This window comes from Dermacentor variabilis, chromosome 9 (assembly GCF_050947875.1).
Source record: "Dermacentor variabilis isolate Ectoservices chromosome 9, ASM5094787v1, whole genome shotgun sequence".
Taxonomy (NCBI): domain Eukaryota; kingdom Metazoa; phylum Arthropoda; class Arachnida; order Ixodida; family Ixodidae; genus Dermacentor; species Dermacentor variabilis.
Genome location: NC_134576.1, coordinates 32,307,694 through 32,379,782, shown reverse-complemented (window position 1 = coordinate 32,379,782; position 72,089 = coordinate 32,307,694). Strand labels below are relative to the sequence as shown.

Below are 72,089 nucleotides of genomic sequence, written 5' to 3'. Positions count from 1 at the left end.
GCCAGTTTGTTCTTTTTGCACAAGCTCACTTGTGTTCTGTCACATATCACAACACTTTTGGGGTGAATGCAAAAATGCATAGTCTAGAGAAAATAGCTTCATATGAAGTTGTAATATTATAAAAGCATATGCAAATTAGACCTGGTGTTCTATACAGCATCTGTGAGCACAAATGGGCTTGGTGAAGTTGGTACTTCAGTCTGTGTTCTTCCTCTTATGTGTTTGTTTAAATGTGGCTAAAGTTGCTTGCTTATTCTTTAGATAGTGAAGTGTAAAATAAACCCTAGTCATGTTTGTAGTCATGTTGTTTGTGTCTTGTCCTTGTTCCTTTGTGGATGGATGCATTAGCGTTGTTATAATTTTCAAATCAAGTATGCACAAACTAGCCCAGAAAGTAGCTTTAATGAAATCACGTTGGTAGTGTCTAACTTATGGCATTCACAAACTCAGCCGGACATGTTAGAGCTACAGTTAGTATCCACAGTCTTGAAAGTGCTTTGTTTTGCTTTTGTAAATAAACTTTATTACGAGAGTAGGAAGATACCTATGAAGAAAGGAGTCAGACAAGTAGACACAATCTCTGCAGTGCTATTCACTGCATGCTTGGAAGAAGTATTCAAGCTATTAAACTGGGAAGGTTTAGGAGTAAGGATCGACGGCGAACACCTCAGCAACATTCGGTTTGCCGATGACATTGTTCTATTCAGGAACACTGCGGACGAGTTACAACAAATGATTGAGGACATTAACAGGGAGAGTGTAAGAGTGGGGCTGAAGATTAATATGCAGAAGACAAAGATAATGATAAATAACCGGGCAAAGGAACAAGAGTTCAAGATCGCTAGTCAGCCTCTAGAGTCTGTGAAGGTGTACGTCTACCCAGGTCAACTAATCACAGGAAAACCTGACCATGAGAAGGAAATTCACAGAAGAATAAAAATGGGCTGGATCGCATACGGCAGACATTGCGAGCTCCTGACTGGGAGCTTACCATTATCATTGAAAAGGAAAGTATACAATCAGTGCATGTTATGGGTGCTGACATATGGCGCTGAGACTTGGAGACTGACAAAGAAGCTTGAGAACAAGTTAAGGGCCGTGCAAAGAGGGATGGAACGAAGAATGCTAAGTATAACTTTAATAGACAGAAAGAGAGCAGTTTGGACAAGAGAGCAAATGGGTATAGATGATATTCTAATAAACATTAAGAGAAAAAAATGGCGCTGGGCAGGTCACGTAATGCGCAGATTAGATAACCGTTGGACCATTAGGGTGACAGAATGGGTACCAAGAGAAGGGAAGTGCAGTAGAGGATGGCAGAAGACTAGGTGGTGCGCCAAAATTAGGAAATCTGCGGGTGCTAGTTGGAATCGGTTGGCGCAGGACAGGGGTAATTAGAGATTGCAGGGAGAGGCTTTCGTCCTGCAGTGGACATAAATATGATGATGATGATGATGACAGTAATACTGTTTTGGATATGCATTAAATGTTGCACATCCGTCTCGCAAAATTTGGAAATGTAATTTTGTATTAAAAGAACTGGAGCACACCTGCTACAAAGATGGACTGATACTTTTCTCATGCAACTTCCCCAATGTAGTTTCACAGGCTAAGTAACGCTGCTGTGCTTTGAAAACGTGTGCTTTAATTTATGTTGAAACTTGTTTAGGATAATATATCTGCATACAAGCTGTAAAAAGTTTTGATAATTGCACAGTTTACACACTTCATTTTTATTTGATACTCCAATATCGCAACTGTGTTTGTTAATTTGTTCACGTGGCAGGCAACGCATTCAGGGTTGTATATTCAGTTCATTTTAAAAACGTCTCTTCAGGCGTGTGGGCACCGGCATGTGTGCTATTTCTAACATGCTTTATCAGTGCCTCAATCAGATTTCTGTATGTCGTATGATGATCTCTATCTGGGTTTAAAAGACTGATACGTACATCATGCTATTTGGTCTTGTAGGCAGCACAGTGAGATCTATCTGCTGCCTGCCAGTCTGGTAAGGAGTTCTATGGGTCAGGTGGGAATATATATCACTCTTAGAAGGACCCGTACAACCTATACATATTCCTAAGAGACTATAGAAATTTCTATCAGTTTTTTTTGCTAGGGTACTGATGTTAGGTTTTTAACTAGTGATGGCACTCCGGAGAGACATTAGTGGAGACATTGCCCCACTGGGCACGTGCAGCAGCTAAGTCCAGTGGGGGGGGGGGGGGGGGGTGATTTCTATCAGTTTTTTTTGCTAGGGTACTGATGTTAGGTTTTTAACTAGTGATGGCACTCCGGAGAGACATTAGTGGAGACATTGCCCCACTGGGCACGTGCAGCAGCTAAGTCCAGTGGGGGGGGGGGGGGGGTGATATGGACTGGGCGCCGGCTTGCGAGAGCAAGGATGACGTGGCATTGCGGCGGTGCCCTCTCCCCTCATGCAACACCTGGCGCGCTAGAGCGACGGCAGATGTACCCTTTCACCCGCTCTGCTCCGTAGAGGCACGCTTGCAATGTGGTCACAACCAATGGGATTTGAGGTTCCATTTCGCTGCGACGACAGGCGCTGCCTTTTTTACTCAGTGGGCCATTTGTTTAGTCTGTTTGAACAGAAACGGAGCTGCCAGAGTTTGGTTGTTTCACGACAAAACACACAGTCATCAACAGAAAGTTTAGTTTTCTACGTTAAGTTCAGTGCGAGATCTAAAATGAGAAAAATCAAGGGCCTAAACACTCAGCATTGTGGCATGCCAGAAGTGACAAAAGACAGATTTGTGAATTGGAGTTGTTAACATACAAATTGTGTTTAGTCATGAAGAAAGCATTCAGTGAATTTTAGTAATTGCATGTGGATCAATATTAAGTTAGCTTATTCAGGAGAAGGAGGCAGTGGCACAAAGTAGCAGAATTTAAAACGCTAATTAAAAGCATCCATTCAATGCAAGAACTAAGTTCAATGGAGGAGATCAAGTTAGTGAACATGACAATATAGTTGTGTTTTTCATGAGAGACAAGGTCTTATGGAAACCATGTTGACATTTGTTGCAGAAGTTTTGTGACACAATTTAGGATTATTATGGAGATTGAAATAAATGATGTTACAGGGAGGCTTGGCAATTGAGGCCAGCAATTGTTCCGCCCAAGTGTCTCTCATGATATTACTGCGGTAGATCACCACGTATGTCGTCTATCGCTGTCCTTGTCCTTTGCGCTGTACGTTATTTTTGATGACCACATGCATTCTGTTCTAGAAGCTGAAAAGGTAATGCTAATCTGTGTAATGCATCTGTCGAATGCCGACAACAGTATGACGCTGATGCGGTGACAACGATGGCATGATCGATGATGGGATGACAATTCTAGAGTCATCACGATTGAGGCATAACGACTTTGGGATGATGAGTGCATGCATGGCAATGACTGCGTATTTACTGCACAGCGTGGAGGCGGCAGCATCTGACGGCGTGATATTACAACTAATTTGAAATGACAATGCAATGATGACTGTGAATGTGAATGACTGTGACTGTGAATGGTGAACAATGATGCGTCCACTTGGCAACTAAGGAAAACATATGAGGACAGCTAAGCATGTCTTATCTGAGTGGTGATTGCGAAAGCATTAATGCCCCATTGAACGCCGCTGAGCAGTCCTTCGAGTTTTACGCTGCAAGTGTTGCACCCTACAGCTACATTGGGCCCGAGCTAGCAAGCAGCAGCAGCCTGCGGTGCCAACACCGCATGCCACCGACGTGCTGCATGACCAGAGACCAGGAAACAGCAGTGGCCAACAAGGCCGGCAGGCACACGCTGCAGTTAAGCCCAGTGGAGGGGGGAGATACGGACCGGGCGGCGGCTTGCGAGAGCAAGGATGACGTGGCGTCGCGGCGACGCCCTCTCCCCTCACGCAACACCTGGTGCACTATAGCGACAGCAGGTGTACCCTTTCACCCGCTCTGTTTCGTCGAGGTGCGCTCGTGACGTGGTCGCAGCCAATGGGATTTGAGGTGCTGTTTCGCTGAGACGACAGACGCCGGCTTTTTTGCTCAATGGGCCATTTGACGCTTTCGCATAAATAATCGCTACAGAATAATGACTACGTGGTTATGTTGAGCTCGCGTTCACGCTTCGTCTACACGGACCACCCTACCTGTGTACTTTTGGTACTGGGGCCAATTCTGTACCATGCAATACACTCAGCCATGGAGCACCCGCAGCGATCACGCGATAGGCAAAAAACGCTGTGCTTTAAACATGCACCTATAGAGTGCCCCAATATTGCAACCAGCCGATCCGTGCATAGTGAAGCGTCCGCATGGCCGCGTTTGCCATGTGGCCGTGCTATGCGAGTGTGTGGCTGATATATCAATTGAGTAATCGAAAGACTGGTTCCGAATGCATTTACTAACCAATTTGAGTCCGCGGCACTTTTATGTGCTGCTTTGAATAACTGCGTGTGGTACTGCGGTTCCCGCCGTTGCCCAATGCATGTGGCACGTACTTTAGCAGCAACGCTCGGCGTGTTTCGACTAAAGCAATTTCATTTCAATTCTGCTCGGCTGTAGCTGCTTATATAGTTATACAGTACTTTGGTTATAAAGTACAGTAAGTCTAGTTAATAAATTTTATTGGGATGTGAGGTTTTATTTTGTTAAATCGAGAACTTCATCAAATTGAAACCACTTGATTAGATCACGCAACATGCCATAAAATTGATGCAAGAACCAAAAATGTCGTTTTTGCCTACATTCACACTTATTGTAGCAGTTGAGCATGTAATCTGCCTTAACAGAAGAAACGATTAAACATTCTTAAAAGCTATATGTCAGTGATACTAAAATCACTAGAACTCAATTAGACCTACTATACCCACATTTTTTTAAATTATGGCAAATCAGGCAAGATATTAGTTGGTTCTAGGTTTTCAGTGCTCATGAATGTGACAGTGAAAGTATTGAATGTCATGTAGTGTAATGCAACGAAAACAAGGACACAAGAAAAAGCAAAACACAGACATAATTAGGCGCTTGTGTCTGTGTTTCATTTCTTCTTGTGTTCTTGTTTTTTGCTGCGCTACACTACATGCTGTTCCATGATGATCAACGAACAAGCCCACATTGCCGCCCCCCGTGTAGAGAACAGGAAATTTCGTTATACACTTAAACTTTGATATAACAAAGTAGGTAAAATCGGCAATTCGCTTCGTTATATAAAAATTTCCTTGTATTGAAATTCGATCTGTTATACAAATGAGTACAGTCGCCGATCGATTTTTGTTGCACGGAAAGGGGCCATGCAATTTTCCGAATTATTGGGCAATAAAAAGAAAGCAAGTTTGAATGAGAAAACATTTTATTTTGACGAATATAGGAGTCAGCGATGAATGATACGGTTTCATGCCACGTTGATATCTTCACATCAGCGGTACGTACGAATTAAGTGACGCCATATGCTTTCGCGCGCACTCCGCCCCCAAAGCGTCGCCCGGTCGCACTGCGACGACGCTATCATGAAAAGCGCCAGCAGCTGGGAGCGAATGCTTCGTCTGCTTCTCGTTCCAACGGGTCATCAAAACACGAAATTGCGCAACCTTCAATACTAAACGTGCTGGAAAACAGCTTACATGATGCCACGCCGTCTTGGCATGCCCGCTCTTTCCACATGCAGCAGATTACCTCTAGAGCAGGGTGCGCGGCTGCATATGCGTTCAGCCGCGCTTACAGCCACGCGCAGTCATGGCCGAGAGGCGCGCCAACTTACCCCCTTCCCCCACTCCGCCCCCGCGCGCGCGCTTGATCGCGTTACCGCGAGCTCGTTTTCCTTCCCCACTTTGCCATTGCTCGCGTGGGAAGGCCGCACTTACGAAGCCATCATCTTTCTTGTCTCACCCTCGCACTCTTTCACTCGCACCTAAAACACAAGTGCGTGGGGCGCGATAGGATCTGATCGCACTTAGACTTAATTTATACGGAACATGATGCGGCTCCAAGCTGTTGTTCTTGTCGCGCTGCACGCAGTTTGAGAGGTGCGTTTGCAAGCAGCCGCTTGTAATTCAATCATTTGACTATCGGCGTCAGCAGACGTTACCATTGATTGTCTTGGCACTCCTCTGCGGCAGAAGCGAAATTTCGTTATACTGAAATTGCACACAAACACACTTCTTTATATTGAGGCTCTAAATGCATGGTGTTCTATGGAGAAGAGGTTATGGAAAGTTAAATACTTCGTTATATCGAGAATTTCGTTATACTGAGGCTTAACTGTATAGAGATTTGAATTTATATACCTTGTTGTTCAGCTCCTTGGGTCATGGTTTCTATGACTATGACTCATATAACTCTGTATCTGTTGCGTAGAAAATCTCTCTCGCCCCGTTTCCCTACCGTTCTCCTTTTGGAGGAGGCCCCCTCTTGATGCTATCCTCTTTCCACTCTTGGCCCACATCATTTCATAATCGAGGCATGTAAGGCCACAATTCCTTATGCGATGCAGCTCTGACATCATGTGTACCATACAGAATTGTACATGAGCCTGAGCCCATGCATAACTATTCTTCTGATCAAATGTTAATTTTTAGACTGACGTCCTTTCCTCTTGCATGACAGTTATCTCTGCTGTATTGTTGCTGCTCTCTCATGTATGTATACCAATCAATTATCTTAGTCAATTACTTCTTGAACATTGAGTCCAATCTTTGCCAACTTAAGTGTGTGTTGAATGTTAATTTTTTAAGACCTGTCTTCACAGTCTGTCTCCACCTCATCCATTTTAGCATCCTCAATTCAGTCACTTCTCCATCCTGACTGCTAGGTGACTTTATTAAAATTGTTTAGGTTCCATACAGTATTGCTGGTCATGTATTGTCTTATAAGTTTATTAGACAGTGAAAATCTTCAACTTGACTGGAACTTGTGTAACATAAATATCATAATGCATCTTTTCAGTTTTTCCAAACTATGTCAATTCTGCTGATTCTGTGGGCTGTCCAAATTTTCCATGTTGGTGTTTTCAGTTATCATTGAACCAAGGTATCCGTCTTCTTTATGGTTTACCCTCAAGGCTTCCCTTTCATCTACTCTGAGAAATTGGCATGCGGCTACCAGATGTGGGGAGCTTGCCTCACAACACATGCACATGCTCAGCTACTTTTTCCAACCTTTGTGCTAGATGTCAATCAGCATGAGCGAAGCAGCGAGAATGGGGAATTATGAAATTAAGGCAGAGGCTCGAGCATTAAGGGAAGTCACACTTATGAGGTGAGTACATGTGAAGAAAAGTATTCAGAAATGTTGGGAATTTGCAGTTTCCTGTTTATTGGTCTATTAAACTCTCCCTAGCTATTTAAGTTATTTCATCATGTGTTGCAATTTTTAGTTGCAATATGTTCTTCTTAAGTGCTGCCACACTTACTACTAGAAGTTTGAGAACTTATATTTCTTATTCACTTGGTTCATTCATACCTACAAGCAGCAGTCTTTTCACTTTACATCAGCTATTGAATGTAATGCCCAAATATGTTCTCAGTCTACTTCAGTGGGAGTCACTAACACAGTGAATGATCATGAAGCATGTGTGTTCTTAGAAAGTGCCTTCATGTGATGCAGCTGTAAGTTAAGGTAGGGGATGCTTTGGAAAGCATGTTATGTGGCTTACATGAGAATTATTTTATGCCAGAAAGCACACAAATATTTGTGTTTAATTCTGGTGTTCTTCTTCCTTAATTACTTTCTTGATTCAGCGCATATATATGAAGCAAGAGATCTTGGCTTGTTCTTTCTTTACATTAGCAAATTACATTAATCATATAATAGCACACTTTACATAATTGAGCACATTAAAAGTCACTTGGCGAGCAAAACATGTACTTGTCTTTTTGAATATCCCAGCTTAATGTTTTAGTGTGTGCAGTTTGGACGTGATTCTTGAGAAGCACTACATCTGCTTCAAGTATATGAGGTATAATTGCTTTTGCTTAAAAATAATCCTAATCTTCCTTGATAGCTGTCCTTTTTTTACTAGACAATATAAACATGGTGCTTAATTCCAAGATAAATATGCCTGCTGTAACTGTATGCATCAGTGTTTGACTATTCGTTACCTACTATTCCTATTAGAAAAATGTATTTGCTAACCTCCAATTATTTGCATTGAAGTAGTGAAGAGTTTGACGGCAGCCTGTCTGGTTTGGTCAAAAGAGGCACGGTAAGTAGTTTAAAATTAGATGCTAACCATAAAAATGAAAAATAAGAACTGGTTCAACTGGAGCTTTGTTCACAATCTTTGCGAACAAGGCTTTCAAGTGGGAGCCGAAGCATCTATCTTGTATGCCCGATCTTCATTTGCTTATTATTATTATTATTTGAATTCATCTAGCCCTAAAGAGGTGGCAATTTATTTCGAATACTACTCTTTGCATTTTGTTTCCATTGCTGAGTTTTTTTAAAAGTAACTTCATGCCCCACAGAAGTACAACTCAAACATTTTCATTCTTTCAAGGACGTCACAACTAGTGGAAGGTATTCTGCACTAACATAATTATTTTGAGATTTCCAGTAAATACGTAGTACTCATAAAAAGTATCTAAATAATTTTGGCCTAAGCGGTTATACATTAACCATGTAGGCTTCATCAACTTCTGACATCACTTGGTCTTGGCAAACTTGTGAGCTGACAAGTTTGAGCCTGCAGTCACTTCCCTCCATATTTGTTTCGATGAAGGCTTGCCCTTTGGTGCTACTCTGGATCCACCCCCGTTTCCTGTGATTACCACTAGGGGCTTCAAGGCCCACACCCTCAGGAAGACTTTTCATGCACAAACCTGGTTCTTTCACACTTTTACTAAGACAGACATTGAAAGCAAGGATGGCATAGCAGGCATGTTGGTTACAGAAGTACTTTATTAAATAGCTTTGTAAGTATTCATCTTGTGGACATTTCCTTATCCTCTTCTTCTGAATTAGCTGGGGGAGCATGTCTCCTTCTCATGCATACCCCAGCCCAGCCAATCAGAACTTCAGCAGCGGATGAAATGGATATTTCCACTAGGTGGACACAGAATACATCCCCTGTGCTCTGTCCTATCTTATCTGTCCTATCTCCATGTATCTTACTCAGTAAACTACTGGTTCAGCATGTTGGTCACCTTAATCAATCTTCCAATAGCTCAGCACTTAAAAGGTATACAATACAAATAAGGCACTGTAAACCCAAGCAGTTAGGCTGGCGATTGCTGCTGTTATGCACCATACAGGCTGAAGCAATGGCTTCACCGTAGCTTTTTAAGTTAACTTTACTGAACTTTGAATTTAGAGAAGGCAGAATATAAAAACAGACTAGCATCTTTCTTATGTGCTTCACGCCTCTGCTTTTTTGTGTTACTAAAATAAGTATGTTGAACCTAAATGAAGTAAAAGGAAAAGAATATTGTCACACTAATTTCATTTCACTGTCTTTTGAAAGTTATAGCAAGATTTTTTAATTGCATTACGAGTTGTTACTTGTTTCAATCTTAATGTTCATTTCTCATACTCCAATTGGACTACAACTGTTCCCTCATCCACAGCTATCAAGGCCTTATGGCAACTTTGGAAGCTCTCTGAACTGAGTAAATGCTATGCATTGCATTATTTATTAATACATTTTCATGGCTGCCTTTAACCTCTATAGTTCCTTATTAAAGCCAGCATCTCTCTTGTGACCACATTTAAAGAGCTTGTGGTAATGTATGCCTAACAAGAAAGATGGGCACTTTGTAATGCTAGTATGCTCTAAGTAAATTGTTTTATGCAAGAATTGTTGACATAATTGTCTGACAAATACTGCATCATGTTTGCTATTTTGCTTTCTGTTTCAATTTCACTGCATCTATACATTTTACCAGTGCATGAGTAGGGTTCAAGGCTGTTCTCTAAAATGCTCATGAGCACTTATCATGATCAGTTCCCCATATAAGTGGTTTTGCTGATGAGAATACAGGAATACAAGCAAAATTGACATGGAACCAACATATATATAACGTCTGCATGACTGCCTATCAAAAGTTATATTTTCTGAGAAAATAAACTGGAACATGCATCGCGTAATGTAAAACTTATTGCATGCACCGCCTTCATTAAGATGATACTAGAATATTCAGCCGTTGTTTGGAGTCCCCATCAAGTGACGCTCAAGAGGAAGTTAGAAAGGATACAGAGTCTGGCGGCACGTTTTATTTGTTCGAAATACCAAAGGAAGGAATCGGTCACGCTTATGTTACAGCGCTGCAACTTCTATCTTCTTGAGTTACGTAGGAAAAAATATAGGCTGAAGGTGCTTTATCAAATAATGCAGGATCAACTTTAGATTGATAAGCTCAAATATCTACATGCTCCAGGCAAAACATACCCGCAAACTAACCACGACTACGTCATAAAGCCGGACTGTACCAACAGTGATACATATTGATACTCATTTTTCCTGGATGCGATAGAAATGTGGAACCAATTGCCAAACGCTATTGTTAGCCTAAAAGATGTCACCGACGTTGAAGATGCTGCTGAAACATATTTATGGGAGTTTTCGAATTAGTTTTGAAGTGCCAAGTGATATGTGCGACTTGATATTCATTGTATGTATTTTGACAAATGTCAGAAGTGTGCTGAACAGCATTCAAGTGAACATCTTATTCAGTGTGAATTGACAAGTGTTAAGCAACTTTACGTACATTGACATTGTCCATATTTGATTTATGTAATTGTATTGTCCTCTCTGTTATTACCCTCTATGAGGGTTGACAGTATTAATAAATAAATAAATAGACAACGAGGAATGTGGGTAAGAACACTTTATTTTCAGCACACATGTTTTTTTAATGAACGGCTGTTATACTGCTAAAATATGCACATTTAATAAAAGTACACTGCTCTGCTTCATCACTCCATGCTAAGTGCAAGTATCCTGTACCAGGAAGTCAAACCAAGACGTGGGATGTTCAGTCTGTGAAAATAAAAACGAGTTTGAAACATTAACGTGCAAAAACTAAAGCACACTCAAGAAAATAAACACAGCACAGGAACATATCCAATGAATCAGAATTACCTTTGAGAGCAAACATATAGTTTCTATGCCACAGTGAAAAAACCTTATTCCTCCGGCTTTTTTTGTGCGTGAGAAAATATGAAAGTGCATGCGTTCTCCCCATATTGTGTATCTGTCATCTTTTCACACACAAAAAAGATGTTGTCTCAATGTGCCCAACTGTCTTTGCATATCCATTTCTCTGCTCTCATACCATGATACCTACAGTTAAAGGCTGTAGCAATGCTTAGCTTGAATGAACCAACACAAGCTACATGCACTGTGCTGTTGAACATGGCATTGTAAGTTAAGATTCATGCACAGCACATTCATGTGCTATAAACATTTGATTGTTATTGTAGGCGAGATAAATAAAAAGAAGGTATGTAAATAAGAATGTTCCCTAATAAGCTGTGCAGAAGTGCTCTCCCGTTTGGACAGACGCCGAGCACAGCTGCAGTGAACAAGAAGCCAACTTATACAGCATTTAAAATCTAGGTTCTAAATGTGCTGCAGATTTTTCTGAATTCATGGTCGAAAATCTAGGTGTTAAAGGTGACAAACATTTAAACAGGTCTCTATTTGGACTGGTAATGCTATGTGTCACCTAGTTTGATAAAATATGCCATATCACTGGTCTCCCAAGCTAAGGCTGCTGTCCAGTTGAAAGTGCAAATTACTCAATTATGTCTAGGGCACGTTTGAGCAAAAGGCAGCCAAGATTACTGTGCCATTGAGGTCTATTTCCTGAAATCTGATTTCTTCTCAGAAAGCTACCTCTCTAAAAAAAAAAACCTTCCCAACAACATAAACCTTTCTTGAGAAAAGCCATCACACTGGTCCTTGAACAGTAATTACACAGTGGCTCCTTGTGATGTAATGTTATGTACGTCAGCACCTTACAAAGTACAGGAAAATTTAATAATGGCAGCGTGACAGGTATACAAAAAAGTAAAGGGATAAAACATAACACAGGCTGCCATCAGTGTTCATATCTCTACTTTAATGTGGATGTTTTTAGCAGTGAACACATGTTCTCATTAAACTGAGTCATAATATTACAAAAGCGAAGGGCAAGGGTCTTTACATTCTAAACTGACAAATGTGCTTTATTACGATCCACCGCAATACAGGAGGTGTTTTGCAGTGAACGGTCACGTAAGGTTTTGGCTAACTACGGCGGGCGTGTCCTGCAGCGAGGCCTCTTGTGTATTGCGGTAAAGCGTATTATTGTGACAAGAGCTAACCTGGCATGTATGGCTTTAGCCAACTAAAGTTCTCAAGACATCATGCATCCTGCTGCGAAAATCTGCTTTGTTGAGAGTAGAACATTAGGTTCGTCGCTGACAGAAACCATACATTCGAGATTCACGTAAATCTTTCCCAATATCGGCATGCTTCACTGCAACACACAAAGATGTTGCGGTGATAACGGTGGTCGAACAGGCTGGTGCAAATGTTTCGACAGGGGAGCGTGCCTTCATCAGGGCAACTGCTTTCCTTGGCAGTTTTCATATACGTGAGCCCCCCCCCCCCCCCTCCACTTCCAACAGGGGAGATTTAGCTGGACCTTTGCCAAGAAACGTACCGACAAGCGTTTGGTAGTGGCTGGTAGAGATGCAGGAGTCTAAAAAGCGTTGCGAAATTCGGTTCCGTAAGGTTAGCTTCACCGCAATACAAATATGTTAAGCAGTTAGACATACATGTTTTGCGGTGAATCATAGCAAGGGTACCTGGCCTTTGATGCAAAGCAGCTTCCCAAGAGGAACGCTAATCCAGTGGCTAGTTATGCAGTTCCCCGCATGCGAGTGAGTTCCCTGCGTTCGGCGGTTTCCCAGTTTAATAAAAGATTTTTAACATTTAATAAAAGTACACTGCTCTGCTTCATCACTCCATGCTAAGTGCAAGTATCCTGTACCAGGAAGTCAAACCAAGACGTGGGATGTTCAGTCTGTGAAAATAAAAACGAGTTTGAAACATTAACGTGCAAGAACTAAAGCACACTCAAGAAAATAAACACAGCACAGGTACATATCCAATGAATCAGAATTACCTTTGAGAGCAAACATATAGTTTCTATGCCACAGTGAAAAAACCTTATTCCTCCGGCTTTTTTTGTGCGTGAGAAAATATGAAAGTGCATGCGTTCTCCCCATATTGTGTATCTGTCATCTTTTCACACACAAAAAAGATGTTGTCTCAATGTGCCCAACTGTCTTTGCATATCCATTTCTCTGCTCTCATACCATGATACCTACAGTTAAAGGCTGTAGCAATGCTTAGCTTGAATGAACCAACACAAGCTACATGCACTGTGCTGTTGAACATGGCATTGTAAGTTAAGATTCATGCACAGCACATTCATGTGCTATAAACATTTGATTGTTATTGTAGGCGAGATAAATAAAAAGAAGGTATGTAAATAAGAATGTTCCCTAATAAGCTGTGCAGAAGTGCTCTCCCGTTTGGACAGACGCCGAGCACAGCTGCAGTGAACAAGAAGCCAACTTATACAGAATTTAAAATCTAGGTTCTAAATGTGCTGCAGATTTTTCTGAATTCATGGTCAAAAATCTAGGTGTTAAAGGTGACAAACATTTAAACAGGTCTCTATTTGGACTGGTAATGCTATGTGTCACCTAGTTTGATAAAATATGCCATATCACTGGTCTCCCAAGCTAAGGCTGCTGTCCAGTTGAAAGTGCAAATTACTCAATTATGTCTAGGGCACGTTTGAGCAAAAGGCAGCCAAGATTACTGTGCCATTGAGGTCTATTTCCTGAAATCTGATTTCTTCTCAGAAAGCTACCTCTCTAAAAAAAAAAAACCTTCCCAACAACATAAACCTTTCTTGAGAAAAGCCATCACACTGGTCCTTGAACAGTAATTACACAGTGGCTCCTTGTGATGTAATGTTATGTACGTCAGCACCTTACAAAGTACAGGAAAATTTAATAATGGCAGCGTGACAGGTATACAAAAAAGTAAAGGGATAAAACATAACACAGGCTGCCATCAGTGTTCATATCTCTACTTTAATGTGGATGTTTTTAGCAGTGAATACATGTTCTCATTAAACTGAGTCATAATATTACAAAAGCGAAGGGCAAGGGTCTTTACATTCTAAACTGACAAATGTGCTTTATTACGATCCACCGCAATACAGGAGGTGTTTTGCAGTGAACGGTCACGTAAGGTTTTGGCTAACTACGGCGGGCGTGTCCTGCAGCGAGGCCTCTTGTGTATTGCGGTAAAGCGTATTATTGTGACAAGAGCTAACCTGGCATGTATGGCTTTAGCCAACAAAAGTTCTCAAGACATCATGCATCCTGCTGCGAAAATCTGCTTTGTTGAGAGTAGAACATTAGGTTTGTCGCTGACAGAAACCATACATTCGAGATTCACGTAAATCTTTCCCAATATCGGCATGCTTCACCGCAACACACAAAGATGTTGCGGTGATAACGGTGGTCGAACAGGCTGGTGCAAATGTTTCGACAGGGGAGCGTGCCTTCATCAGGGCAACTGCTTTCCTTGGCAGTTTTCATATACGTGAGCCCCCCCCCCCCTCCACTTCCAACAGGGGAGATTTAGCTGGACCTTTGCCAAGAAACGTACCGACAAGCGTTTGGTAGTGGCTGGTAGAGATGCAGGAGTCTAAAAAGCGTTGCGAAATTCGGTTCCGTAAGGTTAGCTTCACCGCAATACAAATATGTTAAGCAGTTAGACATACATGTTTTGCGGTGAATCATAGCAAGGGTACCTGGCCTTTGATGCAAAGCAGCTTCCCAAGAGGAACGCTAATCCAGTGGCTAGTTATGCAGTTCCCCGCATGCGAGTGAGTTCCCTGCGTTCGGCGGTTTCCCAGTGACATACAAAATGACATTGATTGACTGTGTTGTAAAAGGGCGACGGCACTATATGCTGATGCAAAAGCGTCGTTTCGCTTGCGAAAACTGCGCTCGGCTAAAGAGAACACCTTGACTCGCATATGACCAAAGCAGTTGAACAGGAAACTACGAAATTACGTAGCTATTATGGAAGAAATCAACAGTTAAGAAAAAAATGAGCGTGTAAACATTAACTGGCTTACGAGGTCGACAAACCAATGGTTCAAAGCATCACAGCCACGTCCGAAATAGCGCTGAAGGCCGGCCAGTACACTTAGGCGCCTCGGCGCGCGTAATGTAATAGGAGACGGCAGGTCCACAAGTACATTATTAAGGAACACATATGTCGGTAAAAGCGGTCACTCTTCAGTTCTGACATGCTACACCGCGTAACACTAGTATACTGCGGCGAAGCTGACTTCAGGACGCCGATTTCTTCAACTCATCTAGCGAGGCAGGTCCGTTTATCACGCTTGGCAACGTTTGACATTTTCTGCATTAATTTCGTTTGTTCTTTTTAATTTTATTATCACAGTGACCCTGTATCACGCAGTAGCAGAGCTAGTGCCGCGTCTTAGCTGCGTTAGGAAAGGTAAGCGTGTATGCAGCAGGCACGGCGGCATTGGCTCTTGTTTGGAAACTTCAAGAGACGCTCTTCCGCGGAGCGATGCCATTTGTATTATTAAAAGAATGCAGGTGATCATTAAATGAGCCGCAGCAAAGCTGTAAAAAAGCAGTAATAATAACGCTGTTCTAAGATCCTCTCGCTCGAGCGAGATGGTCTTAGAAAAAAAGCGCGAGGTAACGCGATCTGACGGAACAGCTCGTCATGCCAGTGTTTTCTTACGTCCTCGTTCTTACGCGCACCCTCCCCTGAATCAGACTACTGAATGGTTCTGTGCACGCACTGACGATCCTGACGGAGGCAATACCACTCACATGAGTAGTTCCATATAACATGCCACGGCCCATTCCACATGCCGGCTGCAATTTGACGCGGCCATGAGGCAAAATATGCGCACAAGGTACCTAATGGTAACGCATCAAACAGCTCACAGCCCCAATCCTTTATTACACGCATATACCGTGGAAAGATGAATTACTCACGCTCTAAGTGGGCACGGAATACGAACCGCTTCGCAGCGCAGCCGGCTCCGTAAGACAGACGCCATGGAAATGAGCGGATGTGACATCATGGGTTATAGCGGACGTGACGTCATGGGTGAACGTAGACATTTCGGGCACCTTTCGTCTGCTGTGCCCCGGGCACAGCAGACACGGCCTTCAAATTATCAAGGGATTTTAGGCCAAATCTCGCGGGCGAAAGAGAAGAAAGCGAGAAGGCAGCGCGGGAGCGAGGGGGTTGGGAGGGGGCGACCTGTGCTCCGCCAGCAACTGCGTACTTGGCGTGGTCGCGCGCGCCGTATCTCGAAAGCGATCTGCAGACGGCTCATATATGCCTTCGTGCGTGCTGTGTTCTCGCCGCTGTTTGCGTTGAAGGGATAGACAGCATGGAGGTCACTTCGCTCGATGCTGCTGCCGCGCTTGCTCGCGCCAGTGTTTTGACGACACCAATGTCCGCGGTCATCGAGTTACTCATTACCCATGTAGGGGCTTTGTAAGGTATTTTACAAATTAAAAAAAAAATGATGTGTTCATGTTTACCTGTGCGCGCCGACACCATACTTGCTAATTCAGTTAGTAAGCGAATGTTTCAAAGTTTATACGACCAATAAAATCCTTACTTCGCATATGGCTGTCGACTAAAGGGAGCGAGGTGTATGCTCGCACGCGACTCTCTCACTTTTACATTTTCCATGGTCGTGCTGTCGCTACAGGTGGACGAAAGTACGGTTAATGCATGCACCGAATCTTGCACTCTAGAGCTCTTTCAACTTGAACAGAGGTCGGCCCTGCGATGATAGCCGAATGCCAGCGGGTTTTTCGCAACCGGTCCTTCCTTCGCTTCATTTCCGCTTTCGTTGGCGCTAGCATCAAGGGTGGAATTATTGTCCTTTGAAGCTGCTTGATTCTGAGTTAGCCAACTGTACCTTCAAGGTGTTCTGGCTTTCTGAGAACGATGCCAATCTGAAGCCACCATATATCCCGGCATTCTATGTATGCAAGAGCGCCGCAGCGCCAGTTTTCTCTTTAAGTAATATTGTGAGAAACTCTATGCTTCGCAGAAGGCAATGTGTAAAGAAAAAAATATTCTGGTTCTCTGAAAAAAACGTATCCTTTAAAGATTGATTCTGTAGTTTCATTGGGAACATTTTGGTGCCGATTAACGAAAGCTTTAATTACGTTGTCCAAAAGAAAAAAGAAAAACACCAACAACGAAGGGTTCGTACCGAATATTCTACTCCCTATTCAAGGAGAAAATGCAAACGTTATTCGTACGCACACACTGAGAAAAAAGTGGAATCTCCTCAGCTGCAATTCCTTCCAGCTAGCAACTGTTGAATTCGGCACATGCTTCAAGATCTTCAGGTGGCTTTTGAAAGTTCACTTCCGCATTGTGGTGATGTCGGTCGCCTTCTAGCATGATGGTTAGAGTGTCCGACTTCAGCTAAAGCTACTTGTCATGTTAAAGCGAAAGGGCTGGAACTTCTTGCCAGGCATTTCTAGAGCCTAGCGCTAGAAAATGGACCCATGGTGGCTGCAGCGTGAGCCAACTATCAAAATAACAAAATGGTGGCACGGTCTGGTCAGTTGATCTGGCTTTGTCTTGGACAACGCTTTTAGATTAGTAATCTAAACACGTTGGTCTTGGAGGAGGAGCCGAAATTACTTCTTTATATCCATTATTGCCAGGGCGAGCTCCACCACTGGAAAAGCTGGCGCCACCGTCGGCGTGACGTGGCATGAGGGATCACGTGGACACAGCGGCCGCGTCGGCTGCTGCTTAAACGCCGAAGCGAGCTGAAAACGAAAGTTTGAAGTCCCACCTGCGCCGCGGTTCTGATTAAATGGTGAGGCTTTACCACCTTGGGTGTCTGCTTGACAACATCTGAAAGTACTATAATAGGTAGTGGCTACCTTTGGAGGCGTGCAGCATGGTAGGCTACTGTTCATGCAGTGCCGCAGCGCCGGACATACGCAATGGAGCCCGGTGTCAGCCTTATTCACACGTAGCCGCAGGGCAAGGAGCTGCGTGAAGCTTGGCTGGCGAAACTTAGAATCGGCAGACAGCCATCGGCTACAACTTGGGTATGCAGCAAGCACAGACGCGAGGAAGATTTCTGCTACGGCGCCGGGACTGCGCGACGTTCGGTGAGTAGCAGAAAGCGCGCACTGAGACGCTCGCCCGCGCCCGCTACCCGGCTAATGTCATGACGCTTTATTAGGTCTATGAACTTGTTGATACTAGACTCTGGTGAGTTCGCTGGAATGGAAAGGGAGCGGTATAAAGAAGCGCATTAAAAAAAGGCATGGCATATGGTAATGTTTGTGTTATGAATTAATGCCCTGGATTACGAAAAAAAAACAGAGGGAAATCGCACGCTGAGAAGACCGATAAAGATACAGTGCGATGCAACTTGAGAAATAATATTGAAATGTCAAAGAATTTAGAAGACAAAAAAGATTGAGTCGTCGCGACGGCTACATTACAGTCGCCGGAAGCGTCGAAGTCTCTATAACGAAATTATTTTTGAACAGTTCTGATAGCGTCCAGACAACAATGGTTGCTAGTGTGCTGTCAAATGCTCATATGCTGCGGCCTAAAGCTCACGGCACGGTGCGAAAACGCGCTTACAGCGAAAGCAAAAGATTGTGCGCGGACATGCATGCAGACGCGCAGTCGGTCGCTGCGAACCCGTGCGATCGCTGCATTGAGGCATCAGTCTGTTATGCCCCGTTTGATTATACAAACAGCCCGCTATAAGGACATATTTCACATAGTTTGCTCTCAGCGTTTGCCTACCTTTCACGCAAGAAGCCGGTTCGAGAGACTCCATCGCGGCGATCGCACGCAGTGGCGTTCACTTTACGTATTCGGTAAACAGAGAGTCTGTAAACGATTCTGTGCATTCAGTTTGCCAAAGATTATTTCGACAGTCAAAAACTTCCTTCGTTTTGAGAGTACTTACAGAAATGTCCAGGTGGGTGGCCACGTGGTGTTTTTATTGAGCGCCGTAAGCGAAACCTATGAGCAGCGCGCCGCGTGATCTTCATACTACGCAAGGGAGGCGCTTCCGACAGATGGCGACTCCGTAACTCCTCGTCCCCAGTATGCCCAACGAGGTGCACAATTCTAAACATAGAAATAAGAATAAGGCTTTGCGGCCTGCCGAAGCGCAACACGGTCACGCATGTGATGAAATTTGAATAATACTCCAAAAGAATCCTTGGCGTGTACAACACGCGACCTTTTAGCACCTGACGCGACAGCCTTTGGATGAGATGTATTTGTGATGGTCTTCCGCGTCCGCTTTTCACCTGGGTTGTCGCGGTCGAGCGGTGCGTTGCACAAAACACAACACTCTGCTGTATGATCGAAGAGGCAAGCGAATTTCGCTGCGTAGGATTGTGGCCTCCGAGATTGCACCGGTGGCAGTGCGATCTCGGAGGCTACACTCAGTTGCCCGCGCGGCGCGTCGCAGGGAGAGCGAGAAGCAGCGCGCCGCGTGATCCCTCATACTACGCAAGGGATGGCACAAATCTTTTGCGCGTAGCGACGTGGCGCGGCTCACGTAGGCATATCCTGGGTGGACCGTGGAGATCTCAGAGGACACGCCCAGCTACGCCAGCCTGCGCGGGGCGCAGTACAAGTGAGTATATCTTTCGCACCGCCGCGCAGTCAGACGCGCGAAGTACGATAGCCACTGCGTGTGCGCAGCTACAGTGTACTCTAGCGCATACAGTTTCATACAATAATTACTATAATAGTAATTATTGTATGAAACTCTACGCTGTAGCGCAGCGGCGAGGAAGACAACTGTAGCTCAATGGCGTATTCAACGCGCGAGTTTTGAACTGCCTCGGCGAACAAGTGCCAAACCCCGGGGAAAGCGATGCACTCGTCGCGCAACGGTCGGGAATTATTTTGGACGAATCTAGTTCGTTATATCCATTGGCAGGACAATTTCACTTCGTTAAAACGAGGTTTTACATACACGGACCTCTGTGGGGGTTTTAAGGCCGATCTCATTTACCTCGTTATATCGTTTCCTTATAACGAGGTTCGAGTGAAGTATTTTAATTAAGCCTGCATTGGTGGCTATGGACACGTGGCATTGCACTACTTGGCGACATACCAAAACATCTGGGGTCATTTTTCAATAGACAGTTTCTACAACATAGCCCTGATGTGGAGTTTGTTATTTTGTATGTTCAAAGGGCGCCCCTCGGAACGTCAGTTTCCAAGGAATTTAAGGAGCATATTAAGGCAAAGCTTTCTTTGCCTCTTCCTTCGACTTTTCCACTGCTGCTGCTTTCTTGCAAGCCACATTGGAGGGTGGTTGATAATGTGTACCATGTACATGGCTGGGGCGAGGGAGAGGTGCCCGAGATCTTTCCAACATTAACTCCGTAAGCATTGCCACAGTGCCATCTGGGTTCCCGGGCCGTCGACACAATGCATGGCTGCAACTGTGCTGGCGGCCCCTGCAAAAGCATCTCAAAAGCTGCAGCGCTTACCTTTGTACCCATGCGCAACAGCCCAGAGGGGAAATATGATGACAGAAAGAGCAGAAAGACAATGCGTAAAGACAACGCTGTGCTGAAACAGGTGAATAAAAGATTTGCTACTCTGCTCATGGCAGTGTGCAAACAGGGGAGGATAACAGGAGATCAGAAAGGCACCATTAGAAAACGTGCTTTGTATGGGGTCTCTTCAATAATCATAATAATAAAATAAAGCGCTACTCTATAGATATGGCAACAGTTGGGGAGAAAGTGTAAACATTTTAATTCAAGGTATGGTGTGGCACGTTTCTGCTATTTCCGAAAAATAAGCTCGGTACAAGGTTTGTCTATTCGAACAACTGACGCAGAGCGTGCAGACGCAAAGCTGCATTAAAGCACTGCAGAGTCAGGATGACAATATGCAAGCGACTGTCCAGCAGCCATGATGCGATGTGCCGTGCGAGGGAATATACTTCAGAAGGGCGGTCTGTTGGGCTAGCTTGTCTAACATTGTAAATTACAAATACAGCGCAAGAAATACATACACAAAAACAAGACATGAAAGACGTGAACGAACGCTCGTCCGCATCTGCCGTGTCTTCTTCGCGTGTATTTTTTGCACTGTATTTGGAATTTACACTGTGGGGGAATGACAGACCTAATGCTCCCGCACGCTACGAACAAAGGCGCACAACGCCTCGAGCAAAGACAGCAAAGAAGTATAGATGCTGTGTACTACGTAGACAATGAAGGTGGTGCATGCACGGAAACATTTCACATCACATCACAAAAGGCCGTCAGCATCACCACAAAATATCATCATATATATAAAACAAAAATACCGAAAGCTTTGCTTAATCGATTGCCACAGTGCATGGGATCTTCATATTTTTCAAGAAGTTTTAGAGGCCCCTGAATATCTTTTTCCAAATTTGAAAGTTTCGGAGGTGTACAAACCCTGCAATAATCTTCGTAACATATAAAACATGTCACCAATTACACGCCGATCACAGTAAAAATTGGAGATTGCATTGTCACCAATCATCTCCAAAGAATGAATTTGCTGCAAATTTTTATTCTTGGAGGCATAGACCTCCCTCCACAATGCTTCTGCATTTGTACAACATCGACGCGAGGGACAGAAGACCATGTCACATGCCCTTGACTGGCAGTTTCATGGCCAAAGAGACTTCGAAGCAGACTGGTACCCATTGTTGAGAGAATAAACTTTATACAAAAGAGCCCACGAGTGTAGGTAGCTCTTTCGCTGTGCAGTGGGTGGTCCCCTCAGTCCAGGTGTCCAGTGGCCTTAGCTGCACTTCTCGCTCAGTTGACCAGGTTACACTGGTCCATCGAGTCGGAGCTGGACAACGCTGGCTCCGATTGCTGAGTGGTGATGTGCATTATGAGTGTGAGCTCTGGCGTGCTCGCACAACCCATACCATGTGGTAAAGCATTGTGCATTGATCGCAGTGTTGGCATATATAGGAACACAGCACTGTGTGTATGGCATGGTAGACTCAAGTGTGGATGTGCTTCCACCATATTACGGCTTCCTCTTGTGTCAGTGCATTATAAGGTGATGGAGGAGTTCTTTGTGGAAGGTGTCGCTGGATGAGTGTAAATTAATGGTATCGGCTCGGGGTGGAACTGCTCGGTGTGTCCCTCTCACGGCTCCTGGTGTGAATGCGTTCTGGCGTAGGCGCATGCCTGCCGATTGCCGCCTAAAGACTCGTGCTCCAGAGTCCACAGAATTTTTATGTATAATGTGAGCTGGTGTGCTTGACTCTGAATGCGATGTGCGGCGCAGGAAATTTCGGCCCTGGAAGAATTTCTGCACACATCCAAGAGTCCGTCAGAACTGTGACGCACTCCCAGTGCCCCCTCAACGTGATGGCCAATGCTATCGCTAGTTCCTCTGCCTCCGCAGCGCTCACTCTCGAAACTGACTGCGCATTTATTTCGGTCCCATGATTGTCGACTACCCTAGTGACGATTGCGGTGCTGGCCACAAGGCTGAAGGATACACTTCACCCCAATGTCTTGTACGCATACGTACGAGACATTGGGGAGAAGTGTATCCTTCTGCCTCCCTTTTAGATAACTGTTAACTGTAATAATTGTATTCTGAAGTGTTTATTTGTGCTTGTAGACATGGCTATGGCTGTTTTGCCCCCTATCTAAATACCTTACGCATGTATGCTTTATATTCAAAATATATACCATGAAAAATAAAATAAGTTGTGGCTTAATGGTGCTCCAACATCGGGCTGTTGCACCGAGAGGCTGAGGTTCAAATCCCGCTGTGGGACGCACTTCATTTTTTTAAAAAGTGAATGCAAATTTACTCTGGGAGAACATGACCAGCTACCGACTGACTGAGGCAGAACTATGCAATGGTAGGCAAAGAAAGATTCATTTTAAAATGACTACTGTGCAGTGTTTGCAGGCATCAACTGATCCGCAAGCCAAAAAAATAAGACAGTGGGAAGAAATCAAAGTGCTGTGCTGCAGAGATTGGTTGCGTTGCATAGCATGTCATGGAGGCACCCCTTCCTCAGCTTGTCAAGATGCCATCGCACTACTATTCATTTCGTTCATTGTAGCCGAAGTTAGTTCATGACAACCTTTGCTTGGCTTTTTGTTGTTCTGCACCAGCAGCAACACTAACTGTGCATGCAGAGTCAAAACACTGACACCTTCCACATGGGTAACCCAGAAACAAAGCGTTGTAGTTGAAGAAAAGCTTTTCTCGGTTTGAGGATCGAACCTAGGAGCAACGCCTTTCCAGGGCAGTCGCTCTACCATCTGAGTTAACCAGGAGGCTAGTAAATCGCAGTATCAGAGCGAATTATTCGACAACTCAAAGCACTGGGACACTGAATATGGCAATTAAATCAGTTCTCCGCCAAAGGCCACAAAGTGGAGGAAGTTTCATGAGCAGGGTGTCTACCAAGTTGACATTTCAAATTCCCTGAGCTTTCCAGGTTTTCCCCCCCGAGTGCCTTTGCAAAATTCCCTGAGCGATGGACTATGTTTTATGTCAAGACGGGCTGAAACCATGTCGCCTGATGCTGTCACTCTCTAGTAAAGCATATGAAAAACAAATGAAAAAAAAAGACCGACTTATTCCAGTTTGAATACTAAGGAGTAGTGTTTATGTCATTTAAGAAGAGAGGGAGGGGTTAGTAAAATGCACAGCAAATAAATTGTCTTCGAAAAAAATTGCAAATGGAGTCGGACATTCTCAAATACAAATAAAAAGGAGATGCATACAGAAGCAAATATTTTCGAATATGAGCTATTTCTATCAACTGATAGCAAGCTCAGTGGCATGAGGCCCAAACTTTGTCCCAATTGAGATTCTCTCTTAACAGCTTGTAAGTCAACCTCAATTGTCTTGATACTCTCAAACTGCGCACAACACCTCAGTGTTGTGTTTCATTGCTTTAAAGAATTTGTTTCGGTTTGGATGAGGGACACCTGCATCTCGGCATCAGCCAACACTTTGTTGAGCTCAAGCTCCTTCAAAATAGCGGCAGCGTGCTTCCTTTCCCTTTCATTCATCAATGCGTAGGTCCTTTTAGTTCTTGTACTCCTTCCGCCACTCGTTCGCCCCACGGACCATTTGAAGCATCTTCTTGGTCAGTTGCACAGTACACGTCCGATTTTTCGAACTCCCTAGGGGCCGCGAAAACGTCCAAAAAATCGGCCAGTTGGAAAAAATAAATGCATGTCATTTACTACCCTTAAGGCCTCAAACAACCCCAGGCACATTCGAAAACGCTCTGAAGGCCTGCCGGTACACGTATTAGGCATATCAGTGCTCATACTGTGACAGGAGATACTGGGTGCACGCATGTACAATTAAGGAATATAGACTGTGTCCCGTAACAATAGCCCCCCTTGCCATGTTTGTTATGCTTCACTGCAATACTTTTGCATTTGCTTCACCAAGTAACATTTGTGTACAGAGGCGAAGCTGACTCTCGGGAACCGGCATTATGCCACGCACCGTGCTTTCCAAGTTTCTAAGCCAATCACGAGGACCACAAAGGCGGAGTCGGTGGCGTTGCTGACAGCAGCGAATCCTTTCAATGAAAAACACGGCAACCAATGTCAAGAACCTTAACAGCGAACGTAGAAGGAGTTAGGTCTAGCGGTGCCGCAGTAGTGGGTACGGGTGCCAGCGGATCTGCATGCGAGAGCGCCAGTTCGAGGCGGCGAGGTAATCAAAACGGCAGCGGTGGTGGCTTTGATTAATGCCCTTTCGGACCTGCGGTCACGGCAAAAAGCGCCGGAAAATCAGTCGGCGAAGGGTTCTTGCGTCCGAAATTTCAGACATTCTGATACATTGACTATATGGGGTGCTTGGTGGTGCCGCGAAGCTGTGCAAATTATCAGGCATTCGGAAAGTCGGTCGTTGACTGTACGCTGGACTGGCAACTCTTCCAGCTGACAGGGTGTCAAAGCCGATTCATTACAATTCGTCTGTTACTCGAGCCAGCATTACCGTGACTTCTGACCCTTTCAATAAAATTACAGGTAATTTTCCCTGATAAGAGGCACAAATTCCCTGAGTCTTCTCTGAATTTTCCAGACTACTCAAAATCCCTGAGAACTCCCGGTATTTCCGGTTGGTAGACACCCTGATGAGGGAAAAATTGACATCGAGCCGACTGTAGCACAAAGCTACAAAGCACACCCACATGGGCTAGATTGGTCTGAAGAGGATACTCTGCATTTATTTGTGCGCGACTGCAGATGACTGCGATGGAGATGTCTCTTCAGGAGTGGCTGGTGAACCCTCAGATGCCATGCGGACAATGGTTGTGCACCTGCTGGTATGTCGGTTGGCGAGACTCCAGCAGCACAGGGCTGTGGCACACTTGCTCATCATGACATGATTCAAAGCATATGAAACATCACCCAGAAGGCCATCACAACGCCTCTTTCTTTTTTATTCTTCCTCTCACCAAGCCTATCTGGCAAAAAACTAGGTGCAGTGTACGCTTGAAAGCGCCGTCTATACTTTTTTTTCTCAAAGCACTCGTACCGGGAGAGAGAGAGAGAGCTTGGAATGAACAGAACTTATAAACAGGAAAAAAAGAAAAAAGAAAGAGAACTGTGCTCAGACACGAGGCAGATGTTGCGATGCAAGCCGGAAGCACTTCTCTTCGCAAACTCTGCCGTGCAGACACAGGTCTTCCTCACTCTGTGCTTTCAGACTTAGACCTACTAGATGGGCGGCAGCCTTGACTGTAAGTAAGCAGCAACGTCTTGCGTCTCCTGCAGCAAAGGGAAATGGAAGAGATGTAAGAAAACATGTTTTAGGGAAATGCGTACGTATGGACTGATACCTGTGCCACACAGGCTCAGAAAATGACATTAAAAGGACTGATAAGCAGTTTTCATGGTAACCATTTGTTTTAGTACAATGGAAAGCTTACCAGTCAGAGTTTCTAATCATGAAGTGGTAACGTGGAATATGCTGTGGAACATTTTATCAGAATTTTTTTTGATCTTCAGTGAGGATGTAGTCTTTCATTGGAAGCATGCTGAAAACAGTGATAGGTTAGCGCGATGGCGATTATATGCCAGCATTGGGGGGAGGAAGACAAGTGCAGCCGTAGTTGTGAGAAAGTATTAGTTTGTTTACCAAGCCAATGTACCTGTGATTCATGCTTTCCAATGTGTCAAATAATTTTTACAATAATAGCTATGTCTTTCCGTGGTTTCCTGTCAAATTGCTTTGGTCATTAACCAGTCAAGAGTGTTTTTAAGCCACGCCAAGTTCGGTTTCCGAAAGCAAAACAACGCTTATACACGTGATACACAGTTCAGCATGCTGCCGTAACCACACGTGTGCCAATATTGTAGTAATGGCAGCCATTTAGGGCACAACAAACCGATAGCATTTTGTACCTCACAGGGAGACCACACAACTCTGGCTACTTACTAACAAATTGTGTGCGTACAACAGCATGTGTGCCACCATGCATAACGAGCGGACATGCATGCCGCTCGTTAGCATGCGCTTTCTTTACGTCGTAATACGCACAGAATAAAGTGAAAGTGTCTAATAATATAGAAACAGTAATTTTAAGCGATAAGCATGCTTTACTTAATAACAGCCAACTCACGTAGAGTAACTGCATGTACTAGTACATTCGTAACACCAAGATTTCGCCGCTAGGCCGCGACATTTACTGGTTTTTGAGACTTTGGCCAATTTAATACTATAACTTCTACTTAAATTGCGAACAGCGCACTGGAGTCTTATCACTATAAATCGTGGTCATTTCATTTCCATCAACATCTCACAACACATTCTGGCCAGTTGTCAGTCCCTCTAACTTGATAAAGCAGGCCCCTAACGCCAATTTTTCAGCAGAGCTGCCACGCGATGATGACAGCAGCTTTTAAAATGGGCAATTTAGGGGCAGTAATTACAACACAAAAAGGCATTTCTAAGCTTAATACACATTTATTAACAGTGAAATATAACAATAAGCATACAATGGTGCTGTTCACTTGAGCTTGTTGCCGTCTTTTCCAACGTTGCAACCGACCTTAGCAACATCTGCCATTGCATTTCAAATCCGAAGCCTAAAATCAAAATGGCGCTTGCCCAGTCAAAGCTGTCGTCTAGGGACCATAGCTGTTGCAACGCTGACCCAAGGAAGTTTGCCGAGTACAAGTCCTGACAAAAGCAATGTGGCTGACCGTTATTTACATTTCTTTTTACATGACAGCAGCCGGTTGAAATATTTCAATGCTACTGCAGTGCACAAGGTATGGCAATGAGAGTATGCATTTATCAGTTGAATGAGTTCTGGTGAATGCTTTATGCAACGAATGACATTAAGGTGAATGACAATAGGTTCGTTCGTGAGGCATCACGCAAATGACGTTAAAACTTAAGGAATTAGCAAGTTCATGTCATTTTCTGTGCCTGCGTGGCACAGATATGAGGCTGTTCGAATCAATGTCTAGGAACACAGCTTCTTCTATGCGAGTCTCTGTACAGGAATACGGACGCACCCAAGCATCATTTGCGACCTGGCAAGCCAATTTTCCAGATCTAGGTAAACAGGAAAGCTAATGTGAATAATAATGAAAGAATCCTGGCAGAAATCATCTAGGGATGACTGTCAACATTAATGCGATTAGCAATTATCACTGAAGCAATGTAGCAATGCACCGTATTGCCACTGCTTAAATGAATCATGGCGTGTGTACTGCAGCTGGCCTTCTCTCTCGCTGGCTGGATGGATAGACGCACGCTACGAGCGCCCCCTTTGAAACGGGCCAGTGGGTTGCATCATCAAGCTCTTTTTCTTATTTTTCCTAATTGTCAAACCTATCTTATTTTTCTTCTTCTCCCTTTCTTTTTCTTTTTTGTTACAAAGAATTCCCAGCATCACACTTTCTGAAACACTACTGCGAATTTAGTTTTTTTTTCGCCTCCGTTGTTTGTGGTCTCCCTGCTTTTCTGCCACGAAACGTCCAATTGGCTCTTACTAATCTCTATTGTGGACATGTTTACTTGCCCCTGTTATCCCTGAACCCAAGGGCTTCAAGGAGGCCAGAGGAGCCTAAACTGACAGCAGCATAGATATCTTCACATTCTAATAAAACACTTTCTATTGTGTCCCTAGCTTTACAGGAACATGTTTCTTCTTCCTTGGTGCACCTTGTTTTATAACTGCACATTCTAAGGCATCCTGATGTCGCTTCGAAAAACTTCTCTGAGATGCTGCCCTATCTAGCGGCACCACAAATTCCACACTGAATATCTGAATGACTATGTAGACAATGTTGTCTGAATATATATGGCAAGTGTTCGATTCAGTCCAGCACCTGCAAATCTTTAAAAAGATTCTTTCTGTCAGTGAAGAATGGCACATACCCATGACATAAATTGGCGTCAATTAGTTTTTTTTAATATCAATCAATTAAATCAACACTTTATTCTGTCCACAAATCTGTTTTTTTTTTTAGGAAGACAAGGGCTCGAAAAGGGGTAGCTATCCACTTGAGAAGCCTTGAGTCTGCAAACTGGGTGAAGCTCCAAAAGAAAGCTAATTGCAATAAAAACTTTCTATGGCTTCACTGTATGTCCGTGTCATACGGTTGCAACACACAAAAAATTCATAGCAGTGCGGCATTCATTGCCATGAAGCCATATTTCAAAACAAAGTTCTCTGCCATGAAAAATTTTGTTATCACCTGGAAAACAGAACCCACTCCATCGCCTGCTCCCGAATACTGAAGATCCCTTCTCCCATTCTCCTTCTCTTTTCAGGTAGACATTTTGTGCTTTAGCAAACAGCGTAAGCTGCGCCAGCAAACTAACTCGCGCTTGACGGCAGTCCTTTACAGTGCAGCAGAAGCCGAAGATTATTGGTGTCGTCAAATAAGCAGGGAACAGAGCTGTTGGTCAAAGATACAATGCAGACAAGTCGTACATCTGCAAACAGAGACCGTTGTCGCAAAATTTCTAGCACTTTCGTTGGCAGTTATTTCTGCAGGTTATGTGTGTGCGCTTCTTTTCTTTTTGCTTTTTTTTTCCAAAGCATCGTAACTGGGGGTCTGGGTGATATGTGGTGGTTGGCTATACGTAGAAGAATGAGGTACTATTCAACTCCTGTAGTGGAAAGGATGTCCTACATCCACTGTGATGGCTGAGTGTGTCACTGGCTAACACTCTCACGACTAGATCTAGTACAAGCATACAAATACAGTTAATCCTCTATATAGTTGAACCTCGTAATAAAGAAATTGGCGGGGAACATGAAAAAATTCAGTTTCATGAGAATTTCATTGTTGAGAAATGAGACAGCACAGATAGGTAATGCAACACAGAATGAAACTTTGCTGTCAAAATTTTGTTAGCCTGCTTTGGCAAGCTGTGCTCGAGGATACACAGCTATATTGCCCACACTACAAAGTGTGCCACATGCATCGATCAGCAGTGGCAGCACTGCCGTGGAGCAGTATTCTTGGTCCATTGCTTCCAGAGACACTATCACTTCTGCGAGATTTTGCGCAGCTCGGCACCAAATGCAGAGCAACAGCGCTCCACGCATGCAGTAGCATTTCTCCAGCGTAAGCTGCTGCCCGTAGGCGTTGACGAGCGCAGAAGTGATTGTATCTTGTATACCTGAAAGCAATCGATCGAGATTACAGCGCCTTCACGCAAATCTACGTCTGGCATCGCGTCCGCACGCGATGCCTGTCGGGTAGCGTCAAAACCAGCGTTCTTGAAGCAAGGGATGTGTACTCCTGGACTGCTCAATCACGGCCCAGTGTGTGGCACTCTATGCTGAGACCGCCACCTCAAGCGCCACAAACAATTCTGTCGGTTGGACATTGATTTCCTTGTTTTTGCTGCATTACGCACTGCCCTAGGGGTGCGAAAATCGTTGTCATGTGTTGATAGCAACTTGTGCGCCGCTTCAAATGGGTGATCAACAAACAAGATGGTGGCCATGACATATTTACAGCATGTGCTATCGCTTTCGGTGCTAGGTTGTTATCGTAAACAAGAATGGCAGCACCCATGCAAGTGTAAAGTGGTGGCATTTTATGGAATTTCAGTGCAAAGCAATCGCATCTGTGTACATTTTGGAGCCTGCTAGCCTTGCACAAGTAGTAAATGCAGGGTTACGTTCCAGCAAATTTAGTTGTTGCAGGATTCTGGTACAGCGACATTTCATTGTCGAGAGGTACGAGGAGGAGGAAATAACTTTATTGGGTCCTGAGGAACCCCTCCCCACCCACTCTTGGTTTAGTGGTCGGCAGGGGTCGCGGGCCGCAACCACGTTGTGACGGGAAGCCCATGAGCCTCCGCCCTTTCGTGAGCCCTCTGGACAGCCCGGAGCTGGGTCTGGTCGTCGTCGCTTCGCAGGGCGTCCACCTAGTCTTCTTCTTTAGTGAACACTGTGCCGCTTAACGCGGAGCGTTGCCAGAGCATGTGCGCTAGCGAGCAGTACGATTCGCCACAATCCGGACATTGCGGCTCTGCTTCTGGTGAATAACGGCTCAGTCTGCCTCCCGAGGGGAACTACCCTGTCTGAAGCATTCTGAATATTGATGACTGTGGTCTAGTGGGTTTAGCGTGGGGGAGCAGGAAGGTTCTCCTCGACAGCTGATAATGCGTTGTTATTTCGTTGAAGGTGAGCAGCGGGTCTCGGTGCTCCCCTCCCTTCCCACCACTTCGCTCGCCACAATCGCTGCGGTGCGCGAGTCCTTGCGCGCGTCCGTGCGCCAGCTCGTTGGCGTTGGGAAATTCGGGGTACCTGAGAAGTACGAAATGCATTGAATATTATCGGCGTTCACCGAGGATACGAAGAATTGTTGCGAAGATTTTAGTTGTCGCGTGAATTTTGCTGTCGCAGGATTTTGTTATCACGGGTTTCGACTGTATAACAGTCCGTAAAATCGGTACTTTACTTCGTAGTATAAAATTTCACTACACTAAAGTTTGACCTTTTATGCAACAAAGTACAGTAGCTGACAGACTTTTTCTTACACTGAAGGGGATGAAATTTTTTTGGAATGATTGGGCCCAATAGGAAGCAAAAATTTCAACAAGAAAAATATTTAATTCTGTTGACCAAGAGTTGGTGATGAAAGATACGGTTTCATGCTGTTTTGATGATATCTTCACATCGGCAGTACGAAGCGAAGCCTGCAACAGTTTCGCATCCACTCCGTGCCCACAACTGATATTGTTGCCTGCAGTGGGATGACACTATCACGAAGAGCGCAGGCAGAAGGGCAGTGAACGCTTTGTTGGCCTCTCGCTTCGATGTGTCAGCACTAAACATGTGGGGTGACAGCGCACATACATGAAGCCATGACCAGGCTAGAGGAGGGGATTGCGCTCACCTGTCGCTTCCCCCCACCCCACCCGCCTTTCTCCCTTGCTTGCGTGGAAGACAAGCGTGCATCAAGCCACCATCCTTCTCAACACCCTCGCATGTTTTTTCCCCTTGCACCCACAGCATATAGAGCGAGGGGCGTGATAGGATCTTATTGCACTTGGACTTACTTCATAAGGAACACGATGGCGAGAAGGTCTTGAAGGTACAATGCTCCGCTTCTGCAGCCACTCTCTGTCATGTGACGCACAATTCTAGAGGTGTGTTTGTAAGCAGCAGCATGCAATTCAACAATTCTATCAGTTTCCCTTTATTACGTTGGCATTCCTTTGCGGTGGCTATGAAATTTTATGTTGAAGTCGTGCATAAGCACTTCATTATATTGAGGTTTTAAAATACACGGTGTTCTATGAACAAGAAGTTATGAAAAGTTAAAATACTGCATTTACTCATGTAAGGAATCCACTTGCAAAATGAACCCACCCCCCACTTTTGTCTTGAGAAAATACTTTTTTAGTGAGTGAGTGTGTGTGTGTGGGGGAGGGGGGTACCCCACTTCAAAAGTTGGTGTGTAATATCTATTCACTTAATTTCGGTACGATTGCTGGTGCTATTGACGATAGCAATAACGTAAAATCATGCTGTTATACCTCAAACAACGCTGCAAAAAGTCTAAATACAGTTTAACAACCATGCTAAAAAGTCGCCGACGTGAGCGCAAACAACATGGGTCACAACTTAAATATCACACCTTTCTGTGGCAGAGCACCATCTGTCGAATGCAAAAAAAAAAAAAAAAAATCTTTGCTTATAACACCATGCAAGTGCAGCAATGTGCCAACAAAGCAACAAATTAAATTCGCCACCATTCCATCGCTGCTCCTGTTTGTGTTTTGCGGAACTTTCTTGGGCACCTGTTGCATAAGCTACGATGGGCCAGTACACAACTTGTACGGCCGGGTTTAAACTCAAGGTCGTGAGTATGTGTTGGAGCATGGGAACTGTGCGGCTGGATGACATTTTAGCATTTATCTGGTCTGCACACACTAGTGGTGAAAACAAGAGGATGAGCTTCATGCTACAAAAAAGGATCGCCACCCATTTAGAGGGCCAAAACAAGGCAAGTTTCCTCTTTTGAAGAATGAAGTTCTTGAGCAGGTCATGAGGCTCCGGAGTGAAGGCTGTGCACTGTCCCATGAGCTGATTCAAAACCACGCACAGGCCACAGGCAGAAATCACGGCATTCCTGCTTGTGATTTTAAATTTAGCAGTGGTTAGACAATGAGATTCATGTGTCAAAATGAATGGTGCCTTAGAAGGTGCACGACGTTATGCCAACAATTGCCGGCGGACTGTGAAATGAAAATACAAGATTTCCATCAGTTTGTCATTTGTATACGGCAGGAAAAGCAGTTCCTTCTCTCGCAGATTGGGAACACTGATCAGACTGCTCTGAATTTCGACATGCCGCCAAGCAGCATGGTGAAACTGAAAGGTACGAAAAGCATGCACGTGAAGACAACAGGCACCAAAAAAGAACGGTGCACGATGATGTTGGCACTGACAGCTGATGGCAGGAAGCTGCCACTGTCCGTCGCTTTTCAGAGGAAGATGCTTCCCAAGGACTCTATTTCTGCTGGCGTCCAGCTTCGTGCTCAGGAGGAGGGCTGCATGTCGGCGGAGCTTATGGTGTTGAGTTGAAGGCAGTTTGGGGACAGTCCGGCAGCTCTTCTTCTGCCGTCACTGCTCATTGTCGACAGTCTCCGCAGCTATCTGGAGGAGCGTGTCCAGCGCCGAATGAAAGAAATGCGTACAAACATCACTGTGTTCCTTGGTGGTCTGACGTCTGTGCTGCAGCCTCTTGATGTGTCAACAAATAAACCTTTCAAAGACAATGTGCGGTGGCTATGCACGCAGTGGATGGCTGAGGGAAACCACGAACTTACTCCAGCAGGAAAAATAAGTAGGCCGCCCATTGACATGCTCTGCGGATGGATTCTGGGGGTGTGGAGCATAATTACGAGCGATACGATCATCTGCAGCTTAAAAAAAATGGAATTTCAAACCGCCTGGACAGCACAGAAGATGATGCACTGTGGGCCGACAACAATGAAGAAGTAGCAAGCGACGTCAATGAGGAGAGTGAAGACTGTTCTAGTTGCAAGTAGGAGCACCAACAAATAACTGGCTAGTGACACAAATAACATAGTGAAATGAAATTTAATTCTTATAAATCTGTCGTAACATTGTTTTTCTCCCACGTAATGTCCCCCCTCCCCCCAATTGATGTTAACTTTTCTGAAAAAAAAAAAAGGTGCGTTCATTATGTGAGTAAATACGGTACTTTGTATTACTGACAATTTCATTATATCGAGGTTTAACTGTATTTCCTCGCACTTTGTTCGAGGCTATATTGATATAACCTATCTGCATCATTACATACACCTGTTAACACTGACCTCCGTTGTTTGATTAATTTCACATATTGCTTTTCTAAAGTCGATAACTTCAGCAAAGGAAAATTCGCTGTGAGGTGTTGACTGGAATGAGGGTGTCACTCACCTCCTCGCACGAGGAGTGACCCATCCCTTTGTACTGCCGGAAGGTGACGTCCCTGGCGAATGTCTTAAGGAGGTCGGCTGTCATCTGGCCCCAGCGCATGGGCACCAGGTCATCACAATCTCCATGGCACATCATGATTGGCGTGTCGTGGTTGCCAACAGCTGCCTGCAGCAAGAGAGCATGAAAGACGGTTCAATGAAAAGGTGTCCACGTGAAAACCAAAATGTTTTTATCTTTTAAAGGGGTGCACTCACACGATGTCTTCATCTCTTTATTTCTCTGTTTTAAGAAGCTCTGGGACCTCTAAACTTAGGAAAAAATACTAGCAAGCCTCAGAGCACCCTAAACAATTCAATATAATAGCTTTTCTGCGCCACTTTTGGTTTCGTTACTGCTTTGTCATATCATAATGCAGGAAGTAGTCATGTGGAAGCAGGACATAGCGAACTTTTAACACTGGCTCCAGTTTTCTTGGTCACTTCCTATGCTGCTACTCGTTGCGAAGGTTGATGTAGCAGCACAGCAGACAGCTTTGGAAGAAAGACACTTTTTAATAAACGAGGCTGCACAAGCAATTGAACGAGAAACACTGGACATAACAATAAACCTTTCAACGCCGCATTCTTTTGGAGGTCATGCACCCCCAGTGTTTTTTTTTTTTTTCAGATATTACAATGTGAACACAACAATTTCGGTTATGCAGAAGGAAAAGAAAATGACATGGGTAATGGCAATTCACTCTTAGCATGGTTTCTACATTCCTATTTTCATTTTACATCTCCTACCTAATTTCGTTCTGAAGTACACACTTCTGCAATAGTGCTGCTATGTCAGGGTTAAAAAAAAAGTCTGTTATGAAGAAGAAAGCTTGTGCGCTTATGTATTCTGATTTTTGTGGGGTCTTTGAACATGATGCAAAAAAAATGTGAAGTCACAGGCACATTCAACACCATGGATGGCACAGAGAACATGTATCCCTGAGTGCTGCTAACAGGCACGTGGTGTGTGATCTGCATTTGTGAACAAACAAGTGCGATATGAAAACAGCAGTGTTTGCTATTTTGCTACAAAGTGATCACGGGGATTATGCCTGGCCAGGAAAGGGCAGGTAATCGTCAATCTATTACTGAGACTATCAGTTACAGACTGGGTGAAAAGGGAAGAGAATGAATGAATGAATGAATGAATGAAACTTTATTTGAAACGGCTCTTTACCCACGCCATCTGCTGCTTTGGTGCCGTGTGATCATGTAACAGTAACTCCTGGAGAGGGAGGTGAGGCGGCACCCGGGACGTGCCTCATGTGGTGCACAAGGAGTGGCCAAAAAAGCGGCTTGGTGATGTTCAGGGGGAGTGGCCCAGCTCTCCCACAGAAGGGAACAAACGAGTTTAAGGAAGAGGCGGAGAGACAGTAAGGCGAGGACTGTGCTGGGGCAAGCCCAATAGGTGTGGAGAGTTGGGATAACTGCCACACACCAGACAAGCCGTGTGGCTGCAGTGATGTTCAATAATGTGTTGTGTGGCGTAATTCACCAGTGTTAGAGTTTGAGCATGATGAATTAGGGAGGCATCATGGCGGCTGAAGGAGGGATCGGGGGCTGGAAGGGCACATGCAGATCAGCATAGTTTGTGGAGCCTAGCACGGCTTCACTTGCGGTGTTCAGTGTGGTGCATTTTGACACAATAGGCGTCAGGACATGGAATAGGAGTGCTCGGTATTTTAGGCTCACGAACGAGAGACTGAACATGCTCATTTCCCTTTATTCCCTTATGGCCCAACAGCCCCTCCAAGAGTATGGGAGGTGAGGGGTGCTGTTGCATGCGTAGCACGAGAGGTGCCCAAAAATGACAGGGAAGGATATTGTTTGTGAAAGAATGAAGGGCTTCCTGGCTGTCTGAGCAAATGGTAAAGGTTGGTGTGAAGTAGGGGGGGCGCGGGATAGTAATGGCTTCCGATATGGCAAGGATCTCGGCGTCGGTTGGAAAGGGTACTTCGTTATGCCAACAGGTGATGTCACCCTCAAGGGCGATGACTGTCGTCTTGGATGCGGTTGGCAAGAAGGTGATGTTGCCTGCCTGTGCCAGTTGGACTTCTATTTGTAGGTGGAAGGCACAAGGTGGAGGATTGGTGTAAAGAGGTGGAAGTGGTGAAGTGTCATATCCAAACATACATAGCATGGTACATCCCTGCAAGGAGGTGCTCAGACAGAGATGCTGAGACTCTCTGTCTCAGGATGTCTCTCTGGATTTGGACCTTTGCATAAAAGGTGTTGTGCAAGGCTGCTCATTCGACGTCGCAGCTGCAGGCGTGCCCAGGGACACACTATTCAATGCAATGACACATCCATTAAGAAGCCTCAAGCCACTTGGTCTGGGTGCATGTAAGTGCAACATATGCCAAGCCATAGAGGATCCGAGAGTAGATTACTGCCTCAGCAATTTTGCAGAGTTCGTGTTCATGCAGGCCTGTGCGGCACTTGCTGATATGTGTCATCATGTGCATAACTTGATTGGCCTGATGGCGAATGTACCAAAGCCATTCTGCATTACGCACCTCTTGCCACAGGAATCCGAGGATGCAGACGGATTTTCTGTGTGGGATAGGCTGGCCCGTCATAGTCGAAGTGATGTGGGTGCGATCAGCAGCTGCCTTGATGATGGAAGAGTTGAGTGGGACAACGTACGCAGATTTTTATGGCGAGAGTTTGAGGCCTAGCTGGTGTATGTAGGCATCGATAATGTCTAAGCCAACTCGAAGTGTGGCTTCCCGTTCGCCTGGGTTTCTCGTGGCACACCTAAGTGTGATGTCGTCAGTGTATATTGCATGGTATAAACCTGCAATGGTGTCGAACTTTGTGGGGAGATCCTTCATTACCAAGCTGAAAAGAGTCAGTGACAGAATGGCATGCCTCAGTTTATATGGAAACGCACAGATGGTCGATTGTCCAAACTCAGGAAATGGATTTGCCTGCCACTATAGAAGCCACAAACATAGCAAACCATGCATTCTCCAGGTTTGGTGGCTTCTCTTTGGAACTCCTCTTGAACGAAACTGGAACCAAACGTACACGTACATCATCAGTAGTCATATTTCATATGAAACAGGAGTAGGCTGACAAACAGGTGAAATGGTGATGTCTAATAGTCTGGCAAATCCAATCTATCAGTCAGTTGCACTGCCGTGGCATTAGTGGCGGTTCTGCAGTGTTCACGTTGCCAATTTCTCGCGTTCCATTCTGCAGTATGATGGCGACAGTCAGTAAGCGAGAGTGCATGAACAAATGCCTTGTGCAAAAGAAGCTGTGCTATTTCACGCTCCATGCAGAGTACAATAACAATTTTTTTTTTTCAGCACAGTGAAATTAAAGCACTCAACGTTTCTGAAGTAAAACAATTTTTCTGATATTTTTGCGACATTCACATGAACAAAACTTCTGATAAACATATAGGGACCGAGGTTAGGTCCACACAACAATGTGTGAGTAAGCGAGTGGAAGACCTGAGAACCGTTCAGACGGATGACAGGAGCAGAAGCCTTTTCTTTATTCTTCTTGCCTTTCCTCTAACCTCGCAGCTTGCGGAATGAGGCACAAGACACATGTGCCGGAGCATGCCATATATAAAAGACGGCCAAGGAAGATGGCGACGGCTGCTACAAACAGAGCTACTTTTTCCATCCCTCCTTGTTCTATTTAAGTGGAGTCTATTCTACTTGGGAACGGAGAAATCATTTTTGTCAGCAATCATGGACCGATTTTGATGAGGTTTGTAGCATCTGAAAGAAAAGTTAAAATCTAGTGACAGCAGGAAGCACATTTTTTATTTAGGCCATCAACTGTTTTAAAAAAAGTTACTGAAAACTGCAATATTAAAAAAAGAACAAAAACAAAAAGAAACTCTGGTATTAAGCTCACAACTCCGTAATTCAGCAATGAAAAATGATATCAAAATTCTGTAAACTGAAGCTGATAATACATCTAAACCGGACAAATTTGATATTTTATAGAAGCTTGAAATATAACACTAATTTGTGAGTAGGACATTTCCAAAACCTTCGTAGGTATTGTAGCAATTTCCCGTAAGCTGTAAATTAATATATCAAAACTGTCCACTTTAGATGCCCTAATGGATGCAGTTTTATAAAACTTTGATATCTCTTTCTGGAGCAGTGTTACAGATTCGTAAACTCTGTACTTCAATTTCTTCGAAACTTAGAAATTTTTTAGAATTGTAGAATATTCCAGGTCCTAAACAACACTACTGCTCCTCAGAGTCGCTACAACTTAGCTAATGCTATAAAATGCCACAAATTTCATTCAGATTGGTCCAGAAGTTGTCCAGAGTTTTAAATGTACATTTGAACAGGGAAATCTGTTTTAGCTTTGAGCCAAACTTACAGTTTAGTGAATTAATTATCATTTGCAAGGGCTTTGTGGAAGTCCTACACATTAACTAGTAGTATGTTTCAAATGTTGTATAATATGCTAGCTTTGTCCACTTTAGCTGAACTACTAGGTACAGCTTACAGAACTATGATATCATTTTTCATTGCTCAGTTAGAGAGCTGTAACCTTGCTAGCCTCATTTTCTAACATGCTACAATTTTCAACAATTTTTACCAACAATCTGATAACCTAAATCAAAATTCCGCTCACTACAGTCACTAGATATAAACCTTTTGTTTTATATTCAACCAACCTGATCATAATCAGTGGGGTGTACTCATATAGGTGCCCTCGAAATATAGCTTCCTCTTAAGTGCAGCCTTGGAGGTGAGGCCCTGCTCCTCACCAGTCTCTCTTTCTGAGCATCCTCCCCATCTGACGGTGGGGCCGAGGATGAGGACGAGGTGCGAGGAGTGACCTCTGTGCCTTCTTCCTCGGAAGTATGCGACGGAGATGACTCCCCAGCCTTTTTGGTTGTGCCCTTTTTAGGAGCCGCCCCTGCCTGCGGTAGCGGCTCACGTTGCTTCGAGCACTGCCCGTGGTCTAGACGGTCACAGTTAACCTGAGAACCCACCGCTGAACGAGGCAGCTTGGCCCCGCGTCGCAGTGCCTCAGCAATCGCCCCTTTCTGCATAAACCAAAGCCCATGGCATTTCCCTTCAATACGAGCTTTGTGCAGTTTTATTTAGAGAGTGCACGCATTCTGCAGTATAATTTTTCCATGCATGAGAAATGACCTCTCATAAGGGATCACAGTTTTCGCCATTGTTTAAGTGCGTTCAAGAGCAACTGAGGTCACTGCACAGTGGGTGTGCACCTACCAGTCACAATACACTTTCACCTGTTACACATTGCTAATACTGTATGTAAGGCCAGTGCAACTGCTGCGCGTCGAATTTTTTCCCCCACTTGTTTCAAGCATGGCCAGTCTTAGAACATTTGTAGGCTGTATCTCATTAGCAAGTGTCGGTTAGGTAATGTCCAATGCCTGCTTTGCAACCGTAACTCATCAAATCAGCACGAAGAATTGGAGAAATCGGGGGGCTTGATTTAATGGAACTAAGTGAAGTAAACAGACAATGAAGCCAAGTAAAACATTGACGAAATACCTGTTTTTTAAAATTTAAATATAGAAATGATTATGAAAATAGAAATTAAAGTGAAAGAAAAGACAAATCACTGCCACTGGGACTGCGACTCACAACCTCCCTATTGGTGTGCAATGCTCTGCCAACTGAATTACAGTGGAAGCCGAGTCCCCATCCGCCGATTCTTGGGCATTCGTGTGAGTGTGTGTGCTGACCCTAGCCTTGGGAGTGTTAGCCAGTGCCCCTCATGGTAATAGCACTGGATGTGGGACATCCTCTCTATTGGAGGGGTCTTGTAGCACACAAACTTAAAAGAGCAGGCAAGTGGCCAATAAATCCTTGTGCACTACCAAAGGCATTACAGCTTCAAGAGCTAAGATCCTCACCGTACAACGAAAGAGAAGAATCAGGACTGGCAGGCACGCACTCTCTCTCTCTCTACACACACACACACACACACACACACACACACACACACACACACACACACACACACACACACACACACACACACACACACACACACACACACACACACACACACACACACACACACACACACACGCGCGCACGCAGTCGCCAACGGATTTTTCGGACTCCAAGATTTTGGACTTAATGAATATTCCGAACTTCATAAATGCACCCTCAGGGTTCCCATAGATTTCATGCACTCTCGAGACCGATTATTTGGATTAATTTACGCCCCAACGTTTGATTTTCTGGACTAAATCCCCCATTTTGAGCCACACTACCTGCTTTTGAGGGCCACAATGTTAGATTTTCCCTGGCCTGGCCTCGCTTGGCTTTCAGTGGCCCGCTTCATAGCCTCCGAAATTGGGAGGCGCACGCTTTCAGCATCCTCCAGTCTCGGAGGCCATACCCGCTCTTCCTTGACTGACAAAACGCTCGAGGGAACAGCACTTTTTTTGGTTTCTTTCTTCTTTCAGTTAGCAGTGATGGCACTTCTTCTTGTTTGGTTCTTCTTTTGGTTAGCCCTATTGTCATAATCACTTAATGCGGAATCCATTTTCTTGTTTTGTTTCGGTTGCTCTTTACATGTGGTGTGTCTACAGAACAGGTGTGTCTCAAAGACGTCGCATCTTTGTGTGCATTTGTGCGACTTCGCATTCGTGTGATTGGCACTACCTCATGTGCCTTCGCGAGAGCCAAGCGGTGACGCTCTTGTCAGATTGTATATGGAGACGACATCACTCTTGCACGAATCTAAGCAAATCTGATTGCCTCCAAGCGTAGTAGGTGGCAAGGCATTATTAGAGATAAAATTTTTTAAGCCGCTCTAAGCGTCATAATATAAATAAGTTTTCTTTTTGGTGAATGAGTTTTTCGGACTGATTATGTGGACTATTTTTCAGTCCCCCGACCCGGAAAATTGGTCGGCAACTGTATGTGCATGCAATGGAAAGCCGCGAGAACGAAATTCCGAGGCAACGTAATATTTTCGAATTCCTGGTAAACACTCATAGAAGTCAATGCAATTCATATCTCGTGACAACTAAGCCTTTTCTTGACAGCAATCCCGTATTAACGAAATTTCCTGAAATGGCAGTCCACATATAACAGTGTAATGCTAACAGTGTCCAAAAAGTGTACAAATGCATCGGTTGTGCCTGCAAATCGCATAAACTACCCTACAGTGTACTTGCATGGTTGCTGCCATTTTTGTTTACAACAACAACAACAACGAAAAAATCAGTGGAGCAGTTGCACCTAGCAACAGGCAGAAGTTATGATGGCCGTGGCTTATCCTTTGCAATGGGTGAGTACTGTAGTGTCCTGATCATAAATGCCACATAAATGAGAAAACGTCACATTAATTAAATAAGACAGAAAAAAAAAGACAATATAAAGCAGAAGTGGTATTGCAGCAGGCACATTTGTATCCTGTGTGCCATTACGGCGCTTGCTAATGCAGAGCGGAACCGCCTGCATGGCTTGCTGATTCATACTTGCTGATTAGCTAAATCCACATCTACACGTTAAGATGCCGATGATGCTTTGTAGGGCTTTGTGAGCAGCACACATGATCGTGTGTGCGCAGTATGTGCGGTTGGTGCTAGGGTGCTTCAGCTGTGTGTGTGTGCGTAGCACTTGGACCGCCTGCTTTGGCAGCCTACCAAGATGCTACCTCCAGCCAAAAAGTGGAAACTTTTGATGCTACAAGGCTGCAATTATTGCTCACGTTGAAAAGGGCAGAAAGAAGACCAAACTGCACTTCCGTGCTGCAGCCGCTTGACCAAGGCGTCATTCGCAGCACCAAGTGCAGCATCTGCTGCTGGACCTCCAGGTCAAGCATCTCACTGACGTGGACTTGGACTTGAGGCCACAGCAACCCATGCGGTAGCCGGCGCATGGGTTGTGACACGTCTGGCAGTGACTGCAAACTGTTGTAAGCATGCCGGCTTCATTGCCACTCTGCAAGCATCATGTGCTGGTCCAGCGGGACTGGAGGAAGATTTGCCCCAAGGCGCACTTGATAACAGTGGTGCCGGCGCAGTGCTGCCATCACTGACCAACGCATGGGGTAAACTTCATGCCATGGAAAACAAAGCTCCAGATGGTCTCAGCATCAACGAGTTCGTTTGTGCGGATGATGAAGTTGCTGCGCACGAAGAGATGATCGACGACGTCCCCATAAGTAATGTGTGCGACGCTCACCACGCCGAAGACCACGAAGGACCAAAACATCAAGATAAGAAGACAAACACGGAGGATGTGTTAAGCGTCAACACAATTAATTTGCTTTTCAGCAAGCATGATGATGATGCAGCAATGGACTACTTTTTGTAGTGTTAAGGCAAGAGCTGCCAAGTTGCTGCAAGGCAAGGCTCGGCAAAATAAGCTTACCATAAATTTTTGTTCTGTAAGCCATTTCTCTGTATTTTCAGACTAATTTTCGCAGCAATGAAATTCACATGAAAGCAAAATTTTTCACGTTCCCCGGTGATTTCGTTATTGTGGGGTTTGACTGTACGTACGTATGTGTATGTGCGTGCATGTGTACATATATAGGTACACACTCATTCAAATCTAACTATAATAAAATTGCATCTGATACTACAAAACCTTCGTTACATCTAGGGGTGTGCGAATATCAAATTTCAATTTCGAAGCAAATTTGAATAATGAAAACCAAGCTGGTGTAGAATATAATATTTTTCAAATATTTTTCAAATACAAATACTATTGGTTTTGAGCTTTTTGTCACCAACCAGAGCTAAAAAATATATATGCAAGTTTATTGCACCGGAAATAATGTACAGAAGAATTATGATGTGTTGTACACTGAATTCAATGCAACAAGAAATTTACTGTATATCGGCTAGACCGCACCGATAGAATAGGCGGTGGTGTTTTAATTGCTATTAACTCTAGTTTTGAATCATTCCTTTTGAATGTAACCACTAATTTGGAATTACTCTGGTGCTGCCTATCTATTAATTTCAAAAAAATAATCATAGGGGTGTGTTATCGTCCCCCTAATCCCGATAGTGCTTTTGCAGACAAAATTCATGACACCCTAAGCGAAATATCCGTTCGATTTCCTGGATCACCTATGTTTCTTTTAGGAGACTTTAATTTCCCCACTATCGACTGGTCGCGTTCCTGCCCCTTTTCTAATCCAACATCTGCAGAGGCTACAGGATTTCTTAACGTTTGTGCAGATTTTAACCTTGCACAGCTCGTTATCAAACCAACACATGTCACATCTACTACAAGTTCGTTGCTCGACTTGATTCTGACCACTCATGCTGATAAGGTTTCACCAGTAACCCACGTGCCTGGCTTAAGCGACCATGACATCTTACACTTTAACATTTCCATCCCGCCTACAAAAGTAAAGAAACACACCAAGTATATTAGGGATTACAAAAAGGCTAACTTTAACGCTATAAACTCTGAGCTATCATCCTTTCTTGACTACTTCCTTCTAACACATGTAGACCTATCAGTTCAAGAAATGTGGTTGTCTTTTAAAACTACAGTAATGCATCTTATCTACAAATATATTCCACTTAGAATAATTCATCAATCTTCTAACGCCCCCTGGTACAATAACCATCTGAAAAGATTATCCAACAAAAAATCCAGACTTTTTCGTTCCGCCAAAAGGTCATTAAACGCTGATCGATGGCTAGCATATACATCCGCTGCGAAAACCTACACAAGCGCTTTAAAGACGTCCAAATTTAACTTCTTTAACTCAACCCTACCGTCTCTGTTAAAAACTAACCCAAAACGTTTTTGGAACGTTATGAAATGTACCAAAGATAGCGCTATAAGTCTCGTAAACGATTCAGGCGATCAAGTTCCGAATCATCTTTGCGCTTCTGTACTAAACAACACGTTTGCCCAATCATTCTGCACAGAAAATTTAAATAACTATCCCCCTTTTACATCCCCTAACTTTCCGGCGATGGATCCCATTACCCTGGACCCAGCAGGTATCCGAGCCAGAATTTTCACGATAAAGCGGTCATCATCATGTGGTATTGACGGTATTAATTCCAAGTTTCTCCAAAACACTGCAGAATACAGCTCCATCATACTTACCTTTATTTTTACTAGATCACTTAACGACAGTGCCCTACCCATTGATTGGAAAACCGGTAAGGTTACCCCACTTTTTAAATCGGGAAACCCACATCACCCTTTGAATTACAGACCCATCTCATTAACTTCGGTACCCTGCAAAATTTTTGAGCACATCATTTTCACTCACCTTGTAAACTTTCTTGAATCAAACAATTTTTTTAGCCCTTATCAGCACGGTTTCAGAAAATCTTTTTCTTGTGAAACACAACTAATAACATTCACTAAAGACTTGCATGCGTTCTTGGACTCAGGTTTTGCGACGGACTGTATTTTTTTAGACTTTTCTAAAGCCTTCGATAAAGTTAATCACGAATTACTTATCTATAAGCTAAGCCTTCTAAATATTGACCCTTTACTATTCAAATGGATTTGCAGCTTTCTTTCTAATCGTACCCAATATGTAACCATCAATGACAATGACTCACCAGAGGTGCCAGTAGAATCGGGTGTACCCCAAGGCTCCGTGTTGGCGCCTTTACTTTTCCTCATTTATATTAACGACCTGCCTAATCAAATCACTAGCTCTATTTGTTTGTTTGCCGACGATTGCGTAATTTACCGAAAAATAACTAATGATTCTGATATGGTTACATTACAATCAGACCTTGATAACGTTACAACCTGGTGCTCCCGCTGGCACATGAATCTTAACACTTCAAAATGCAAATTCATGAGAATCTCACGCAGCCAAGTATCTTTTTATAACTACCATCTTAACAACATCCCACTTGAATCAGTATCTTGTTATAAATATCTCGGAGTGCACATTACAAATAATCTCTCATGGAAACGACATATCGAACACATTACATCAAAAGCTAACCGCATGCTGGGCTATCTTAAACGAAATTTTTCACTCGCACCTTCTTCCCTGAAAAAACAGCTATATGTCACCTACATTCGGCCTAATCTAGAGTATGCATCCTCAATATGGGACCCTCATCAATTAACCTTAATTAACAGCTTAGAAGCTGTGCAGAATCGGTCCGTTCGTTTTATTCTCAACAATTACCAGCGCACAGCAAGCGTAACTAGCATCAGACTTGCCCTCAACATACCTCTCCTTTCCAAACGCAGAAAAATCGCTCGCCTTTGTCTGTTTCATAAAATATACCACTTAATTCCTACACTCAAATCACGCTTTATCGAACCAGCCCATTTTACTTCCGCACGCTTGGACCATCGTCATAAGGTGAACATCCCATTCCACAAAACGTCTACCTATGGTAATTCATTTCTTCCAAAATCATGCCAGGAATGGAATCACCTACCGGATCCACTAGTCTGTATAACTAACACAGATAACTTCCGTAAGGCACTTACTAATATTATCTAGTATGCCTTGATGTGAATGTATAAGGAAGCAATTCCGCTTTCTCCTGAATATTATTGTTGATAAGCTTTCTTTTTTATTATCTACCTAATCTGCAAACATTGTGTATTGTATTATGCTTTATTTTCTATCATTCTGTGCTTATTGTCTCACTCTAACCTGTCCTATATACCATGTATTTATATTTAATCTGTATTACTGAAGTTTTCCGTTTTTCTTTGTATAATTATATTTTTACCGCATTATGCTTTTTTGTTTTTTGTGTCGCTCTCGAGTTATTTTTACGTTGTACCATGCATTGTCATCTAATTAGTATTCGTGTTTCCTTTCTCCTTTCTTGCATACTTATCTGTATTTATTAGCCCCTCCCCTCTATAATGCTTCATTGTAAGCCCTGAGGGTACTATAAATAAATAAAAAAATAAATAAATAAATAAATTCTCTATTACAGCACTCCTGCTTGACAGTATCACAACTGCAAATATTTAATGTGGTCATGAAGGAAGGATAGTTGCTAGACATGTTCGGGGAGCAGTAACCACTTCCTGCATGTCACAATTCTTCAAAAAGAGCTGCTCAATGGACACACTATTGTGTCTGGTATCGGCAGGTACCTGTTTGCAAGCCGAGCCAACAGTGGGCACCATGCTTACAGCAACACTAACATGGATCTTCTTTTGGCCAAAAATTTCATCACGCACATACCTTTCAACCTGTGCTTGCGGCAGTGAAACCTGCAGCTGGTTGTCGAGCTTATCGAAGTCTTTCCACAGTGCTGACATGGAAGGAGCTTCTTCAGAAGCTTTCGTTGTTGAGGACATATCTGAGTTCCTTGGTGTTAGATTTTTCCTTGCTTCTTCTAAAGCATAGTTTTCTTCAATGCACTTTGCCAATGAATATTCAGGTGGTACTCAACTATATAGAAGGAGGATCTAAAAAAAGTGCCAAGCTTGCTACTTTGCCAAATTTGTAGTTTGAAAAGCGTGTCTTTAGCTGCACACGCAGAGGTTTCCACCCGGATGCTGGTGTTGTGCAGGTGCATGAAAAGGCAGGACAGCGTGGCTACTTGAGCTGATAGTGTCGGGTGGCCCTAAGAACCAGTAGTGGCCTTATGACAGTGCCCCCTTTACAATTTTGATACGCTCCACCACACTACACTCTATGCTTTGCCGCATACCATGTCTTTACTGAGGAGAAGCTGACTCAGAGAACCAACAACAGCAATTTTTGGAGGTTCGACTATTTTGAATGGTAAAAGTGCCCTTCGAATGGAATACCAACTGAGTCGAATAGAATATTTCAAGTTTCGAATGTTCACACACCACTAGTCACATCCAGTATTCGTTAAAGAATATACACTGATATCAGCAAGAAACAAAAATACTGCATTTATGTCTATGCAAAACAAATGCAAGCATGGTGCTTCTGATGGGCCAGCAAAAGGTCTCCGATAGATTTCGACGTCAGTGGCCGGCCATGCCAACAGATGACATGGGAATAAGTTGCATAAAGGGCTTTGCACTGTCATCAATACAGCCTGTTAGTTTGCTGGCTGCAATGCAAGCAGGCCAAGACCACTGGCCAAAACATGCATGCCCATCTCGAATGTGCTGTTCGAAGTTGCTCTTGCCGAGCACAGTCACTGTCCGATTTTTTGGACACACGGGGGGCCGTACGCATACCCAAACTCTGCTGCCATGGCCTTCAGTCTAGCATGGGAGCATATGCTCTCACGATACTGCCAGTGTGGTCTGCGGGTACGAATGAGTTGACAATGAACTTCCTGCAATGATTTATTGCAAGACCCCTCTGCTGGCCGACTGTAAATTTTTGCCACAGCTAAATATGGAGGTAGTTAGGCCAAGGCTGCTAGGCCTAACTACCTCAGCTTCATTGAGCATCGGCAACAGAAAGAATGAACTTTAACGAAAAAGATGGCTCAGCAGCCTAAGCAGGGGCGAGGGTCGATGGAGGGGACCATAACATAAACAAAATAAACAAATAAATATAAAAGAGACAACACATTCATAACCTGCTGGTCAAGCAGGCCTCGCACACAATCTTCCTTCAACTTTGCGTTTTAGTGCCGAGTCGACGTGGTGGCAAATTAGTTCACAACTGCCATGTTTGCAGCAGCACAAATCATGTACAGAAATTTAAGTGGCATACAGTGCGGTGTTTGGAATTTCAGGTGCTATAGGCGTGAAATAAGAGCCGGCCCTTTCCCAACTATGATAATTTTTCATCTACTTTCATTGCCCTCAACTTGCTGCTTCTGTATTTCAAGTAAGCAAGTTCTCTGGCTTCATAATCTGTTTCTTAACAAGGCTGTCACTAACAAGTATCGAGCCACTTGAATTCCTTTATTCTTCTTACTCTGAGAAAAATGAACAAGAGTGCCTCATGTGTACCTTTTGCCTAGGCTGGTGTGCAGAAGCCCCAGCAATCATATGAATAGAGCGAGAGAGTTTATCATAATGTCACAACGCATCTGCCTGGTTCGCAGAAACAAGTATGTTGCAGTAAATTATTTAAGGGGCTCTGATGCATGGCACGCTTTTTCTTGGGTTTCAACGACCTGAAGCTTCATTTAGTGCCGAAAAAGAAAAGATGTAGGAAATGTCACGTCAGTACGCCTATTTCCCAAAACATTCCTCCAAATTCACTGGGAAAATCCACAACAACATTGCTCTCGGCATTCCTCTCCATGCTCCCTCGAACTGTCCAGTGCAAAAGTGACAAAAACTACTTCTGTCATGGTGTCAGCAGGGCTGTTGCGTGTGTGCTCTGCAAACGGCAAAATCCGACAAAATCCGTTTATTCTGCTTGTCAACAAGAAGAGATGACGTCAGCATAGTGCATCCTTCACTCTCCTGCTGGCTGAATCGCCACACGCTTAGCTCCCACAGGCACTTCTGCCAGATTTCTCTCTATAATAACTTTTGTAAGAAACTTCATGGATGCCACAGTGACAGACACTGACCGCAGGAAAATGCTTGAAGAGCGGCAGCCAGCAGCTGAGGCCCAGGATGCCGGCCAAGGGCTTGGGGTAGCGCAGGCCGGAGTAGAGTGCCAGTGCTCCGCCCATGCTGAAGCCGCCCAGCACGATGCGGTCCGAGGGGATGCCCACCTTCTCCTCATCAGCTATGAGCCTGTGAACTGGTGCACACACAGTGGAGACGAGTTGTAAGTAATTTCGGTGGCAGTACGATGAAAAAACAAGTGAGACGTTTCCCGGCTGCCAAGAGAGAAAGACAACGTCTGGGGGCACTTATTTGCCGCTTGATGTTCGACATACAGAATATGATGTAAATGGGTTCAATATAGCTGTGTTTGACTGTAATGAATATAACGAAGTAATGGATATAATGAAGTACCGCACTTACTCGAATCTAGGCCGACCCCGATTCTAAGTCAACCCGCGAATGTCTGAAGCCATAAAAAATAAAACACTTACCTCAAATGTAGGCCGAACAAAAAGGTGAGGGCAGTATTCACAAAATGAAAACAGCATTTATTTTTTATGAAAATGTTGAGCTAACTCTACGTCATCATTGCTGCTAGCCTCATACTCTTGCGGACGTGCGCCCACGCATGTGCTGACAGTGCTGCATGGCTCGTACGTGTTGAAATGCAGCGCGATCTCGGTGAACAACTCCTCTCTGTTATCGTGCACTTATTTTCCTTATTGCTGTCATCTCCTCATTGCGGTAAATGCAAAAAACGTCTCCTGTTGCCCCCTCCAAAGACGGACGTCTTTATCATCAATGCCTAAGTCCCGCCTGGCTTGAACGTTTGACGATGCCTCTGCGGCTACGAAAAGTTTTCGACTGAAAGCGACACTGCAGTGGCATCACTTATTTGGTGCAATTACGATAACGCCACGCCGCACACCAATACGACACAGGTCAAAATGGTGACTTCGCTCGTGTACTTCAGTTGGCTACTGGCGCAGCTAGTAGTGGTTGCGATATTGACTTTTCTAAATGGCAGTAGCTATGCACCACATTAATTATTTTCCATTACGAACTGATGGGTTTTTATAATCCTCGAATCTAAGCCGACCCTAGAGTTTGGCATATAATTATTTTGGAAAAAAAAAAGAAAGAACTGCCGGCGCAGATTCGAATAAATACGGTAATTTTGGCTCCCCTTTCAACTTTGTTATAATGAGGTTTGAGCGCAGTACATTATGTCCTATATGCGCTGAATTATTAGTTAATGGAGATTATCAGCATGCCGTGTCTGCTGTATTTTGATCAGTAGTAGGACTGTGTAATGCTACACCATTTGAAAAGGTGGCAGTGCAGAAAGACACGGACAGAGACGAGACACGACAAGAACGAGCGCCGCACTTCCGAAAATTGCACCCACACTGCAGGACAAGCCCAATCACCAAGCTAGTACTGTATTAGCAATTCGTCGTGTGCGTTCTGTTTGTCCAGTGTTTCTTAATTTATAGCTTAAATAGCAACACAGTCCCAGACGAGTTTAAGAAGTTTCAAGTGGCATCAACATCCGCCTTCAGTATCACACCACTGAGGACGGTGATTACAGATCAGTGACTGCTGTTAAAAAACCTACAATCATTTGGCTATCGAGGCATGATCTACTTTTGTTGTGTTGCCAGGGGATAAAGCTTCAGTGCATGTGCTACTATACTTTTGTCTATCTGTGACAACAGCATGACAATAGTTGAGATACGGACTGTCTAGGTCAAAGGCAAGCGTATGTGCATGCAGCAACGCATTCACAAACTTCGGCGATATACTCAGATGATCGTTCAGGAGATACTTTCATTCTTGCGATAATTTACATGGCTAGCACTCGACGTTTGTGAAAGGCAACCCGCACTGTGACAAGAAGTGTGCTTGGCATTGTGCCAAGCATGCCGTCACTTGTAGACACCTATCTGTCTTGTTCAAGTCATGCGAAATTCACGGTATTCCTGGAAGTGCCAGTCCAATAATACGGCACACCTTCTTGTGGCAAATTGAAGAATAGAGCCCCTTACGTTCTGGCGAATCCAACAATTAAATGAATCCAATATTTTAGACTACTAATTATTTAGACTTTGGCGGTCCTCGTCGAGTCCGAATTATTGGCCAAGAACTAAGAGGACACTCAGGGGCTTGTCACACTCTATATGCAGCATTTTCCCACACACCTCATCACCTACAGTACTCACAGAATGAAACGCAACAGTTGGACAGTCAATACGACAGTGGGGTCTATGGTCAACCACAGACCCCCTCGTCAGCGACTGGAACCAGTGATTCTGCCCTAAAATTCTCTCACCCTCATGGTATACCACAAAGCAATACCTTGCTTCCACGAGCATCCATGGGCAGTGCTGCATGTATCGGCAGCCACGGTCTCCGATTGTAGTATTGTAATAGGCTACAAGATTTCCAAATTGCAAGAAACTGAAATTGCCCAACTGTATAAGCACATAGTAACAAAAAGTGCATTCAGTGCTATGCATCCTCTGTAACCAGTCGGCAGAGCAGTAAGAGACAGAAATATAAGAAAACAACAACAACAAAAAGAACTACAGTCTATGCTCGTTACAACGGACCTGCGCACAACAGACGTTCTAATATAACGGGCCATATTTCAGCCTTAGTTTGTTCTACCTATTTTATTAATGCAACGAAGTTCGCTTTTAATGGACTGCACTGCAACGAACTATCGGCTACAGCAGATGAAATTAGCGACAATTTTTGTCAAAATCGGGCATACAAAACAGACTTTTGCCGTGTTGACATGGGCTGGCAACTGACTTGCGAGGGTCAGCCGACCATTGCAGCTAAATATCTTAGGCGCGAGGGAGGGAGGAAAGCAGAGCGGGAGCGCGCCGTCTTTTGCGTGTGAGGCGCAGAGAGAAGACGAGGGAAAGAGGGGGTCTACTTCGGTGGCTGCTGTTAAAGGCGCGGCCACACGGGTGCCGTATCTTGAAAGCCGTCTGCGACGTGGACAAAGTATGCGCCTGCGCGGGCACTGGATCTTGAAAGTGATCTGCAATGTGGATAAAGTGCGCCGAGTGCCGGTAGCTCCGTATGTACTGCGCTTACGTTTAATTCACATTGAAGCGAGAGACAGCACTAAAGTCAATACGCTTGCTGCTGCTGCCACGCTTATCTTGCCTAATTTGCTGTAGCAATCTATGCTTCGCCTTTCGGGCAAAACTGCGACTTTTCTTCATTGCTGAGGTTTTTTAGCGCACGAAAAGGGACGAAAGACAGTGGCAAGACGCGGACGCAGCACTTACTTCCAACAATTGTTTTATTCCACGAAGCGGTGCACATATATATAGGTAACCAGGGTGTCTACCAAGTTGACATTTCCAAATTCCCTGAGTTTTCCAGGTTTTCCCTGAGTGCCCTTGCCAAATTCCCTGAGCGACACAAAACTGTTTTACGTCAAGAGACGGGCTGACACCATGTTGCCCGATGGTGTCACTCTCTAGTAAGCATGCTAAAAAAAAAAAAAAAAAAACAACTTAATCCAGCTTGAATAATAAGGGGTAGTGCTTAATTTATTAAAAAAAAAAATAAACAGAAGAGAGGAGTTAGAAAAATGCACAGCGAAAAAAAGATATATTGGAATAAATGCGTAAAATTCATGTGAGACATTCTCAAATACAAATAAAAACGAGATGCATACAGAAGCAAATATTTTCGAAGATTAGCTATTTGCTGGAGACTCCATATAGAAGGCAAGTCAAGGCGGGAGCATGCCTCTGAATTTTATATTGGCCATTGTAACTGCAATGTATGACAAAATTTTTATGTTCCTGGTCCGGTTAAAAGTCTAAATAATTATGAGCCATCGTTTTTCTTTCCTTATTTTCATGTGTCATAATACCTTCCGTCCTTGTTTCAGCGATGTCCTCCATGAACTAAACAATACATTTTGTTTATATTTGTCAAATATAAAGGGCGCATTATTACCAATATGAAGGCAAACTTCGAAGATAGAGAACTAGTGATATTTTTCGTATATTACGCATGTAAGCTATTCGGAGCTTTATGAATGTGCTTTGCGAACAAAGAATTTATCCCATTGCCCTGGAATAACTGTGCACTCAATAGATATCACGTCTAATAGAAATTGAGTGTGTGGGAAGGGTGGGGGGGGGGGCGCATTATAAAGCACTAAAGCATTGCATACCCCCCTCAGCAGTTGTAGTGGTGGTTTTTAACAGGTTTGCTGGACGTCCACTGTCGCAGGGCCGAGATGGTGAGTCCACTTTTTTTAATGTATGAATATTGCAAGTAATTTATGTTGATTGTACGTCGTCGCCTATAACCTCGACAGTACTATTATCTAAACTAACGATACATTTATCTTCTAGACTTAACAGCAAGTACAATTCTCTGTTGAATTATTTGAATTCTTTGTAGCAAATGTGCCTTTTTTTGTATGCTGTACTGCTACTACTGGGTGCGATCCGAGACCACTGTGGGGGCACTCATTGCCTTTCGCTCCTTTATCATCTTGAGATGTTATATAGTTGCAAGAGATAAATGCAAATTCAGCTCATTTTCTGGGCCCCCATGGTTCACCATGTGTGATTGATAAATAGGTCCCTGTCGGTTAAATATACTTATAACAGAATCATTTCCAGGCTATTTCACTTATTGTAATAGTAATTGGCAACACACACACACACAGGCACGCACACACACATACATGCACACACACACGCACGCACGCACGCGCGCGCGCACACACACACACACACACACACACAGAGAGAGAACGAAAGGTGAGACCGTCTGTGGTTTGCCACCCTCCCCCCCACATACGCACACACTCTAGAAATAGTTAGTACGCCACTGCATGTCTTTTACTGCCGCAGAACATCAGAAAAAGCTCTGAGGGCATGCCAGTACACATCGGTGCTCATCCTGTGACAAAAGGCAGCGGGTGCACGCATGCCCCGTGACAATTGCCCCATCCCACGCTTGTTGAGCTTCACCGCAATAACTTTCACACGCTTCACCGCGTAATACTGCTGTAGTGAGGCAAAGCTTGCTTTCGGCAACCGGCATTATGCAGCGCGTCATGCTTTTCGAGCTTCGAGGCCCGTCGCGAGGACCACAAAGGCGGAGTCGGTGCCATTGCTGATAGCGGCGAATTCTTTCAATGAAAAACACGGCACAGAATGCAGAAGCAGCTAGGCCTAGCGTTGCTGCGGTGGTGGCTACGGCTGCCAGCGGATCTGCATGCGAGAGCGTTCGAGGAGCGACGAGGTAATCAAAACGGTGGCGGTGGTTTTATTAATGCCGTTTCGGACGCCATGACGGCAAAAATTCCAGAAAATCGGATGGCGAAGGGTTCTTGCATCCGAAATTTCAGACGTTATTATAGATAGGATTTATGGGGTTTGTGGTGGTGTCGCGAAGCCATCCGAATTATCGGGAGTGCGGAAAGTCAGTCGTTGACTAAACACTGGCAACTCCTCCTACTCGAGCCAGCTTTACCGCGACTTTCTTTCCCTTTCAATAAAATTACAGCTAATTTTCCCTGATAGAAGCAAAAATTCCATGAGTTTTCCCTGAGTTTTTCCAGACTATTGATAATCCCTGAGAATTCCCGGTTTTCCCGGTTGGTAGACACCCTGGTAACACACACCAGCGTACGCATGCACGTATGTACTGATTTTTAATCAAATGAGACAGCAACAAGACATGTGTAATGGAAAGTTAAGATGATATCAAAGATGAAAGAATAACCATGCATAGCCAAAAAATTTTGTTGTAATTGCAAGATTAAAATGTCATTTCGATCAGACCACCCTCTGCATCACGTTAAAAAAATCGAATTCTTTTATTGAAAGATCAATTGAAGGCGCGCTAACACAAGCGCTCCCTAAACTAGCGATCTTTGCCGCTTCAATAATCTCACATGTTGTTTGCGCTGCGCTTTTTCCTATCACCGTGCACTGTTTATAAATGGGACTGCATCCATGCTTTCTGCAGTGAAAAGCCAGATGCCCCAATCCTCCAGTTCGCACATTATTTGGTGTTCACGCAACCTGTCATTTACGCACCTTCCATATGTCTCGTTGCTGTCTCATTTGATTAAAAATCAGTACATATGCGCATGCGTTTGGTGGTGTGTGCTACCTATACATATGTGCACCGCTTCGTGGAATAAAACAATTGTTGGAAGTTAGCGCTGTGTACGTGTCTTGCCACTGTCTTTTGTTTCTTTTCGTGCGCTAAAAAACCTCAGTTATGGAATACCAACACGCCCTAACCTACGCTCTTTCTTCATTGTTTTTTTTTTGCTTCGGACGTTTGTCATTCGTTCTTTGCAACAAAGTTGTTAGACATTGCAACGAAAGTTTCGGAAGTGAGGCGTCTCGCATAATATGGACTTTGGATGAAATGGACGTTTTTCGTCGGATTATCAGGGTCTGTTGTAATGAGAGTTGACTGTAGAGGCATTCTCACACTAAACAGAAATTTCACAGAATGGTGAAACATATTCTAGTTTTTATCTGAATGATCGGTATGCCTTAAATAGTAAACATGGGTAGCTGATAAATTAAATGACATCGAAAAGCATAAGTGGCATTTGGCATATCAAGGGCCACAACTCCTTTGTCATCATCTGTGCTTGTCAAATACTCAACTTCCACTGCTACCTTATCATCACGAACTAGCCGGTAAGAAGCCAAGAAATACACTTCATGAAAGGGCTTATGCACTTATTGACAACCTGAGGCATGAAATGTAACAAGTTGATTTCACTAAATTCTTGCGCCACACTTCCCTCGACCAGTAAAGGCCGACTGCAATTAAATTTCTGGCCACGTAAAACGCCCAGTTTCAGATAATTTAGACATGTAGTAGCCTCTGTGCAAAATTTTACAGGTCAATGCATCACAAAGAGCTTGCAAGAATCAATGTTTTTCGCACCGAAACTGAAAAAAAATGCCGCCATTATCGCCTGGCGGAAGTGACGTACAGGAAGAATGTGGAGAACCAGCACCCATGCTGTCTGCTTTCTTTGCTTGTATTCTGTGCCAGTGTATCAGTGAACAGGTTTTGCACGTCTGCTAGCCACAGAGAATGCGAAGTATTCTCCGTGTACAGTCTGTTTTCTCTATCTGGTTGCCTATGTTCAACAGCAGGGCCTTGGTTTGTTCTGCCTCCGCTCGAAGAACAGCACACTGGGGTGGCCAAGCTAGTCCGGCTTAATGCAGATGCGATCCACACGTGGCACAGCTACGCTACATCGGTAAAATTTGGACGCTCTACAGTCTAGTGCAGCAGGCACGGGAATAGAACATGTCCTATCGCACGCCAGAGCAGCTGGAACAAGGTGCATCACGCACTAGCTTGGCTGACCAGCAGCATGCTGTTTGGTTTCACTGATGTGAACGTGTTGCATTTGCGCCTTCGACGAATAAGGAAGCGCTCGCTCGCCGTCTTGTCCACTAGCACTGCCGCCACTGATCCCCGCGCGGCTGCGGGGTAAAATTTGAGTGATCTTAGCATCGCCGGCATGACATATCCAACTTCACCAGCCGCTGCCTGGTACGCTGGAAGCACCGGACTCGTCGGGTTATCAGACAGCTGCCGCCAATCGTAGTAAAGGATGACAAGTAGCTGAGGCTTGTCACAACTGGGATAGAGGGGCTCGGTGCTAAGTGCACAAACTCATGGCCAGACAGGCTGGAGTGTAGCCATGATGAAGCTTGGCCCATTTCGTTCTGCCGGCATTGCCAGTTGCTTTTTTTCCATAGCATTGCATTTCTGCATCGCTTGCTGCTGCATCTACACCATGGCCGCTGTGTTGCGTCCTCCTTCATGACAAATGCAGTGTGCGGTTCCTGCTCGTTTCTGGTGCTGTGTCAGAAAGGCTTTCGTTCGTCTACATCGACGCATCCAATGTAGAAATGTGTGAAATGTCTTGAAGCTGATGCCCTACCGGAAATGATTGCTCGAGAATATCAACCCTGAATACAACTTTGGTTTTCATGAGCTGCCACCGCAGCTTATCGTACTTATAGTCATCCTGAGAAAGCGTTCGCCAAACAAATCTTGATGGGTAAGTGACTGTGGTGTTGAAATGTAGCTTGTGCAGTTTCTTCAACTGCAGCTTACATGCTTTGTGCACGTTGGCTGGTCCACGTTGCACTAGCATGCTGTGCCGCAGTGCATGCTCGTGCTCTGAAAGCTGGGACAAAAAAAAAAGTGTTTGGCCTTCCTCTAGCTGACCTTGTGTACTGCACAGCCATCGCTTTTGTTTGAGTACATATTCTGAGCACTTGACGGCCACACAACGCATCAGCATTCTTGCAACAGCTGAAATCCTGAGCGCAACAGGAAGAATGCACGCCCAGAGAAACGCCCGTTAACATGCAAATGATGAGCGAGCACTGCACTTGGCTGCCTAGGTGCAACATGGCGCAACTGAGAGATCAACAGTTGCACAAGATTCTTCAATACAGTGAAACCTCGTTACTGCAAACCCCACATTAACGAACTTTTCATATGAACAAACTTTTCAGAAATCCCCTGCTGACTTCTTATAGTTTCAATGTGAATATATTTCAGTACTATGAACTTCAGAATACCGAACTTCTTAGAATAATGATCATTATTCGGTTTCCTTGTGATGTTAACAATGCCTCAGTACTATGCACTAATATTCAGAAACCTGGGGATTCTTAGATTTATGTGTATCCTTCATGGCAGCCGAAACAGTAGGCTAGCAGACGACAAGACACAGAGAGCGGACGTCGTGGCGCATGGACTTGGGAAAACCTGAGACGGTGCCCAACAAAAAAGAATGCAGGCGAGCGGAGGCGATGACACATCAGGTATTGCGAGTGCATGCTCTGCCCAGAAAAGTGTTGCCTAGCAACGGAGGCACGTCTCTTTCTTTCGCGCTTCTTTCTGCGGCCGTACTAGCTATGTGTGCGGTGAAATGTAACCTCCATACTCGCAGGGATGCCACACGATCGCACTTTGCACTTTTCAGCCGGTTTCGCTTATGCGCACTTCCGCTTTGACATAGTTCAGGTGTCTGCTTCCAGCAAGACAGATGCAGTGTCCACGGCAAGAAATGTGAAAAACAAAAAAAATGCATGAAACTGTGTTTGCAGGTGACATGAAGCTACCTTTTTGTCAATAGTTTCCTCGGCGTCAGCGTCTGTTTTGCATGCATAATCCATATTATGCAGAGCTTCAGTGGTGCGTGGTGGCAAAATCTATGAATTCGCGCGTCCCGAGAGCCAACAGCGACTTTTTTGTGGGTAGCTCATATGGTGACGACTCATGAACTGATGAGTTGATGGGCGGAATGGTGAATTTTTGGGGATCCACTATAACGATCTTTCAGAATAACAAACAATTTATCGCGGTCCCCTGAAGTCCGTTATTTTGAGATTTCACTGCATTTGCCGCATCTGCATCGCCACCGCTTCGCCACCAGGTGCATGCGTCATCTGCACAGGCACTATGTAATAGCTGCTAATAACAAAATTGGGTAATTACCAGCCCTGCGGCTTTGGCAAGATTACTTTGAGAGTATACGCCTGGAATTTACAGTCAATTTAGCCCATGTGAAATTTTGTTGCAGTTGGCCTTTAAACCACAACCCAACTACAAAAGTAAAGAACACTCAGTTGAAGCCGGCAACTTTTTTTTTTAGATTGGTGCTGGCATGCAGTGTCTTCTGGCACCTCTTTTGCATTTCACTGGAATGTTCGAACCTCATGTCGCTATACCTGCAGCATTCGAAAAAAAAATATATACTACATATATATACCTATATATAAACACACATACATAGAATCCAGCTTAAGTGTGCCTCTGTCCATGTCCTATGGGGTCTGAGTGCTTGTTTCATAGCTGTGCCACCAGAGGAGAAGAGCTCCTCAGCGACATTCCATGCTACAGAAACATTACAGCTATGAAATGTAGCTAGACTATGTTTTCCTACTCCACAACAAGCAAAGCTTCTTCACCCCAACCTTTCACAATCTCACGAGTACTCGTTGCAACGTGCAGTTTATGCATGCAAACTAACATACAACTGCAACTATTTCGTGCAAGATTCACACAATTTTCAAAGACGGAGCAGTAGGGATCAACAGGTCTTTCTTTCGGCGACACTACGTTTTGTGCCTACAGGTATTAAAAATTGCCTAGTATCAATAAATAACTTTTTAAAGCACATGTCGCACATGTGGAATTGAAGCCATGCAGTTCTCAAGATGAGTCCACCTGGTAAAAATTGAGAAACTATCGTTAGTCTTCAGTCATTTCCTTGCTAATCACTTGCATGAAATATGTTGCTCTACACAGCTATGAGCCACTGTGCATCAAAAAGAATCCCCAGGGAAATAATAAGTGCAATGATATACCATTTCACCAACTGAAATTTCCTGAAAATTTTGCTAATTTCAGGCTAACTATTAAAAGAAATGCCTTGAATACTAACTGGCTTCAATTCTGCAGCTGCAACATGTTCTTTACAGGGATTAAATAATTAATTTGCAAAATTCATTTTAATAGGCCTGAGAGTATCTCAATTTCTAAGATAGAGAGCTTTGGCTTGTTCGCATACTTTTGAGTGTTTGCGGATTACCGGGTTACGAGAGCCATGGATGGCAGCGGCAAAGCTGGCAGCAACATCTTTTGACAATTTGTCAAACTCAATGCACTTGAAAAATTATTATGTCCTGTCAACAGTATCTGTAAAGGAAAGTGATAAAGGTATGGCATGTTATGATTATGTCGCTTTATATCAGGAGTGAAGTAGAAAAGTTCAAGGGCATTTAAGTTATCCCTACGTGGATGAATGCGAAGGCATTGTGACTACTGCACAATGCTTAAACATTATGCCACAACACAAAGTCATGGGTGTGACTCCCAACAAAGGTCGCGAGTTCGAGTGCCTTAATTAATTCTAGCATGACTGTGCCTTAATTAACAACAAAGGTTGTGGGTTCGACTCCCACCAAAGGGTGAACGCACAAGTGCCTTAATTAACTATATTTAATGAACCATGCCTTAATTAATACCAAAGGTGGTGGCTTCGACTCCCACCAAAGCCTGGGGGTTTGTGTGCCTTAATTAACTCTATTTTAATTAACCGCATCTTAATCAACCTCACCTTTTTTAACACCAAGTGTGGTGGGCTTGACTCCTAACAAAGTTCGAGGGATCATCATTGATGGTCAAATTGACAATTAAGCCAGATTTTCTGCCTCATGAGCCACATAATCCTTTCACTTTAAAGAGGCCCTGAACCACTTTTTATCGAAGTGGAGAAATACATTTGAAGTGAAGATAGGCTATTTCAGAACTACTTTGCCGCAAAAAGTACTTCAACGCGTTCAGCAGAAGCGGAGTTATCGGCAATCAAACACAGCCTCAGCTGTGCTCCCCTTCCTCCTCCAATGCCTTGCACTGCGAAGGCTACGGCGCAGACGTCATCGTGGCGCACAGTTCAAGTTTCCAATTTGGTGCATATGCCGCGCTAAATGTAAGCCAAACGTGGCTGTCCTCACAGAGCCGCAGTGTGCTTAACCACTGGACTGGTGGCGGCACCTCGCGGCGGCCGTGGTGTAACCGAGCGCAGCGACCAATAGCAGCCGCGTATTGGAGTGTGCTTTATGACGAAATAAGGCACACAGAAAAGAGCAAGGATCGTGGTGTTCTTGAAATGATAGCGTTTGAGAAAAAGGTGACTTCACGCTCTGCTTGCGAGCTCGACAGACTGCATACGACAGCAGAACTTGGCTGAGATGTTCACAACAGCGTATGCTACCCGCGGACTATGTTATTTCCCCAAGCCCGAGGGGTGGTTCAGGGTTCCGTTAATAAGCAGTTCAGGGCAGTACTAGTGTTACATGCTATGTGGTTAAACTCAGTATCCCCAGATGTCACTACCAGCATTGTTGCTGCCATACAACTCTTCGGTAAAGCAGTCCTCCACAAATGCTAATACATTTACGGACAAGCTAAAACTCTCTAAAATCTCCTGATGCGAATAATCTGCTGCTAAAAAAATAACCCATCTATGTTTCACTGTTTTCAAGTTTTACTTAGCCAAGCATGATCGAAGCTCCCTTCCATTGACACCTACTTCCTTCAGCAGCAGCTTTGATGCCAGACTCATCTTCTCTGCCATTGGGGTCCAGAGAGCAGAGGTCGAACCATGCAGTCATTCGCATGCCTCCATTGAGAGTGACAGGGATGACTGGCCTGGAAAACGATAGGCCATACTCTTTATACTGCCACTACAGTACTACATGGTAATATACTGCCAGGTATCTAAATTTAGCAGTACATTCCAAAAAGCCATTACGGTTATATATACATGCAACTCTAACTAACTGGAAAGTTGTTCCTTATTTAAAGGAGTACTGACACAAGAATCTTGGGTATCACTTTGTTTTCCATGAGGTGGCTGCCTACTATGTGATCACTGTTTGAGACAAAAGGGCTTGGACTGGTTGGTGAAACATTCTTTAGACAAGGAAAATCCTTTTTAGTGTGCAAATTGTAGGAAGGGAGGAAGAAGGTGACAGGACGGAGTGCTCACGAACGACAAAGTTTATTGCTCAGACAGCGGAAATGTAAGTACGATAGGAGGGGGTGAAATAACTGCGTAGGCACATGTACAAAAACAAGCAACATCTCAAGAAATACTGTATTCACTATCTAGTAAGTTAATATAGAAGGTGCACTCACACATTTCTTTTCACCTGGACGGCAAATAAGAAAGGCCTCATGAATTTTAAGCGCTCTTTTGTCACTACCATTTGCCACAACTTGGAAATCGTCAAAACTAGGGGTGCGCCTGCACTTGGAATAGTGACTTGCCAGGTGGCTGGCTACAGAGCCGTGCATAAATTAGTGTGCTATGTGAAGCAGTTAACACATCGCCTTGTCTGGCTGATGTGGCAGCAGCCATTCAATAAAGGAATGCTGTAGAGAACTCCGAAGGTGCATATCACATACTTTTTTTAATGTTTCTAACAGTCAAACCTCGAAGCGCAATCTGAGTGCAATCGAAGTGCTACAAAGGGACCTTAGCTTATTTTGTGCCTTGACATCCGCTTTTTCAATGATTTTTAGATGATGAGACACCTTGTGAACACAAGGTATAGCAGAAATCCTCGCCTTGGGTTCATTCTCGAAGGTGGCTTGCCAGGCGCTTCTTTCTCCCTTCTTCATATCAGCAAGAAGTGATTCTGCTATGCCCAAGAGCAGGTAGTCAGTGAAGCCTGCAGCTTTTAGTCTTTCAACTTGGCTTTGAAAGCTGGTTTTAATCTGGTGATGGGCAAGACCTTGAAAGCGACGCCTTCATGCATGCTTTTGCAATCCCCCCCTTAACAAGCTTCAAATGTGCAAAACTAAAAGGGAGCAGGCTCTTTCGAAAGTGAGGGGCATATTTCCTGCAGGCACGTTGCGGAATGAGCAGAAGTTCTAAATCTAAAAACCTAATCTTGTTATTCGTAGGAAACTCAGTTGTCAATGCAATATCAGTTAAAAATTAAAAATTAAATTATGGGGCTTTATGTGCCTTAACTACAATCTAATTATGAGGCACACTGTAGTGGGGGACTCTGGAAATTTGGACTAACTGGGGTTCTTTAATGCGCACCTAAATTTAAGTACACAGGTGTTTTCGCACTTTGCCCCCATCGAAATGCAGCTGCTGCGGCTGGGATCCGATCCTGTGACCTTTTGCTTAGCAGCCCAACACCATAGCTACTAAGCAACCACGGCGATTCACCCAAGAGTAGCCCTGTTAAAAGACAAAAAAAAACCTTAGGACACCGAAGTACTTCTTACGAGTTGTGAATGCAAAGGCATTAATATCCAATTGAATGCCGCTGAGCAGTTCTTTGAGTTATGAGCTTCTCACGGGCAAGCAAGTGCGTTGAGATCCTTGGCGCATTTTCATTTGGCTTTACCGAGACACAGAATGCAGGTGAGAGTTTGCGCGGAGAAGGAATGCACGGTTAACACAAACATCCGAGACGGAGGGTGACATGGCGATGCCCTCTCCCCTCATGTAATGCTGCGACAGCAGGTGTTTCCTTTCGTCTGCTTTGCTCCAAGGCCTGGGCCAGCAAGCTCGAGCCAGCACCACCAGTGTGCGAGGCGTGCTTGTGACGTGGTGTCGCAGCCAAGAGGAAGTTTCACTGCTACAGATGTGACCAGCTTTTTCGCTCAATGGGCCATTTGACCCTTTTGCATATTAAAAATTTTTTTGACATTCTGCCGGGAATCACACTGCTCCACACGAAATATGACTAAAAGATTGTCTACATAGAGACATACTGTATTTACTCGCATAATGATCGCACATATTTGTGAAAAAAATTGACGGAAATTCAGGGGTGCGATCATTACGCGGGTTAAATTTCCTATGAAAAGAAAAACTTTCTTTGTTCATCCTGCATTTGCTGCGGGATGACAAGCAGGCAGCTGCCGCTGTCAGTGTGGGACACCAAAACAAAAATGGCAGCCGGCGGAGCAAGCCGAACGTGCCGAACGAGATTTTTTTTTTTTTCACGAGAACATTACGTGCATTGAAACAGTTTCTTCCATATCAGTAATGAATAATATAGGTAATATCGGCACGTTTACGACAATAACGTAGCCATGTCCACTTTAAGGGGACAGAAACAGAGACGGGCACACTTAGCTGCCAGTGACATAGAAACACATGGTGGGCACGCTGCGGAAACTGCGGCATTTGTCTTCACTGCTATCCTAATACGGCACATTTCCGCTAAGGGCAGGTGAATATCTTAGTTCCGTTACAAGTGCCGGCGTATGAATAGGGTACACTTCTAACGTATCAGTGTAAACGTGGCTACTGTCATTGCCGCTCGCCATTTGTTGCGTGCCCACGAGTGCGGACGAGAAGAATCGAAAGGCGCCCTTTATGTTGTTGTCGTTGACCAAAACCATATGAAGCCTACAAATAATAAAGCCGAGAAAAGTTTGGTTGTAGCTTTTTTTTTCATGGAAGTGCGGAAAGTGATGAAAGGAATGAAATGGGGCATCTGCTTAAGAATGATGGGTGCTTGCAGACCGCTTGGTATGTGTTCAAGAGTCGTTCAAGTAGCATTCGACAGATGGTAAGCGCGATCATCATTAGCCAGACTTGGCACAGGACATATCGCTGCGACAAGTTCAGGGTGTGATCATTACAAGAGTGCAATCATTATGCGAGTAAATACGGTACTTTAAGGGCAGTTGTCCCACCAAGGTTAGCCTTCAGACACCGTTCTTTTCACCTGTGTGCCTCCGGGTTCCAGACATGTTAAACTTAGTCCTCTGTTGTAGCTTTGCAGAACACATAGCACCCCTCTCACCTTTTCTCTTCTGCTATACTCTCACATGTGCAATGTGTTCAGCTTTCAGCAGCAAGGTCATATGGTGTGGCCAGTGACTATTGCATTGACCATTGTAGCACCACATGATTCTTCGGCCTTTGGTTTCCCCTTTGTAACCAGTGGGCCTCCTTCAAGCCCAGTCATGCTACACTTGGGGTGCGTGTTGAACTTTTTGCATTGAAATGTGCCATAAACAATAATTATTTTTCTGCTCTAAAGGAACTGAGGCTTCATAGCATAATTAACGATTCAACGGCAATCCATTAAAGAAAGATCGTGTCAGTACTCATTTAGTAAACAAGAGCAGAACAAAGAACGAGGTGCTAAAACTCACGCTGTAGGGCATATGTACTTGACATGTGGCTGACGTATTGCTTCAAATACTGACGACCAGCCCAACCTGCACCATCGAGAAGTAAATACATTCAGAGACATATGCATAGCATGAAATGCATGTTTTTGCAGGACAGCCAATGTGCTATTAATAGCAGCTGTGGAGGAAATATGGGTTCATTTTTACTGATGCTCCTGAGTTATATATATAAAGCTAATAGATAATGATGCCAATGAAAGCATAGAAGAAATTATTTGCTGTTTCTAACTGAAATGTAGAAATTATAAGATAAAGAAAAAGTAAGCGTACAAAAAAAGAACAAGAAAAGAAAGAAACAACTTGCAGCCAGTAGGAGCAGACAACCCCCAGGGGCCACCGGTGGCAAGTTGTTTTTTTTTTTGTCCACTTTCATTTCCCTAATGATTTCTACATTTCAATTAAAAACTGCAAATCATTTCCCGTAGGCTTTCTTTGACCTCATACTGTAGTGACCAAAAAAATTGATCGCTGTTTCCTGCCTTCTTCATTGTTTGACTGTTTGTCTAATATATATATATATATATATATATATATATATATATATATATATATATATATATATATATATATATATATATAGAGGGAGAGAGAGAGAGAGAGAGAGAGAGAAACACAAAGTGCGAGGATGTTTTGGGTTCACACTAACCATTGCAATTAAAATAAGTAATTAAAAAATGTAGAGAGCTTCACAAATGAGAATTTTGAGTCGGGCCATCACTAAAGTATGTAAGTGTGGCATGGTACGTTCATGAAACAGCCATTATAGACATGTGGTTGCTAAGTGCTACTAAATATCAAGATGGGCACATCTTTTACTTCGCCTTTTGCTTTAGTGTCATGACAATCATGCAATGTCATGTATATTAGAATCCAGATAAACAAAATTTTAAAACATCTTTAGTTTGCTGTTGAGTTTCTCCTGCCACAATTCTAATGAAAGCCAAACTTAAACCTTTAGCAAAGGCGGAAATTCACCAGACCCCCACCCTCTATCAATGTATTTTTTTAAAATTTGGCAACGATAACTAGGCTATGAGGACAACTTGGGGTTGATATTAAGCCTGTGCTCATGAGTATAGTCTTAGACATTTGTTTTCTCATAGCGCTAAAGGCCAACTGGAACAAAATATAAAATTGAGTAAATATGCTATCCGTGAATAGTGTATGCTACAATCAAAGCAATGTTGCCGTAGGGTTGTAATTATCTTTCTCTACTAATTGCCTCAAACAGCACTTTGGCAGACGATGCAGGCACCTCGTGGATAGTAGCCAAGGAAATCTCGCACTGCTGCCTCCGGAATTTTTTTTTTTAGGGTGCCGCAGACGTTGTTTAATTTTAGAGATCAATCATGCTAATAAGTACTGCTGGTTCTGAACGTTAGGATTCTGCATCAGTTTCAGCAAGTGCTAATAGCAGCAGTTCCTTGGTTTCAGCCACACAAAAATTAATTTCTTTTTTTCAAACGTATGGATGTATTGCATACATTTGCAACACTTCCCCCCCCCCCCCCCACACACACACTCCCTCAGAGGTGATGGTATTTTTGGAGTTGCTGCCCCATGTACAAATTGTCATTTGGTTTGATGATGATGATGACAGGTGTGCCTTGCAACACACAAATTATAAATTCCTTGCTTCAAGATTGTGAGCGAAACGAGAACGAGAACAAGGTAGAAGCAGAAGCCAACGATTTTGACAAGTGGACTTGTATTTTTTCAAGGATGCCTTGAAAAAGACAAGTCCACTTGTCGAAATGTTGGCTCTCGCTTTTACCTTGTTCTCATTTTGCTCGTCATCTTGAATTTCCATCTCTCGCCTTCCCTGCTTCAAGATTGTTTCTTTATCAGTTGTGCTATGTAATATGGTTCCCCCCTTTTTTTCTGTCAGCTTTTCACTGTTCCATTGTGCATTTAACTATCTGCTCTTTCATGAAGCTATCTTGCTTGCTGTATGAGGACATATTTGATCTCTACATATTTCATATCATGCGAATAGCACATGCACAGTAGTAGATATATGGAAGTTTTAACAAGCTTATACATGCCCCGTCCCACTTCAACCACAGAATTCCCAGTACAGGATAAATTAGCAAATGTGAAATACTAGCATATTGCATTTGCAATATTAGCCCCACAGTTGTACACCTCGCTAACTTCTTTCAAAAGGTACAGTGCGACTATTGGCACAAATTAAAATTTCTTTTTGCTTTAATTTTTTTACTATGGAGCTGATCACTTTTTCAGTCGCTGCATAAAATGAAACTTCCACAGCAGCTCCCATAGAGGGCTAACAGGAAATGCTGCGCCTGCTGTGTTGGAGTCCTCCAAGTCACAGGTTCCACAGTGCTGTCAAAGATGATACAGAGATAATTGGACCAGAATAAAGTGCAGCTATTTTCTTGGAGCTGGCAGCACTTCTGAATTGTGGCCAAAATTATTTATACCAGTTTCGTTAAGTTCCTACCGGCTGACGTCGACAATACCGACAAATACAACATGTGCTAATGGCTGCGCCACTACCACGCGAGGAGTGAGAGATGATGCACCTACTATATATAACCTGTATAAAGAAAAATTCCTTATGTCCCTGCAGAATTTTTTTTGTAGTATGTATTGTGAACCCCTTTACAGCAAAGACCACTGCAATGAATATGTCTCTACAATGAAGAAACCTAGGTGTTCGTGATGGCTGTTTTGTGGCTTCACAATGGGCACACATAGTGGCTCTGACAGCGCCAAGATGAGCTGCGGAGTTGCTGCTTCACATGCACAGGTTCAGTCCATATGGCACAAATGCCCATATGGCACGGGTATGTACATCTACTTGTCAGCGAAGTAAGCCCGATGCAGAGAAAGCAGATAATTTTTCCGCCTGTGAACTATTAAAAGGCAAATAAATAAGGCACGTCACAATTATAGATGTTTTACGGACTAATGATGATTAAAAAAAATGCAATTGTATTGCAAAATCTGAGAGAAAATAAAACAGCCCCAAGTGCAAGACTTCTTTTGGGAGTTATGAGAATGTAAAGAGTCACTGTGGGCTGCAAATAAATATACGAAACACAGTGGCCAAGAGATATGCCATAACAGTGGCTCAGAATTAATTTTCGGGTACGTTAACATGCACAAAAAGTACGGTACACAAACATTTATGTATTCCGATCCTACTGGAATGCAGCCATAGCAGAGAGGAATCGAGCCTGTCACTACGTACACAGCAGCAGAACGCCATAACCACTAAGTCACTGTGGTACACATACTTGAAGGTATCGATGCAGATTCATTTCATAATCATGCGTGCAGGACAAAATATGTGCAGAGTTAAACGTGCCTCACCCTGTATCTCCCAGGCCATGAAGAAAGATAACCTGAAAAAGTGAAAAAAAATGTAGAGTTCTGCAAAATGTCTTGTTTGTGCCTTGTTAGCAGAATGGTAATCTAAAACTGAATTTCAGGTTTTTTTTTTCCATTACAGCTTGCAACATGACCAAGCATTCATGCTCCAAAATTTTGCTCGCAATAAGACGCTTTTCCACAATTCTCACATAGTTCTGATTTTAAGTTCATTCATTAATCTGAAAGATTGCCGAATCACTCGTGTTTCAAAGTTTACATTTGGATAAGCGTTGCTCATTTTCTTCCGACTTTTAATAACTAGAGACAACAAAAAACGTGAAAAAAAAAAAAAAGGATGGGGGGATCGGCAACACGGGCAAAGAGGTTCAATCAGTCTGTGCGCGCCGTTCCCCCACAGCTATCGACCATTCTCAGGCTGAAAAACTGCTCGCCTTCCGGTTGTTACTTTTATTATGATTTTTTTTCCTCCTGTTTCAAGGTTTCGCGTAATTTACAAAGTGCCTACACTCAGTGTCAACTAGGAGGCTACGAACAGAATTAAACTAAGCGACGCCGGCTCGTGCGATCGGCATCACCAAGCCTGAATTAGAAATGTGCGCCGACACGCCGCGCAAGCTTGTCCGCTTACACGCTACTGCGCCTCCTAGCAGCACGCCAAGCGTGCTCCTCGTATCGATTTTGCCAGCTTTCCATTTCAGAGCGCGACCTTTCCGTATTTTAAGCACTCCACGTAACGTGTGAAAGCGTGACGGGCGATCGCTGCGTGCAGTACGTCTACACAGGAAGGGTGTTTTTAGCGAGCAACACGACAGCTTTCGGCGTACCGCACTGGTCTTACCTAACCGGAAGGTTCTGATCGGAATTACGAACGCAGCGGACAAACGGAACACTCGTTCCGTTTTCGCACTTTCACTGCAGCGTCAAATGATGACGGCCGAGCAGCGGAGAAACGGGCATGACACAATCGATTCAACAAAACTCGGCAGTTTGATTAGTATAAGCCTAACTTACAGTGGCGGTATGCTTGGCAGTGGCGGCTACGATCACGGGCGACGGCATGGCGGACGCCGTGTTTCCTCCCATAAACAGGAGAAGCCTCTGATGGTGAAGACCCAGGTGCGCTCAGTCAAGCCAGGTTCAACGACGCCGGCGGCAAACACATGTACGGCTTGCGGAACACACAGCCGACACGGGCACAGCTTCCTTACAACCTTGACAGCACTTCGGCGCTCCCAGCGCACCTGGCGGAGGACGCGGTAGAGCTCTACGCAGCCTCCGAGATTCGCTTGGCAAAAATTTCGGAGGCCACAAAATAAACGGTGCACTGTGGCGGAGAACACCGTAAGACAAATAATGTCGACGAGTTCGTTCGTTCGTTCTCAATTTTCACGAACATGCTGCAAATCCCTTTCGCCGCTTTTATGTTTTCACATGTAGTTTCGTCCGCTCTTCAGGCAAAGTGGCAAACGTGGCAAAGCACCCAAACATTTATGAAATGACGAAATGCTCTCATAGCAGAAGCGCTCAACAATCCTGAATAAAAATTTTAAGAAAACTAAACTAAAGAGACAGTTGGAATTGCAATGATACTTGGGCTTGTGGTAGAAATGCGTGGTTTGAACGGCAGCGCAAATCACACACGCACACAGAGAAGGACCACTAAAATACGAAAGTTGGAAGCAGAATTTTCATACCAGGGGTTTCTACGAATACCTTAAGCAATATTTGAAAACAGCAGTCGTGATAAAAGGACTGTTAATTCGGAGACATGCCGCCGTGGTGAGCGACTGGTGATAATTAGTCGCTAAAGATAATTAACTAACTTCTAAACTTTTCGTTTCAGCGGGCTTTGAAGCGAGCGCTCCGTACAAGCCATATCAATTTTTTTTTTAAATGGAAAAATGCAGTTACCCCCCCCCCCCCCCAGGAAGCACACAAAGTCCTCAAAACGTCGTATTAATGGATTCAACGCCTCAAACAGATTTTTGACCAAACTCGACGCATTAAAAACATCGCAAGCAGGATAACTTAAAAACGAGGGGTGAATACGTTTAGAAAACGTTTTCAATAGTCTGGCCGTATCTGTTCAGTTAGCGTGCTGGGTTTTCGACGGCGCCGTTCTTGGCGGGAGAATTCTCAACTTATCAAGCGGCACTCGTGTCAATTGCTTCTGTATTCGCCCTGCATTGGCATGGGCTCGGCTAGGAAAAAGAATCCCTTTGTGGTGTTGACCTCAGGTCAGAATAGACGAACGATTGCAAACGAACTTGACACTGCAACAGGCCACGAAGGAATGGTGCGCGAGTGCAGTAACATCGAAACCGCTCTTTGTGACGCGGACAACGGCTCCACACCGACTTCGGAAGAGCACTGCCAGTCAGTAGACCATGCGGGTGTTAGTGCTGATTCTGACAGCGTATCCTCTACTTCAATAGCTTTGGCTTTTTCATAAACTTTATCATCATTCAATTCTTTCTGACAATTTCTTTCAGTGCGCTGCAGTAATATTTTTTGTCATGACCACTTGTGCAAATGTGAAATGATCGATATGTCACTCTCGTCGTTTTGCACATTCGTTAATACCGCGCACTATCGTAGAATGGAAAAACTTGCCATCGCACGTAGGCACTGAAGGATACGCAGCAAAATTCAAAGAGATGCTACACACTGAGCGGAGTGCCCGACCTAATTGATTTGTTTTCTTTTTACGCATTTTTTTTAGTCTCTTACATAATGAGATGGGGGGGGGGCATTTTACGGATGGCATGTTAATCATTCCCCTGTTCAATTTTGTAAGCATCCTCATGCGGTATATTTATAAGGTTTTTTTCTATATTACGCACGAATATAGGGATCGAGTTAAAGAGCGAACATCACTTTCGATGGCACCGAAGGAATGCATCGGTACATCCGTTAATATAGGAAAGGTGCTCTGCAGAAAGTGTTACGGTGAATTCTACGGTGAGCACAATGTATACAAAAACAATGTGCAGAAACCACCGTGATGAATGTCAGTACAAGCGAATGGCCCGAACGAACAAGCGAACGAAAGAACGATAGAGAGTGGCCGAAATTTTGGCCGCGAGCTCCACCACTGGAAAAGCTGGCGCCACGATCGGCGTGACATGGCATGAGGGATCACATGGACACAGCGGCCGCGTCGGCTGCTTCGGCAGCGCCGAAGCGAGCTGAAAACGAAAGTTTAAAGTCCCACCTGCGCCGCAGTTCAGATGAAGTGGTGATGCTTCCCCGCTCTGGGTGTCTGCTTGACAACATTTCAAAGTACTATAATAGGTATTGGCTGCCTTTGGAGGCATGCAGCATGGTAGGCTACTGCTCGGTGCCGCAGTGCCGGACACGCGCAACGGAGCCCGGTGTCAGCATTATTCACACGTAGCCGCAGGGCAAGCAGCTGCGTGAAGCTTGGCTGTCGAAACTTAGAACCGGCAGACAGCCATCGGCTACAACTCGGGTGTGCAGCAAGCACGGACGCGAGGAAGATTTCTGCTGTGGCGCCGGGACTGCGCGATGTTCGGAGAGTAGCAGAAAACGCGCACTTAGACGCGCGCCCGCGCCCGGCTAATGTCATGACGCTTGATTAGGTCTATGAACTGTTTGATACAGGATTCTGGCAAGTTCATTGGAATGGAAAGAGAGCGGTAAGAAGTGCATTAAAAAAAGCATGGTATATGGTCATGTTTATGTTATGAATTAATGCACTGGATTTCGAAAAAGAAGCAGAGTGAAATCGCACGCTGAGAAGACCGCCAAACATACAGTGCGACGCAACTCGAGAAATAATATTCAAATGTACAAGAATTTAGAAGACAAAAAAGATTGAATCGTCGCGACGGCACATCAAAGTCGCCGTAGGCGTCGAAGTATGTATAACGAAATTATTTTTAGACAGTTCTGATATTGTCCACGCAACAATGGTTGCTAGTGTGATGTCAAATGCTCATATGTTGTGGCCTAAAGCTTACGGCACGGTGAAATAACGCGCTCACAGCGAAAGCAAAACATAATGCGCGGGCAAGCATTGTAAGGTTCGTGCTCGGGATTGTAGGACCTGGCTCTTCGTCGGCAACTAGGTGTACAGGATTTAATTACAATATTTAAATTAAAACATGAGATACATTTCAACAGTCTACCATGACTCCCAAATGGAGCACACGAGACGATGCACAGAGCACACGGGCACCAAGCACACCGCTTGTCGAGCACACAGCTGCTTAAAAACACTCTGTCCTCCTTAGATCCCTAGGTGAGGGAAAACTGCTGTTCAACCTTCGTCCGGTCGGACCGTCCACAGTCGTTGGAGGCGTAGCCGACCCGCCTTTGAGGGGGAGGGCTCATACACTCACGTACGCACTTTGGATTCCCAGAACCCACCGAGTTGAGTAGGTCCTCGTAGCCAGGTTGTCACGCTTGACCCCAGGCGGCGCCTCTTAATTCCAGAGCTGA

General features: G+C 44.2%; 1 protein-coding gene across 1 annotated transcript; it reads right to left on the bottom strand.

The window, feature by feature from the left end:
• Positions 1–25,509: 25,509 nt before the first annotated feature.
• Positions 25,510–68,849, bottom strand: Apt1 (Acyl-protein thioesterase 1). The gene is made up of 7 exons (XM_075704110.1): positions 68,637–68,849; positions 67,605–67,636; positions 64,227–64,292; positions 60,622–60,740; positions 48,488–48,663; positions 34,025–34,189; positions 25,510–25,862 (listed from the first exon to the last, which is right to left on the bottom strand). The coding sequence occupies exons 1-7, from the start codon at positions 68,706–68,708 to the stop codon at positions 25,812–25,814; spliced, it is 681 nt and encodes a 226-aa protein (XP_075560225.1). The 5' UTR covers positions 68,709–68,849; the 3' UTR covers positions 25,510–25,811.
• Positions 68,850–72,089: the final 3,240 nt, after the last annotated feature.

Bases quoted from the DNA above. Each gene is read 5' to 3' on its own strand.
- Apt1 (XM_075704110.1), bottom strand. From the start codon at position 68,708: ATGGGAGGAAACACGGCGTCCGCCATGCCGTCGCCCGTGATCGTAGCC. The intron at 48,664-60,621 runs GTAGGTGTCAAT...TGTGTGCACCAG, and splicing joins CAAAGCTGCTGCTGAAGGAA to TTCACAGGCTCATAGCTGAT. The intron at 34,190-48,487 runs GTCAGTGTCTGT...CTCTTGCTGCAG, and splicing joins TCTTCAAGCATTTTCCTGCG to GCAGCTGTTGGCAACCACGA.